The following is a 72,089-nucleotide window of genomic DNA, read 5'->3' as shown; positions in this document are numbered from 1 at the left end:
AGCCTGAACTACTAAGTCCGGAAGTTCTTTAAACTCCGGATCCTAAATTGGGTCAGGGTTCGGATTTCAAACCACCCACCCACCCAGATATAAGCGCTCTCATGGGCATACGACATCAGTCTCAGGAAACGGTCCACCACTTCTGGGCCAGATTCCTCCTTGTCAAAGATAAGATTGAAGATTGCCACGATGAAGACGCGATCTCAGTGTTTCGCAGACTTGGCAACCATAGTATACAAGTACTATGCAATGGAAAGCGACTGGAAAACTCAGGTAGCTCGCTGGGAACCACCGGTTTCCACCCAACCCCTCATTCAGGTGAAAAGGACGCACCCTCGTGGCACGCCCGACCCATTGATAAAGAAATATAAGCCCGTTACGGGACACAGAACCGTTCTGGAGGGATGGCTCAATGGACCATGCAAGTTACATGCAACACCGGATACTATATCAACCCACATCCTTAGAGCATGTTGGATACTCTGGCAGGTGGCCAAGAGCGGCGAGGATATCCTCACCAAAAATAATCCAGAGCAATATCCCCCAGAAGACGATGACCTCAGAGTACTGACGGTCTTCCAGACTTTCACTTCAAACAATAAGCGCAAAAGGGCACTCCGCGACCTCACCGAAGTCAGCCAGATCGCAGCAACAAACCCTTGGAACGACACGGCCATAACTTTCAATGTCGATGACGAACCAAAATTCAGGACAATCCGAGCACCAACCGCCTTGGTCCTCAGTCCAATCGTGGATGGCTTTCGGCTCACCAAAGTTCTTATGGACGGCGGCAGCGGATCAAACCTCATTTACGAGGATACACCCAGTAAAATGGAAATAGACAGGAGCCGCATCGAGCAAAGTAGCACGACCTTCCATGGAATCATTCCCAGTCGGGAGGCGCGATGCGCGGGAAAAATCACCCTCGACGTGGTATTCGGCACACCGGAGAACTATCGGACGAAAAATTAACCTTCCAAGTGGCCCCTTTCAATAGTGGATATCACGCCCTACTGGGGCGAGATGCATTTATACGCTTCCAAGCTATACCTTACTATGGGTATATGAAGCTCAACATGCCTGGGCCCAATGGCATAATCACTCTCGCTAGTGATCCGGACATAGCACTCCGCGCCGAAAATAAAACCGCATCCCTGGCCCTTGAGGCATTATCTGAAGCCCTCGCGACCGAAGAATTAACCGCATTACGCTCCACTGTGGATAGGGACGATGTAATCCTAGACAAATGACCCAAATCCACCTCCTTCAAACCAGCAGAAGAAATAGTCAAATTCCATGTCCATCCAACGGACCCCAAGAAGACAACATCTATCAGAGCACAACTAGACCCAACGGTCGACACCGCGCTACGAGTGTTTCTGCACGAGAACTGGGATATATTTGCCTGGCACCCTTCGGATATGCCAGGAATCCCACGCAGATTGGCCGAACACAGCCTCAATATATTGAAGGGATATAAACCGGTCAAGCAAACACTGCGGCGCTTTTCCGAACCCAAACATCAAGCTATGGGGGAGGAGCTAGCCAAGCTAATCGAGGCTGGATTCATTAGAGAAATAAAACACCCGGACTGGCTAGCAAACTTGGTGATGGTGCCAAAGAAGGATAAATCCTGGCGCATGTGTGTCGATTTCAAAGACCTCAACAAGGACGACCCTATGGATCCCTCCCCCCTCCCCCGCATCGACCAGATCATTGATGCCACTGCAGGACATGACTCACTATGCTTCCTCGATGCATATTTCGGATGCCATCAAATCAAAATGAAGGAGTCCGATCAAGCCGCACCGGCATTCATTACCCCATATAGGCCATTCTACTTCAACACCATGCCCTTCGGTCTTAAAAACGCTGGGGCCACTACCAACACATGATTCAAACATGTCTGGAGAAACAGATCGGCAAGACAGTTGAAGCATACGTGGACGAAGTCATCATTAAAACTAGGCATGTCGATTCACTAATAGACGATTTACGTCTCACATTCGACAACCTCTGTGCATATAACATCAAGCTCAATCCGGAAAAGTGTGTTTTCGGCATCCCTGCTAGAAAGCTGCCGGGCTTCATCGTTTCCCATAGAGGAATTGAAGCAAATCCAACCAAAATCAGAGCTTTGTCACAATGGGCTATGCCAACGGACCTTAAACATGTCCAAAAACTGACAGGATGTGTGGCAACTCTAAGCCGCTTTATCTCCAGACTGGGAGAAAAGGCATTGCCACTGTATCGCCTCCTCCCGCACACCGATCACTTCGAGTGGACGGATGCGGCAACGGCCGGATTGGAAGAAATAAAAACCCTTCTTGCGAGCAACCCAATCCTAGCCGCACCGAACGTTGGCGAACCCATGTTATTATACATATCGGCAACACACCAGGTGGTGAGCGCCGTGCTCGTCGTTGAGAAAGAGCAGGACGGACACAAATTCCTGCTTCAGAAGCCGGTATATTACGTATCCACTGTCCTCACACCATGCAAATCCCGATACCCTCATTATCAAAAGATAGCATACATGGTCTTCATGGCATCCCGGAAGCTACAACACTACTTCCAAGAATGCTCTATCGCGGTGGCTTCCAAAGTACCACTCAATGATATAATAAACAACCGTGATGCTACGGGCCGGATAGCCAAATGGGCCATTGAGCTCCTTCCATTCGACATAAAATACAAACCGCGTTGAGCCATCAAATCCCAAGTACTGGCGGACTTCGTCGCCGAATGGACAGAGGCCGAACTCCCTAAAGAGTATGTCACATATTCCATCTGGGTTATGTATTTCGATGGTTCCAAAATGCTGGCAGGATTAGGAGCGGGCGTCGTTTTAATGTCCCCCACTGGAGACGTAGTCTAGTACGTGCTCCAAATATTATACACAGACTCCAATAACGCAGCCAAATACGAGGCCTTATTGCATGGTCTCCGGATGGCTGTTTCCATGGGCATACAACGCCTAGAAGTGCGCGGGGACTCAAACCTCACAATATCTCAAATAAATGAAGATTTTGATGCCAAAGATCCGAAGATGGCAGCCTATCGCAACGCCATCTTAAAAATGTCGACTCGGTTCGAGGGGCTCAAGTTTCATCACGTGGATCGAGAAAGTAATCAAGCGGCGGACGTCCTTGCTCGCATCGGCACTAAGCGCGACCCCGTCCCACCTAACATCTTTCTGGAAAGGCTTTTTAAGCCGTCCGTGGTGTGGAAAGGGGAGAGCGGCAACACCAGTCCAGATCCGAACACAACCCCAGATTCCGAACACAACGATATCATCGGGGGCTCAGCCACCGAAATAACACGTGTGCCCATCTCATCATGGCAGTCATTGCCCCATGGACCGAACCTTTCTTGGCCTACCTTAATAGGAGAGAACTCCCGGAGGATCAGAATGAGGCTCGCCGCATTGTCCGGCGTTCGAAGGCCCACAAGGTTCACAACGGAGAGCTCTACAAGAAAAGCGCTACTGGAGTCCTTTAAATATGTATCTCTGAGGAATAGGGGGGGGGCAAATCTTGGCTAAAATTCATGCCGGTCTTGGAGGTTACCACGCCGCAGCTCGGGCCCTTGTTAGCAAGGCCTTCCGTACAGGTTTATACTGGCCGATGGCCCGAGCAGATGCACAGGACCTTTTCCAATGTTGCGTCGGATGCCAGCTCTTCGCCAACCAAAGGCATATGCCCCACCGCTCTACAAACAATTCCCATCACTTGGCCTTTCACGGTTTGGGGGCTCGATATGGTCGGACCCCTTGAAGGAGGAAGCCATAAGAGAAAGTATCTGCTGTTCATGGTGGATAAATTCACTAAGTGGACAGAGGCCAAACTATTTAAAATGGCCGAGGCGGGGCCAGTGATAGAATTCATATCCAGCGTGGTGCACCGTTATGGTGTCCCACATAGCATCATCATCGATAACGGCTCCAATTTCACAGACGATGAGGTGAAAACTTGGTGTGCTAATCTGGGTATTAAGCTCAATTACGCCTCTGTCTATCACCCGCAAACAAATGGTCAAGTCGAATAGGCCAATGGTCTTATTATGAGCGGCATCAAACCCAGAATAGTGTGGTCTTTGAGAGAATCAGACAAGCACTGGGTTGAGGAGCTTGACTCCATACTCTGGGGGTTGCGGACCACGCCCAACCGCACTACTGGATATACACTTTATTCATTGTGTACGGCGCGGAGGCGGTGTTGCCCTGCGATATTATTCATGACTCACCTAGAGTGCGCATGTACGAAGAGAGAGAGAGAGAGAGAGGCCGAGCTTGATCGGTAGGACAACCTAGATGCCCTGGAGGAGGAGCGCGATGTTGCAAAAGCCCGTTCCGCATTTTATCAACAACAGGCCCGCAGATATCAAAGCAGAGAAGTACGGGCCAAGACTTATAATGTTGGCAAACTCATTCTATGCTTGTTGGAGAAGAAAAAGGACAAACTCAAGCCCAAGTGGGAGGGTCCCTTCATCATTGACGAAGTTCTCACTGGAGGAGCGTACCGCCTGCGTGCTGCATCAGATAATCACCTAGAGCCGAACCCCTGGAACGCGGCCAGACTCCGAAGATTCTATGCCTAGTGCCGAACTATTTGTTCGTCTCCTTCTCCCTGTTGTTTCCTTTATTTTTCCCTCTCTTTTCGTTCTTCTTTTTTTCTAAGCCTTAAAGCTTTCGCACGGCTAAATCGTGCACCTATGACGTACACATCCTCGAACATGTACGTCCATTATACCTGGGGGATTCCTGGACAGAAGCTTATTCTTATTTTCCGAGCATCAAGCTCATCACATATGCGTTTTCCCATATGTACCTTTTCTTCGACATTATATGCATCGATATGACTTAAGTTTTGGCCAAGCTGGGTTGCCTGGCTCCTGTGCTTATGCCCTACGTTCCCGTTAGTTCGGTTAGGGCATAAAGGGAGCACCTCTGCGATTGTTACTGCCAGGTCATCCGGATGTGTACCTCAGACTGGGTGAAGCCGAATGCTAGCGTTCTTAAGGGAATATTCGGTCGGTGGATTAAAGATGTTTTTGCATTCACCCCATGGTGAACCCCTAGATGTTACGCATACTGCGATTTGTTCCAATCACAGTTCGGACATGCATTTTAACGCATGCACACCCAGGGAAAGGAACCCTTAACGGAAGTATTTTCTCTGGAAGATGTTTCTTACAATCATAACGCAATATAACATAACTAGCCAGATACAACTTGTCTGTTCAAGCAACTATGACCCTACGCCTGGTTTCCACGCATACCTCGGTCTATTTTACCGCTCAGGTATTCGGAAACACTCCGCACCTTCGGGTCCAGAGGTTAAAGAGAAAAGGTCTGCCATGAAAATCGTTTTACAATTCAGCTAGAGTTACATATGTCAAGGAATGTACATAGTCACTTGGAATCAAAAATTTCCTCCTCTATACCGTCCAGCAGGCTGTCTAACTTACAATCCTACTGGGAATACTTGGCAGCTACTTCTACTTGGTCATATACCAAATTAACAGGAACTTCTTTTCCATCTGACCCTAGAGGTCTGACCCGAGCCATATTATTCGGATCAAGCTTGGTATACCGTGTTTTCACCATGGCCCAGGCCTCTCGTGCACCTTCCTGGCAGGCCGATTAATCTAAAGCGCCGCCCTGCTCCCTTGAATAGCTGTAGAAGCTCCTCCATCTTCCTCGGAGGGGATGCGGATGGCCATAAGGCCTTGGAAACACTTCACATCGCCTGCTGAGCCTGCTCGTGCACTTGCGACAACTCTTGTAGCAGATCGCTTGAGAATCCGGACATCTCCTCTTCGGGACGACCGACCAGCATACCTGCAGACATAACTCTGCCAGTCCCCTATATCTCTAAATTATTCGAAGGTAAGTTCGACCACATACTGAATACGCCGCCTCGTAGCCTTTTATTCTCCTTTACGGAGTCAGCCAGCTAGGCCGTACATCTTTCAGTTCCTCGCCCAGTTGGGTATTGGAATCCTGGAGCTTGTTTTTCTCCATCATGACTTTTGTTAGCACACGCTCGCCTGCGGCTAGAAGTTTTTTGGCTTCTCGTTCTCCGCCTTGAGCGGCTTTCAGTTGCTCTTGCAGTTGATCTAATGATCCTATTAAGAGGTGAGCAACCGTGTTAGCATTATTGGTATACCATTATGTTTTCTAGATGGAGGGGAACATTACCAGGAGACGCCTTCTTGGATTTCTCCAGTTCGGCATTGGCAATAGTTAGCTAGGTCCGATACTTTTCTAGTTCTCGAGTTAATAGGTTGTTCTTCTCCGTAAGCACCTGGTTATACAATGATCCTTAAATCAGTTGTATCAACTGCGTTAAGTCTCTAGGGCTATTGGTGTATGATTATTAAATCTACGCTTACGTGCATATCTTTCAGATGCTGGTCCGTGGCTCTGGCAAGCCCATCCCGAGCAGCTTGGATGTATGCATCGGCCGAGCTGAAGGCATCAAATGCCTCCTTTGAAAAGCCGGGGTCACGAAGAGCAGCCCTCCGACGACGATGATTCATGGCGCTCTCCACTTCAGAGTTCGTGACGGACATATTGTCCAAATCCTCAGGGGAAGGACAGTTCGGCGCCACTCCCGTGTCAGCCCCCATCCTTAGGGCAGGGTCCGGAACCTGACTAGTGGAGGCACGTCCGGCGGATCCCCGAACACAGTCTGGCGGATACTTTTTCTGATAGAATGCGGTGAATGGCATCATGATTTGATGTGGCGATCAGAAGATGTATTCTTGAAAAGAAAACCTTACCTCTTGGACGAGGGTTCTGTCATGTTATCATTTGCCTTCCTCTTCGAAGATATGCTCGGTGCGGGCGCCGTTCTCCTCGGAGATGCTTCTGGTGAACATTGTGGCATCGAGCGCCTCCCCTTTGAAACACGAAATAGTGTGGTGGGTGAGGCATAGTAATGAAACTCTTTCGAGGAAGGTGTCTTTTAAATTACTCACATGCGAAGCAGGAAGAAGACCGGGGTAATCGGCGATGATGGGTACTTTCGTACCATCGTAACTCGTCTGATAGAATACTCCATCCTCGAGATCCACAAATATGTCCGTATCTTGTTCAAATCCAGGGTCAAGGTCTTGGTTGTGACCCTCCGGCTGGGGAGCGGGGCTATGGATCCCCTCGATAGCCTTCCCCATTCCTGTAGCGAGTGGATAGGTTACTGTCCATCGAAAATGATTCTGGGAAATGAGTAAAATGGCGGGATTGGAGCTTACCCAACTAGGAGGATTATACATGGAAAACCCATCTCGATGTTGGAGACGAGTGAACTCCTCCTTCTCCCCTTTGTACAGTTCGGCCAATATTTTGACCAAAGCGGCGGGGGTTTTCGGACCCTTCCGACCGTAGCATGAGGCGTCATCTTCCCCGTTATAGTGCCACATGGGAAGCCCTCTGTATTGGAGAGGCTGGACCCCCTGCACTATGGAGATCGCCATTACCTCAACTATTGACAATCCGGACTGGGCGAGCATCTTAATCTTGCCCATCAACTGACTGACTTCTGCACTATCCTCCTCCTCGAGGCTCCGAGGACGCCGGCTATGGTGTTTCTTCAACGGAGCGCTTGAAAATTCGGGGAGGCCCATTCGGACTGGGTCAGGAAGATCGACATCGTCAATATAGAACCATTCGGAAGGCCACTCTTCGGAAGCCTTCTTCGGCGTGCCAGACAGGTAGCCGGTCCCGGCGATAGGACACACTTTGGCTCCTCCCAATTCGAATATTGACCCTCCTTGATTATGAGGGACGAGGCAGAACAGTTTTCTCCATAAATCAAAATGGGCCTCGCAGCCTAGGAATAGCTCGCATAGAGCAACATAACCCGCTATGTGCAGGATGGAGGCGGGAGTGAAACTATGCAGTTGGAGGCCATAATACTCCAGAAGTCCTCTGAGAAAGGGATGGATTGGAAATCCGATGCCTCTTAGCAAGAAGGAAACGAAGCATACTCGTTCCCCCTAGACGGATTGGGGAAGTTCTGCGCCTGAACCCTGCCATTGAAGGATGTCAGCCCTGCTCGTACGGGGACTAGATCCGCGGGAGGAAGAAAGCCCTGTTTTTGCAGCTTCAACAACTGATTGTGAGATACGGAGCATCTCTCCCAATCACCCTTTTAGGAGCCATGGGGACGAGAGGAAGAGCTGGGAGCGTTAGCCATGTTGGGGTGGTTCTGCTTATCAAGCTCTGAAGAATTTTTCCGCGGGGTGTGGAATGGATCTGAGATCTATTCTCTTTAAATAGGCACCTCTCTTGTATGGTTAGGGTGGTATGTGCAGAAATACCCCGACCTCTTGTATTCACTCGACACATGGAAGCTGGAGTTAGGAAGGCACAGAAGCTGAGGGGTACGACATTAAATGGAAAGCCGAATACATTGCTTTGAAGTCATCGAAGGAGGAACCCGCCTTGCAATGCCGAAGACTATCTACGCACCGGACACCTCGTCATTAAAGTCTGGTTCGGGGGCTATTGAGGGAGTCCTGGACTAAGGGGTCCTCGGGCATCCGGCCTATTAGACATGGGCCAGACTGATGGGCTGTGAAGATACAAAGACCGAAGACTCTACTCGTGTCTAGATGGGACTCTCCTTGGCGTGGAAGGCAAGCTTGGTGATCAAATATGAAGATTCCTTTCTCTGTAACCAACCTTATGTAACCCTAGATCCCTCCGGTGTCTATATAAACCGGAGGACTAGGTCCGTAGACAGATATCCTCATAATCATAGTTAGACAGACTAGACTTTTAGGGTTTAGCCATTATGATCTTGTGGTAGATCAACTCTTGTAATACTCATATTCATCAAGATCAATCAAGCAGGAAGTAGGGTTTTACCTCCATAGAGAGGGCCCGAACCTAGGTAAACATTGTGTCCCCTATCTCCTGTTACCATCAACCTTAGACGCACAGTTCGGGACCCCCTACCCAAGATCCGCCGGTTTTGACACCGGCAGTCACGACTGCTCGGTTCGGGTTTGGAGAAGCTTTCGGACGCGCGCGAGGGGTTTGACAAAAGGTCATGAAGGCAAGGGGGTTTGAGCACTGTGCAAAGAGACTCCAGCTTAGGCAAGAGAAAGAACAAAGATCTAGGTTGCAAGTGGTCCGAGAAGGTCAACAGAGACAAATGGGCAGTAGCACTACCAATAGATGCAGTTTTATGAAAACATGCAGATGCAATGCACATGATGCCATGATGAGATGCAACAAGCAAATAAAACACACGGCGAGAATGAAAAACATGGAAGGCGTCTCGAGCGTCGGTCCTAGGTCGTTACAACTCTCCTCCACTAACAGAAGATCTCACCCCGAGATCTTAGGAACAAAACGGAAGGGAAATGGAGGATGTAAATTAAAGTTGCTTCTTTGGCCAACAAGTGAAACCAAAGAATCTTAGAAGGTTGAATAACTTGAAAGAAATAATACAACGGAGATGAATGAAGTTGAGAGCACTCTGGTAGAAAATAGAAGGGACACTTGATAAGATGAAAAGAACTTGAAAAGAGAACACCACACTCCGGTTAAATGGATAAGCAAGGAAAAGAACATGATCTTGACAAAACGAGATGGTGGTTCAAAGAGAGAAACATCACCATGCCTCCAGAACAAAAGAACGGAAGCTAAATCGTTAGAAAGAAACGAATGGAGGAGAAAATGACAACTCCTACAACAATTTAATTTGGAAAGCATCCTTACGAAGAAGGGTTGAACGGAGTTGTTGAGAAAATCAACAACAAAAGAATAAGCTTGTCGTGGGCTTATGGAAAACATCTCAAAATTATGAGGTGATAACCGGCCACAAACAGAAATGATTGTTTGCTTGAGACGAAAGAAAAGATGCAAAACAACATGTCTGAAAGACAAGGAAGAATTAGTTGCACTTCGGTATGCAAGAAGAGGGATACTTGAGCTCCAACAAGAATCTTGACGGACTTAAATCCTTGACAGGAATGAGTTAAATCCTTTATGAACCACCATGAAGCACTCTGGTAAACAAAAGGATTAAAGAAGCGAAGGTTGAAAAGAACAAGATAAAGCCTTGCGATGATTTAGATGGAGCTTCGCGACGAGACAATCTAGAAAACTTGGAACTCCGGAAAAGAAAAGATGAACAACTTAAAACCGAGAGATTATTCAACATGAACAATCTCCGAAGGAAGGAATTAATCAGCTTGATGAAAGAACAATAAGAAATATGTGATGATTATCCTTCATCAATTAAATTGATGAGAAGCAATGGATTTGCATACTACTTATTCGCGTTGGAAAACATTAAGGGGAGATATAGCGCAAAACTTGGGAAGGTCTTCACGAACTATCAGTATGATTGGAAAGAACGAATGAATTGATATGGTAAGAACGGAAGTGAAAATCTTAAACGAACCACCGTGGCTATGAAAATGAACGAAGAGAAGAGAACGAATTGCCGGAAAGAATTAGAAAAATGAAAGAAGATACTTGAGTGAATCTAGGTATAAGATAATGAAGAGATCATGAACTGATTATAGAATACTTATACAATGCGTCTGGGTAATTGGAGAATGATAGCTGGAATGTGAGAACGAAGAATTCTTTTGAAATGATGGTCTCCGGAGAATCAAAAAGGAAAGAACTCATGAAATGTTGCGGATGAGTATGAAATAATTCTCATAATAAAAAAACAATTATGAGGGTGGCATAAAGCTAGAACCATGAATCTTCGAGAGAACGGACAAGATTTAGAGGAAAACTCTTCTTCGGTCTTCAAATGTTGAGAATGACGACGAGGAACACCACCAAAATTGTTGAGATACTCTGGGAGAGTGAAAAGCGAAGAGGTTGACCAACAATGAAAATAATTTGAAATCGATCTTGGAAAGGCATCTGACTGATGAAATTCATTCTTACGTCAAACTTTGAAAAGAATTTGAGAATAACTCCAGGAAAATTAAAAGAGTCAGGTAAGATCTTGGGAAAAGACCTGTGGGTTAGGGCCCACTGAAAAGAAAAACCATTGGAAAGGGTTGTTTGAATGAGAAATGATGCACCGAAATGATTGAAAGACTCGAATGAGGTGACAACCTCTAATTAATTTGAACACAAACACGAATCTTCTGAGATGTCTTCGGCACTTTGGATATGAATAGAGAGAGGTGAGCGATTAAGAGGTGCACTGGCATGGGAAATCATTTGAAACGGGGAAAGGGATATGATCAACACTGAAAGCTTGAATTGAATCCACCGGAGAAGAAAAAAGAACAAAGAATGATGAACTTGTAACTCCTGACCATCTTCATGATAATCATCGGATAAGAACATTGAAGGAAAGACTAAAGAAACTTCACATCCATAAGATGGATACTTGATTAAGAAATATGAGTCCTAGAAGCAAAAGGGGTGGGAGGGCGGGAAAACACAGGAAGCTTGGGGACGGATGAAACAAACACCGTTGTGAAGAACTGAGAATTGATCTAGCAAATATTGAAAGGATAGGATGAACTTGAAGAGAAGCACACCCGTTGGAAAGAATTGACATGATAACCTCAATGATCAAGAAGGCTTAGCACTCCCATAGAAATATGAGAACACCACTTTGGAAAAGGTATGGAATTAACACTTGACATTTAAGCAACTCGAATACCACAACTCAAAACAAAACAAAGGATTTGGCATGCAGAATAAGCTGGAACAAACATACGATATAGCCCATATCGTATCATGTGTCTGTTGGAAGGATATCCTACGTGATACTTGAATTCCCACCTAAGAACTCCCGAAACTTTCTGGTTATCCAATCTGGTGTTAGGGATACAGGGAGGCACAAATACCTCACACAACTAACAAGTCCTACACTCCAACTGTATTCATCCGTCAACACATAACCAAGAAACCTTCGGAAATCATGTACCTCAGACCTTCGAAAATATTCGATATACTAGCTGTGGCAATACATCTGATCACTCTCCCCAGTACTGGGTGTCGTCAAACTACTCTCACCACAAAGAGTATAGAAGCGTTTTCAATGTCGGTGAACTCTGGTATTTTGGAACTTAAATGATAAGCACTGTGAAAAAAACACCTTGGAGCTCAACTCCCCAGGACAGTGCCACAACCCCTAAATGTCAGGAGGCACCAAGACATAATTCTCGTCACAATGATATTGCAACGATCCAACAATACTCGCGTGATCCTAAAAAAATTTGAGTGAAAAAGGATAGGCAAGTGGAGACAAAACATCTACGTCAGGAGTCCTCACCAGAGTGACGAAGGAGTTGAGGAGTAAAAAGAATTCCTACTCTCCGATATATAGCTAGACTCAAAAAAGTTCTCTTCTAGACTCAACAATGACAGCAGTTCGATCAATCAAGGGGGCTCCTAAAGTCGGTAAGGCTGTGATACCAACTTGTCACGCCCAATATGCGACTCTATCCGAGAGGAACTCGAAGGTCCCACCAAGGATAGAGCCGCATATTGAAACACTTTTGCAAGGTGGATATCATTACATCGTACCATTACATAATAGTTGGGGATACATACAAGGCATACAAATGCCGCAAGAATACATCAAACATCATACATGAGAACAACATCCAACAACGGATGAAACACAAACATAAGCTCAAACGACATCCACCCTGGTAGCCCAGGCTGCTGACCAGGAACCAAACCCAAGATCGCATTACCTGCACATGCAACTGTTGTTGTAGTAATCTGTGAGCCATGAGGACTTAGCAATCCCATTACCATGGGTATCAAGACTAGAAAAGCTTAATGGGTAGGAAAGGGTAAGTGGCGAGGTTGCAGTAGCAGCTAAGCAATGTATGGTGGCTAACTTACGAGTACAAGAGTAAGAAGAGTTACTACGCAAATGGCCGCAAACTAGTAATGATCAAGAAGTGATCATGAACTACTTACATTCAAACATAACCCCATTGTGTTCTCTTCTTGACCCACTCAAAAAGAGGCGGTCACGGTTACGCACACGGTTGGTGTGTTTTAATTCGAATCTGGTGTCAAGTTCTCTACAATCGGACATTAATCCCATCTGCCACATAACCGCGGGCATGGCTCTTGAAAGTTTAAACCCTGTAGGGGTGTCCCAACTTAGCCCATGACAAGCTCACGATCCGCGAAGACAATCCTCCATCTGGGGACCCTCCAATCAGACTCAGAATCCCGGTGCACAAGACATTTCGACAATGGTAAAACAAGTCCAGCAAGACCTCCCAGCGTGCTGACACCCTGATAGTAGCCGCACGTATCTCATCTCAGGACACAACCAGATGGAGAAGCTACGAGTAAAACCAACCCTCAAGTTTCCCCAAGGTGGCCCCACAGGTTGCCCGTTTGGGACCAACACCATCAGTACTGGCCCCCCTATATTAGGTTGAATAATGAACCTCGGGTAGCGCTCACTCCCTATGCATCAAATTCATTATCATGTTTAGTTATTATGTTGGGCAAATGGTAAAACCAATGTTGGGTCTTGCTGGAAGAGTTTTATTCAAAGCGAACCACTACTGCAGGATGCTGCTAACGCGACACTACGATCAGAGACCCTTCGAGAAACTGTGTGCGATGCAATAATCGCAAACAGTGCTATATGAAAACCATCAGAAATGATGCAAAATATTTGCGATGAATGATACATCAAACACGGTTCAGATTATAGTTACGTGTGCGATGAGGGGCATCCGGTTGATCTGTATGAACTATTTGCGATGAGACAGAACAACAGGGCAGCCAGATCAAGGTGTGTGTGATATACGACATACAGTTCGGTCCGATGAACCATTTGCGATGAGTGAGGTGAACACAAACGATTCGGCGTAACAAGATGTGTGTGATGCCCGGCAAACATGTCGGTAATTGTGTGTGATCATTATAGACAGCCCATACAGTCTTTTTTTGTGAATTGTGTGCTCATCAGGGCACACAGTTCAACAAACCAACCTGTTGGCGATTATGTAGAAGATCTCCGTCGAATACATATTACTAACCGTGTGTGATGAGATTGACAGGATAAACAGAGATATATACAGTCTGCATAATTTAGTCCTTCTTGTTGTTCTTGTTGGATGGCCCCGCGACATCGTCTTGGCGAGGACGCTTGAAAGCACAAGTGCTCCCTAGGTGGTTTTGATAATTGATGACAACATATCTCTTGTTGGACTAACATTTCTATCTAGCATGTTTCAGATAAGTTCAACAATGGAGTGGCATGGACTAAAGGTTGTGGGAACTCCTTCAAGATGCTAAGGACAAAGGATTGGCTAAAGCTTCAAGCTCAAGACTCTTCATTTTACATTTTAGTGATCCAAGATCACATTGAGTCCATAGGAAAAGCCAATACTATCAAGGAGGGATGAGGTGTTGCTTAATGAGCCTCTTGCTTCATGTGCTTAATGATATGCTCCAAAATCCTAAGCTACTTTCCCACTTCCACATATGACCTAAACCCAAATCCAAACTCGGACCTACCGATTATTCCTATCTGGCGCCACCGAGTTTCACCTGTCATAGCCACTGCCAGAAACCCTAATCAGTTCGGTCTCACCGATGGGATCTCGGTCTCACGGAGATGGCTTGCAAACTCTCTGTTACCTATTGCAATATTTTCGGTCCCACCAAGATATGCAATCGGCCCCACCGAGTTTGCTTGGCCAACTCTCTGTTTCACTTATTACCCAAATCGGTCCCACCAAGTTTGAGTAATCGGTCAAACCGAGTTTTGGATTTACCCTAACCCTAGCACATCGGTCCCACCAAGTTGAACCAGTCGGTCCCACCGAAAATCTCTAACGGTCACTAGGTTTCCTATTTCGGTCTGACCGAGTTTGTTGATTCGGTCCCACCGAGATTGGTAAATCGTGTGTAACGGTTGGATTTTGTGTGGAGGCTATATATACCCACCACCTCCTCTTCATTCATTGTGAGAGCCATCAGAACACATACACAATTCCAACTCATATGTTCTGAGAGAGAACCACCTACTCATGTGTTGAGACCAAGATATTCCATTCCTACCATATGAATCTTGATCTCTAGCCTTCCCCAAGTTGCTTTCCACTCAAACCTTCTTTCCACCAGATCCAAATCCTATGAGAGAGAGTTGAGTGTTGGGGAGACTATCATTTGAAGCACAAGAGCAAGGAGTTCATTACCTACACACCATTTGTTACTTCTTGGAGAGTGGTGTCTCCTAGATTGGCTAGGTGTTACTTGGGAGCCTCCGACAAGATTGTGGAGTTGAACCAAGGAGTTTGTAAGGGCAAGGAGATCGCCTACTTCGTGAAGATCTACCGCTAGTGAGGCAAGTCCTTCATGGGCGATGGCCATGGTGGGATAGACAAGGTTGCTTCTTCGTGGACCCTTCGTGGGTGGTTGCTTCTTCGTGGACCCTTCGTGGGTGGTTGCTTCTTCGTGGACCCTTCATGGGGGAGCCCTCCGTGGACTCGCGCAACCATTACCCTTCGTGGGTGGAGCCCTCCGTGGACTCGCGCAACCGTTACCCTTCGTGGGTTGAAGTCTCCATCAACGTGGATGTAGGATAGCACCACCTATCCGAACCACGGGAAAAACATCCGTGTCTCCAATTGCGTTTGAATTCTCCAAACCCTTCCCCTTACATTCTTGCAAGTTGCATGCTTTACATTCCGCTGCTCATATACTCTTTGCATGCTTGCTTGATATGTATTGTGTATGTTGTGCCTAAAACTCCACTCAAACCAAAAAGGCCTAAAAATTGCAACTTTAGCACTAAGTGTCTAATCACCCCCCTCTAGACACATCTACTTCTAGATCCTACAAGTGGTATCAGAGCTTTGGTCTCCATTGCCTTGGTTTAATCACCATTGGAGGAAGATGGATGTGTCTACCTTAGGGAGTCTTAGACATAGAGTGCCTATTCTTGATGGAGAGTATTTTCATGAGTGGAAAAATGAGATGCTTGTAATTTTCAATCAATATCATTTGAACAAGTATATTGCTAGCCCTTGTGCACCTCATATTGATCCTTTGCATCCTACCCTAGATGAAGATATTGACATGATTCACAATCTTAGAACTATTGAGCTCATCATTAGAGGATTGCCCAAAAAATTGATTGCTAGTTTGCCTACTCCTAATTGTGCCTATACTATATGGAAATTTCTTGAGGAACGATTTCCTGATCATTCCTTGAAAACTTTGGATGAAATTCTCCATAAATCTATTGCCTTGAGTAAGATGAACTCTAGTGATCCTAGTTTTGGTAATTGTCTATTTGAACTTACCAATCTTAAGCATGCTAAAGGAGATGTTGGAATCATTAGTGATATCATATTCGAAGCTATAAGAATTCATAAAAGTGACCACTTTGATGATCATTTATCTAATGAATTACCCTCTCTAGGAAATGATGAGTCACAAGATCATGATGAACATGGATACTATGATGATGATGATGATGATAGTGACTTCGATCTTGATGATGCAAGGAGACATTTTGGTCTTATGGCAAATCTTCGGGGATATGAATCAGGAGGAAGGAATGGGTTCTTGATAGTGGATGTACTGATCATGTGACCGGAGATGAAGAGATGTTTCGTGAGCTTGCTGAAAATGACGGCCCTCGAAAATATGTCACCTTTGGTGATAACTCAAAGGGTAAAGTGGTTGGCCTTGGTAAGGTGGCCATCTCACATGATAGTTCCGCTCAAAATGTCATGCTCGTTGAATCTCTCGGCTACAAATTACTTTCAGTATCTAGACTTGCTGATTTTGGTTTGAATGTCCTATTTACTGAGGTAGATTGCCAAGTATTTCGTCGAGACAATCATAAAATGGTATTTACCGGTATGCATAGAGGTGATCTTTACATTGTCGATTTCTCTAAAAAGGCACAACCTAAAACTTGCTTTGTTGCTAAATCCTCAAAAGGTTGGTTGTGGCATAGACGACTAGGTCACGTTGGCATGAGAAACCTTGACAAGCTTATTAAAGGAAATCATATCCTTGGAGTTAACGATGTCATATTTGATAAGGATAGACTTTGCAGTGCTTGTCAAGCAGGTAAACAGGTTGGAGGAAGGCATCCCGTGAAGAACATCATGACCACAAGAAGGCCACTCGAGCTACTTCATATGGATCTTTTTGGTCCCAACGCCTACAAGAGTCTCGGTGGAAATTCTTTTGGTCTAGTTATAGTTGATGTTTTTTCAAGATTTACGTGGGTGTTCTTTCTTAATGACAAGTCGCAGGTCCAGAAGATCTTCAGAAACTTCGCTAGGAAGGCCCAAAATCATTTTGACGTGAAGATAAAGAAGGTTCGGAGTGACAACAGAACGGAGTTCAAGAATGCAAATGTGGACACCTTTCTTGACGAAGAAGGGATTTCACACGAGTTGTCGGCTACGTACACACCTCAACAAAATGGAGTTGTTGAGAGGAAGAACCGGACGCTCATCGAAATGGCAAGAACGATGCTTGATGAATACAAGACGCCGAAGCACTTTTGGGCAGAAGCAGTTGAGACAGCTTGTCACGCAACAAATCGCTTATATCTTCACAAGCTACTCGGCAAGACGGCATACGAGCTTCTCACCGGTAACAAACCCCAAGTTGGATACTTTCGAGTATTCGGCTCAAAGTGCTACATTCTTGATAAGCATCGTCGTTCAAAGTTTGCTCCTAAATCTCATGAAGGTTTTCTACTTGGTTATGGCTCAAACTCTCACACTTACCGTGTCTACAACAATTTCACCCGAAAGGTTGAAGAGACGGTAGATGTGAAGTTTGATGAATCTAATGGCTCGCAAGTAGAGCAATTGCCAATTGATGTAGGAGACAAAGACTCTTCAGAAGCAATCCAAGACTTGTCCATTGGCAAAATTCGTCCAACGGAGGTGAAGGAGAGTACTTCATCCGTCCAAGTGGAAGCTTCTACTTCACGACAAGGTGAACCAAGAATCGACACGGAAGCATCCACAAGTGGGACACACCAAGATGAAGAAGACAAGGAAATGCATCAAGACGAACATCAACAACCTCTTTCTCCACCACGACAAGAGAACGACGACGTCAACAATGAAGAAGGCCAAGAAGAAGAACAAGATGAAGAAGATGTTCAACGAAGACCCAAGCAAAAGCTCTCACAAGTTCGAGCAAGAATTGCCAAAGATCATCCCGTCGAGCAAATCCTCAATGATATACAAACCGGGAGAATCACTCGCTCAAAAACTCGTTTAGCTAACTTTTATGAAAACTATTCATTCATCTCTAGCATTGAACCTATGAAGTTTGAAGAAGCATTGGAAGATCCGGATTGGATAAACGCTATGCATGAAGAGCTACACAATTTTGAGAGAAACCAAGTTTGGACATTGGTTGAGAAGCCCGACAACAACCACAACATCATTGGTACCAAATGGGTGTTTCGCAACAAGCAAGATGAAGATGGACAAGTGGTTCGCAACAAAGCACGTCTCGTCGCCCAAGGGTACACACAAGTCGAAGGTATGGACTATGGTGAGACATATGCTCCCGTTGCTAGACTTGAGTCCATTCGCATCTTACTTGCCTATGCTAATCACCATAATATCACCTTGTACCAAATGGACATTAAAAGTGCTTTTCTAAATGGTGAAATAGAGGAGGAAGTTTATGTCAAACAACCTCCCGGCTTTATCAATCCTAAGAAACCAAATCATGTTTACAAACTTCACAAAGCTCTTTATGGTCTTAAACAAGCTCCTAGAGCATGGTATAAATGCTTGACCAAGTTCCTTATTACAAGTGGTTTTGAAATTGGTAAAATTGATTCTACTCTTTTTACTAAAAGGGTTAATGGAGAACTATTTGTATGCCAAATTTATGTCGATGATATCATATTTGGTTCAACTAACCCTCTCTTTAGTGAAAAGTTTGGAAAGCTAAAGTCAGAGAAGTTTGAGATGTCTATGATGAGTGAACTCAAATTCTTTCTCGGTTTGCAAATCAAGAAAATTAATGAAGGTACATTTGTCTCTCAAACGAAGTACACCAAGGACTTATTCAAGAAGTTCAATATGCAAGAATGCAAAGGTATGTCTACACCCATGCCTACTAGTGGACATAATGATTTGACCAAAGATGGTGAACCGGTTGATCAAAAGGTTTATCGCTCTATGATTGGTTCATTGTTATACCTATGTGCTTCACGTCCTGATATTATGCTAAGTGTGTGCATGTGTGCACGATATCAAGCTGCTCCTAAAGAATGTCATCTTAAGGCTGTGAAAAGGATAATGAGATATTTAATCCATACACCAAATTTTGGCATTTGGTATCCTAAGAGGTCTTCTTTTGATCTTGTTGGCTATTCCGACTCGGATTATGCCGGAGACAAGGTTGATAGAAAGTCCACGTCGGGTACTTGTCAATTTCTTGGTAGATCTCTTGTGTCTTGGTCTTCCAAGAAACAAAACTCGGTATCCTTATCCACCGCCGAAGCAGAATACATTGCCGCTGGTTCATGTTGTGCTCAATTACTTTGGATGACCCAAACTCTTAAAGATTATGGGATTTATGTGAAACATGTTCCACTGCTTTGTGACAATGAAAGTGCTATCAAAATTGGTCATAATCCTGTACAACATTCTCGAACTAAGCATATTGAAGTTCGTCATCATTTCATTCGAGATCATGTTGCTAAGGGTGACATTGATCTTAAGCATGTTCACACCGATAAGCAATTAGCGGATATATTTACTAAACCTCTTGATGAGAAAGTGTTTTGCAGGTTGAGAGGAGAATTGAACATCATTGATGCTTCGAACTTGGAGTAGAAACTCCATTGGATACATGCAAGACATGAGCTTATGACTAATCCATGATATATCTCTTATGATAACTATCTTATGTCTTGGATATATTTGCACCTTGCATGTTGTCTAACCCATGTAGGTGCTTGGTTGAATCTAATTCCATGAGATTGCGACTCACTCACATCTTGAGCAATCTCTACATCACCAAGACTCTACACAATGGTGGTTGAAGACAAGGAAGCATAAAACCATTCAAACATATCCTTTGACAAATTCTATGTTGAGCTTCATGATTGTCATTTTTGGATACACAAGTGCTCTTCCTTGCAAGAACTAACCCATGTAGGTAGATGAACTCAAACTCCAAGTGGTACTCTCAACTCTTGATGAGCTACATCAACCTTGAGCACCCACACAAGTTCAACTACATGAGCAAGAACCACACCACCACCCAAGGTATGTTATTCCATCTTAGAGAAGCTTTACTCCAAGACATGAGTCAAAGCAACTCAACAAGATGTGAATACATCAAGATGCTTAAACGAAAAATGGTAACCCCATTTTGAGCTTAAACGATGAGTATGACCTATGATCAAGTGTTCTCACTTGACTCCTAAGTCAATATACTCTAACATAGGTGACTATGTCACCGCCCAACTCTAGATGAAGTTCTCTTGTGTTCTTTTTGTGTGTATCTCATGCATGTTTAGTTTCTTTCTCTTTTTCAAAAACAAAAAAAAAACTCCATCCAGATTTTTCAGTCTCTTCTCTTTTCTTTCTGTTTATGTTCTGCATTTTCTGCATTTAATTCCTTGCAAATCCTTCAGGTAATTCATTGCAAATCTTTGTGAGATCCTACATGTCTAGTGAGCTGAGGTGACAAGTGTTTTTCTCTGTGTGAACTCGGTTTCACCGACTTGTAATTTTTGGTCCAACCGAATCTTTTCGGTGCCACCGAAACATACCACTCGGTGCCACCGACTTCGCAACAGGAAAAACAGTTTGCCACTTGTTCTATATTTCTTCTGATCCAGCTCTACTCAATGAATCTTGTCCTCTATAAGCATCACAGTTTTATCCATTGCTTTGTGCTGAGTCTCAAGGACCAAACCTATACGATGGATTCCAGAAAGCCCTTCTTGGAAATTGATGTCAAAGGGGGAGAGAGAGATCACATCAAAGCTTGTAGGAGAGAGAGATCACATCAAGGGAGAGAAAAAGTCTCAAGGACCAAACCTACAAGAGAGAAAGTATTAAGGGGGAGAGAGAGACTTCCAGGGGGAGAGAATACTCAAGGATCCCAGATGTCCTAGATGCTTGATGCTTGGTGTTCAAGAGGAGAGATGTCACATGTCTTTTTAGGGGGAAAGACATGTTCATTTGTATCTTTCAGCTCTAATTTGCTGTTCCTTATCTTCTCCCAATATCCCATGTAAGATTTTGGGGGAGCAAGACACCTAAGGGAAAGAAATCAGTCAAATTCATTGCATATCTTTATTCTTGGGGACATGTTGAATCCAATGTGGTACCTTGTACTCACTCTCTACATGTCATCCCAATATTGGTATTCTTGTGGTTTCTTTTGTTTGCTCTGGCTAGTGGATGTACCTGTGTTATCTAACTTTGTTTGTGCAGGTTCATTCCATCCTAAGCCTACTCAAGACCACAAGGTAAGTATATGCATCAAAATCATGAGTATGAGGAGTTCTTGCTTATGTACATACTGTTTGCAAGAAGGACTCATGAGCATGAAGGTATTTTCCTTGATAATCTTTTGCTCTGATGCATATGGCCAAGATACATGTAACACATTGCCTACTCTGTCATGGTTATGCTCTCACATGCCTCTATATTTCATATTTACATGAGTGCATACATGTAGGGGGAGCCTATGCTTGTTACATGTCCTTCCAAAGCTTTACTTACTGTTCTTTATATCTTTATCTAAAGCTTTGATATATGTTGCCATCAATTACCAAAAAGGGGGAGATTGAAAGCACAAGTGCTCCCTAGGTGGTTTTGATAATTGATGACAACATATCTCTTGTTGGACTAACATTTCTATCTAGCATGTTTCAGATAAGTTCAACAATGGAGTGGCATGGACTAAAGGTTGTGGGAACTCCTTCAAGATGCTAAGGACAAAGGATTGGCTAAAGCTTCAAGCTCAAGACTCTTCATTTTACATTTTAGTGATCCAAGATCACATTGAGTCCATAGGAAAAGCCAATACTATCAAGGAGGGATGAGGTGTTGCTTAATGAGCCTCTTGCTTCATGTGCTTAATGATATGCTCCAAAATCCTCAGCTACTTTCCCACTTCCACATATGACCTAAACCCAAAGCCAAACTCGGACCAACCGATTATTCCTATCTGGCGCCACCGAGTTTCACCTGTCATAGCCACTGCCAGAAACCCTAATCAGTTCGGTCTCACCGATGGGATCTCGGTCTCACCGAGATGGGCTTGCAAACTCTCTGCTACCTATTGCAATATTTTCGGTCCCACCGAGATATGCAATCGGCCCCACCGAGTTTGCTTGGCCAACTCTCTGTTTCACTTATTACCTAAATCGGTCCCACCGAGTTTGAGTAATCGGTCAAACCGAGTTTTGGATTTACCCTAACCCTAGCACATCGGTCCCACCGAGTTGAACCAGTCGGTCCCACCGAAAATCTCTAACGGTCACTAGGTTTCCTATTTCGGTCTGACCGAGTTTGTTGATTCGGTCCCACCGAGATTGGTAAATCGTGTGTAACGGTTGGATTTTGTGTGGAGGCTATATATACCCACCACCTCCTCTTCATTCATTGTGAGAGCCATCAGAACACATACACAATTCCAACTCATATGTTCTGAGAGAGAACCACCTACTCATGTGTTGAGACCAAGATATTCCATTCCTACCATATGAATCTTGATCTCTAGCCTTCCCCAAGTTGCTTTCCACTCAAACCTTCTTTCCACCAGATCCAAATCCTATGAGAGAGATTTGAGTGTTGGGGAGACTATCATTTGAAGCACAAGAGCAAGGAGTTCATTACCTACACACCATTTGTTACTTCTTGGAGAGTGGTGTCTCCTAGATTGGCTAGGTGTTACTTGGGAGCCTCCGACAAGATTGTGGAGTTGAACCAAGGAGTTTGTAAGGGCAAGGAGATCGCCTACTTCGTGAAGATCTACCGCTAGTGAGGCAAGTCCTTCGTGGGTGATGGCCATGGTGGGATAGACAAGGTTGCTTCTTCGTGGACCCTTCGTGGGTGGTTGCTTCTTCATGGACCCTTCGTGGGTGGTTGCTTCTTCGTGGACCCTTCATGGGTGGAGCCCTCCGTGGACTCGCGCAACCATTACCCTTCGTGGGTGGAGCCCTCCGTGGACTCGCGCAACCGTTACCCTTCGTGGGTTGAAGTCTCCATCAACGTGGATGTAGGATAGCACCACCTATCCGAACCACGGGAAAAACATCCGTGTCTCCAATTGCGTTTGAATTCTCCAAACCCTTCCCCTTACATTCTTGCAAGTTGCATGCTTTACATTCCATTGCTCATATACTCTTTGCATGCTTGCTTGATATGTATTGTGTATGTTGTGCCTAAAACTCCACTCAAACCAAAAAGGCCTAAAAATTGCAAATTTAGCACTAAGTGTCTAATCACCCCCCTCTAGACACATCTACTTCTAGATCCTACAAGTGGTATCAGAGCTTTGGTCTCCATTGCCTTGGTTTAATCACCATTGGAGGAAGATGGATGTGTCTACCTTAGGGAGTCTTAGACATAGAGTGCCTATTCTTGATGGAGAGTATTTTCATGAGTGGAAAAATGAGATGCTTGTAATTTTCAATCAATATCATTTGAACAAGTATATTGCTAGCCCTTGTGCACCTCATATTGATCCTTTGCATCCTACCCTAGATGAAGATATTGACATGATTCGCAATCTTAGAACTATTGAGCTCATCATTAGAGGATTGCCCAAAAATTTGATTGCTAGTTTGCCTACTCTTAATTGTGCCTATACTATATGGAAATTTCTTGAGGAACGATTTCCCGATCATTCCTTGAAAATTTTGGATGAAATTCTCCATAAATCTATTGCCTTGAGTAAGATGAACTCTAGTGATCCTAGTTTTGGTAATTGTCTATTTGAACTTACCAATCTTAAGCATGCTAAAGGAGATGTTGGAATCATTAGTGATATCATATTCGAAGCTATAAGAATTCATAAAAGTGACCACTTTGATGATCATTTATCTAATGAATTACCCTCTCTAGGAAATGATGAGTCACAAGATCATGATGAACATGGATACTATGATGATGATGATGATGATAGTGACTTCGATCTTGATGATGCAATGAGACATTTTGGTCTTATGGCAAATCTTTGGGGATATGAATCAGGAGGAAAGGAATGGGTTCTTGATAGTGGATGTACTGATCACATGACCGGAGATGAAGAGATGTTTCGTGAGCTTGCTCAAAATGACGGCCCTCGAAAATATGTGTCAGGACCCCGATTCCGAGTCACATTGATCTAGCCGGTAACACCTCATATCACTTTGCGGCCTCACGCACGGTACCCCACGGGTGTCGCCTTACCATGGCCCGGGACCGTTTGCGTCTTTTGGCTCACGTATATGATAGTGTCGCTAGCATCCATATGACAGAGAACCCGGGCCGACATGGCTAGTCGTGAACCCAAAGCGGCACAGACCTATGGAGACAGGCATACATGAATCACATCGAGCATGTCGGTCATCAGCGAGTGATTCCGGGCTGTAGCACTGGGCTAACAGGACACCGGGGAACCCGGGCTGTAGCAGGCTAGGCAGGACTCCGGAAATCACCGCGTGACATTTCCCCGAAGGGACAGACATAGGAACGAAGTGAAACACATGCCGGCCAGTCAAGTGTCCTAAACAGTAGTGCTGGGCTAGCAGGACTCCGGTGAACCGGGCTGTAGCGGACTACTATGGCTCGAGGAGCACTAGACTACATTTCCCCATAAGAAAGACTGCCAAGGATAAACAACTAGATTGTCGGATCCCACTCATACCAAGCATTTCAATCATACACACAATATGCCCGATATGAGTACATACAACATGGCATCACAACAAAACTCTACAATTCAAGTACTTTATTTAAAGGCTCCAGGGAGCCATACATAGCATGTTCATACAGATAGGGTTCACATGACCCGACACTCAAGTCATCCAAACACACAAGCACATGCGGAAGCAGCTAGTCTGAGTACAGACTCTAGAAAGAAAGAAGGCTTCTCGAAGCCTGTCTATCTACATAGGGCCCTCCATGGCCAGGATCACCACCTGGGTGGCTAGTCACTCGTCGACGTCAAGGTCTACATAAAACCCATCGGAGGGGGCGGTGTTGTCTTCTGAAAACAGTAATTAAGCAAACATGAGTACAAAGGTACTCAGCAAGTCTTACATCAGAACCTACTAAACATGCTTACTCTCAAGAAGGTGGTGGGGTTAATGCAGCAAGCCAGCTTTGACTCTTGGCTAAGCTATCCTATGGAACTTCACCAGTAAAATAGTTTTCGCACACGAGTCCACTACTCACCAACACAATACACCACCGTGGATCCTCCCTCGTCATCCTACGAGAGGGCCATCCTCGATACTCACACTTATCTTGAGTCTTTTAGTAGTATCCATTAACTTGTCTATGAACTGTATAGGCAACCAAGTAGTCCTTTACCGCGGACGCGGCTATTCGAATAGTTTTATACCCTGCAGGGGTGTACTTCATCATACACGCTTTCACCACTTACCGCCGTTTACACGACATGTACTCGGCAACCTTCAAGCGGAATCCCAACGAGGGTGTCGGCCACGGCCTACCTAAACACTTAAGCCTCTAGTCCAGGTTTATCGCCTATCCAGGTTCCATCCGCAGGGAGTCCGGCCAAGGTTTCCACATACGGCCCCGAACGATGTGAACAGGGTTCCCGAGACACCAAACGGGTGACTCGGTACACCGTGCCACGGTGTATCTACCGTAACATAGCCCACCCCGAGGGTCAGCGCTACGCACGGCCGCCAACACATAACCTACAAGCACCAGAAACTATTTGCAACTCCTGGACAGAGTACTAGGGTGGTTAAGAAGCCGAGAGGGTCAATTAAGGATCCCAATGCATGGTAGTAGCTGAATCTTAAATCACACATACAGATCTCAGTTCTTAGGGACGGCCTCAATGAAACGACCCACCATGTACTCCTACATGGCCTCTCATCGATACCTTTACCAAAACATGTTCCACGCATCCCTCACATTACCGACATAAGCATTTCACTCTAGCCCATCACCCAGATGAACCAGACCTGACACAACTCTAAGCATAGCAGGCATAGCAAGGTAGGAATCACATACATGGCTCAATCAACTCCTACACATGCTAGTGGGTTTCATCTAGTTACTGTGGCAATGATAGGTCATCAAGAGGATAAGGGTTCAACTACCGTAGCACACAGCAATTTGAATCGCGTTGTCTTAATGCAGTACACAAGAGCAGAAGTGAGAACATGGGTTTGTATCGGAATGATCAATGGTTGCTTGCCTGATGGAGTGGTAGTGGGATACTGCCCTTCAGTTGGATACTCGTGAATATCCTCGGAGGTAGAACCTACCACGAAGAACACATCGGAATACAATCAACACATGAAGATATACAACAATATGATGCATGCTATTACATGGCAATATGAATGTGTCTTGGCCTAATGCAAGTTATATTAGAAAGGAATGAACTCATTTGAATCAAAGATTCAAATATTAGCTCATTAAACATGGCCTTAATAGTGCATTTCCTTATTCTGCTTAAACAGCAAGGTGAACTTGTTTTCTCATGTATGAAACCATTCCATATGGATAGATTGAATTTTTCTGATAATTTTTCATATATAAATTATTTCATTTGGAGTTACGGTTGAATTTCTATGATTTTTAGAAGTTTTAAACATTTTCTGGAATTTCCTGTATAAAAATAAATCCAGAAAATCAATTACTGCATCAGCAATGCGTCAGGGTGACGTCAACAGGTCAAAGGCGCCAGCCCAGGTCAAACCTGACTGGTGGGCCCCTGCTGTCAGCCTCTCACTGCACTAACTACGTTTAGTTAGCCTAATTACTGGGCAGGGCCCACTAGTCAGTGACTATACTAATTAAACTAACTAATTTTTAGTTAGAAACTAATCTGGATAATTAGCAGAGGGGGGCCCACTTGTCATTGACTCAGGGGAGTCAACTGGGCCCACCCAGTCCACGTCAGTGGTCAAATCCGCCGGTCAACAGGGCTAATCCCGCCGGCGTTGAGTCGCCAGCGAGGCCGGGACGGCGGAGGGCTTCGGAAAATTCCCTCAGGCGACCAAATCGACGGTGGAGACTATCTACGGATAGCTGGGAACAAGCCACAGCGTTTGGTGGTGGTAGTTGGGCTCGGGGTGGCCGGAAACGTCGCCGGCGACGAGCTTGGCGGTTGCCGGAGTCGGGTGAGGACGGTTTCGAGGCTACGGTGCACGGGAGGAAGAACTGGTGGTGGCTACGGGTTCCTGGTGCTGCGCTGAGCACGGTGAGGCGCTCGGACGCGTGCTTGCACGGCTGTAGCCACGACGGTGACATGGCCAGCGGCGAGGAGCTCTCGGGTGCGGTGGAGAATGGAGCTAGGGAACGAGCGCGAGCACGAGAGAAGAGGGGAAAGGAAGAGGAGCTCACAGCGGAGTCGGAGAGGGGGTCAGCGAGCTCGGGGAGGTCCTGGCGGCGGCGAATCGACCGGAGATGGCTTGGGTGCCCGAGGTTGAAGACGAGGGCGAAGGCGGCGAAGCAGGGCTTCCGGCGAGGCGTGGCTCGGTGGGGAGGACGAGGGAGTCGTGGCGGAGCTAATGGGCTCGTCGGAGGGGCGAGGGAGTGGCTGTAGTGGCAACTACGGCGATCGGCGGCGAGGGACGTGCTCGGCCGTCGCGGGGGAGAGTGAGGAGACGAGGGGGAGAGTGCGAGAGGATGAGAGGGAGACATGGGGGTCGCGTGGCGTCCTCTGGGCGTCTCCCGGCGTCGGCAGAAGCAGGAGGTGGCCGGCGCGTGGCCGGCGCGCGGCGAGCACGCGCCCCTGCCTCCTGGCGCGAGGTAGGGGGTGACTGGCCGAGCCAGTAGGCTGGGCCGAGCCAGGTAAGGCCCAGGTGGGCTTCTTTCTCCTCTCTTTTTTTGATTTAGTTTCTGTTTTCTATTAAACTGCAACTGTTTAGCTCTATTTAAAATACTAAAACATTTCCAAAAATCCTGAAAATAAATGTGGCCTCTGTTTAGATTATTTCCAACAGGAAACATTTATTCCCAGAATTATTTGAGCATTTAGATTATTTTATAGCATTTAAATGCCCAAATTCAAATACTTATGATTTAATTCAATGACCTTCTGTTCACCTAGAAAATTGTGCACCAATTTTGCCAGAGGTTCTAACCTAAGACAAAGAGGGTGAACTTTTTAGAAGGGCATTTCAGGTTCATTGAAAATATTTTTAGTAAACCCTAGTTGTTTCCGGGGGGGGGGGGTGTTGGGGGTTCTGTCTTCCCCAATTCAAATTTAAGAAGAATTTAAACATGATGCACATTCTAATGCTTGGACTAGCTAGGGTGTGACAACTCACCCCCACTCAAAAGAATCTCGTCCCGAGATTTAGGATCCTCTGGAAAGAAGGTGGGGTACTCAAGTCGAAGACGATCCTCCCTTTCCCAAGTGGCTTCTTCCTCGGAATGGTGTGACCATTGAACCTTGAGAAACTTGATATTATGACGTCGAGTGGTACGCTCGGCTTGACCAAGGATACGAACGGGATATTCCCGATAAGAGAGGTTATCTTGTAGATCAAGCGTTTCGTGGTCCACTCCATGGATAGGATCCGCGAAGCAATGCCTGTGTTGTGAAACGTGGAGGACATCGTGAACTCTGGAAAGATGCGGAGGTAGTTCCAATTGGTAGGCAACTTCTCCTCGTTTGGCAAGAATGCGAAAGGGTCCAATGTAACGAGGAGCCAATTTGCCTTTGATACCGAAACGATGGGTTCCCTTTAGCGGAGTAACCCGAAGGTAAGCCTTCTCGTCGACTTCATAAGTCATAGGCTTATGTTTACGATCATATTGACTCTTTTGACGAGATTGGGCGGTTTTCAATTTCTCACGAATAATGCGAACCTGCTCTTCTGCTTCCCGAATCATATCCGGGCCAAAGAGTTGTCTTTCCCCGGTTTCTGACCAGTTAAGAGGCGTTCGACATTTTCGTCCATAAAGAACTTCGAAAGGAGCCTTGCCTAAGCTGGCTTGATAACTATTGTTATAAGAAAACTCCGCGAATGGAAGGCATTTCTCCCACTCATTCTGAACGAGATGACAGAAGCTCGGAGCATATCTTCCAGAATTTGATTGACTCGTTCTACTTGACCACTTGATTGGGGATGGAAGGCGGTGCTAAAGGAGAGACGAGTTCCCATAGCATTTTGGAAACTTTCCCAAAATCGAGAGGTGAAGAGACTCCCACGGTCTGAATTAATTTCCAATGGAACACCATGAAGAGACACTATTCGGGAGATGTATAAATCGGCTAGCTGGCTAGTGGTGATACTCTCACGAACAGGTAGAAAGTGGGCTACTTTGGAAAGTCGGTCGATCACGACGAAGATGGCATTATTCCCTCTCTTGGTCCTGGGAAACCTAGTGATGAAATCCATACTGATTTTATCCCATTTCCATTCGGGAATAGCCAAAGGTTGAAGAGTGCCAACAGGCCGTTGATGCTCTGCTTTAACACGATGACATACGTCGCAATTAGCAATGTATTGAGCGATTTCTCTCTTCATCCTAGTCCACCAAAACCTCTGGCGTAGGTCTTGATACATTTTAGTACTACCGGGATGAATGGTGAGAGGGGATTCATGAGCTTCCTTAAGGATCAACTGGCGCAGATGTTGTTTCTTGGGAACCACCAAACGGTTCTCGAAGAAAACAGCACCTCGCTCATCCATGGAGAAACATTTAGCAACTCTGCTAGCGATGTTTTCCTTAATCCAGGATATGCCCTTATCATACCGCTGGGCGGTTATGATTTGATCCGTAAGGGTAGGTTTCGCCACCAGGGTGGATAGGAATCCTTGAGGAACAATGTGAAGATTTAGCTTACGAAATTCCTCATGGAGAAGTGGTTGACTTTGTTGTAACATCAGGTTGTTACAATAGGACTTACGACTTAGCGCATCAGCCATGACATTGGCTTTGCCCGGGGTGTAAGTTATTCCTAAGTCATAGTCCGAGATCAACTCAACCCAACGTCTTTGCCTGAGATTCAAATCTGGTTGGGTGAAGATATATTTCAAACTTTGGTGGTCGGTGAAGATCTCGCGACGATTACCGAGAAGGTAATGTCGCCAAGTTTTAAGTGCATGGACTACAGCTATAAGCTCTAGATCATGTGTAGGATAATTTTCCTCATGTGGGTGTAATTGCCGTGAAGCATAGGCAATTACCTGACGATCTTGCATGAGTATGCAACCTAGTCCTTGTCGCGAGGCGTCGCAATAGATAATAAAGTCCTTGGAGAAGTCTGGTGGTACCAGTACGGGGGCAGATGTCAGGCGTCGTTTCAGTTCTCGAAAACTGACCTCGCACTATGGAGGCCACTTGAACTTTTTATCTTTCTTGAGGAGTTCAGTTAGAGGTTTAGCAACCTTGGAGAAATTTTCGACGAAGCGGCGGCAATAGCTCGCTAAGCCAAGGAAGCTCCGAACTTGCTTAACTATCTCAGGTGGAGTCCAATCAAGGATGGCTTGAACTCGCTCGGGATTGACAGCAATACCCTTACCAGAGATTACATGGCCTAGATAGGTCACTTCTAGTAACCAAAATTCACACTTGGAGAATTTGGCATAAAGGCGATGCTCTCGAAGTTTCATCAATACCAGCCTTAGATGTTCGGCATGTTCCTCTTCATTCTTGGAGTAGATGAGTATGTCATCGAGGTATACTGCGACGAATTTATCCAAGTACTCCATGAAGACTGAGTTCATTAACCGAGAGAAGGTAGCCGGGGCATTGGTTAAACCGAAGGACATGACGGTGTACTCGTATTGGCCATAACGAGTAACAAAGGCCGTTTTGGGTATGTCCCCGTTTCTGATTTTGATTTGATGGTAACCCAACCTCAAATCCATCTTGGAGAAGACTGGGGATCTAGCGAGCTGATCATACAGATCATTGATCCTGGGAAGCGGATATTTGTTCTTGATGGTGACCAAATTGACAGGTCGATAATCCACAACCATTCGATCCGTTCCATCCTTCTTCTTAACGAAGAGGACGGGGCAAGCCCAAGGAGAGGAACTAGGACGGATGAAACCCTTTTTCAAGGACTCATCGAGTTGATTCTTAAGCTCGGCTAGTTCTAAGGGTGCCATCTTGTAGGGTCTTCTAGAAATTGGAACGGTTCCTGGAACAAGGTCTATCACAAACTCAACATCCCTGTCAGGTGGAACACCTGGCAGTTCTTCTGGAAAGATATCCGGAAAATCTCGGACTACCAGAACATCCTCAAGGTCTGGAAGGGGGTTGGCATAGATAGCCTAAAGATACCCTTGCGCTCCAGGAAGTGAAGATGGCATGTAAGGGAAGTCGGTGTTCCGTAGCAGGCCAGTCCGGACTCACAAAATGGTCATCATGGAATAGGCAGCATCCTGCACAGCCATCTCAACAGTAACCCCGAGTCCATAGGAACAGTGAAGGGGCTCGGTAGACCCAGGATAAGAAGGAAATATCCTGACGGTGCAGAGATATTGGCTTTGATTAAAATCGCGGAACTGCTCTTCGACGGTGTATTCGGGATACCAACGGTAGCCCGTCTCAATCATTACCCGGACTAGCATAGCAGTATGATCGGGCACGTCGAGGCACCTGGTCAGGCAAACCACTTGGTTTTGAGCATGGTTGGCCATCTGAAAGCACAACCACAATGCAAAGACATCAGAATTCCTAGGGAAAATTGGACAGCATAACAACTGTAAATGCTCAGAAAAAGATTTGAGACATCCACAACAGTTCGGAATACCACTCAACAACATCATATCAAGGTTCTGATTCAATTAGCAACATACTAAGAATAGTAGAAACTAAACTTGGACTTGTAACAACAATCCTATAAGCTACTACGGATTAGTAACACGTGAACCTGATAGAAGAAGAGAGCCTAATCCTTAACCCACGTTGAATGAGAAGAGAATGACTCAGATCAGAGACATAGGGTAAAGGAGTAAAAGAGCCTTACGTTCCCTCCCACAATCAATTCCCCTACATATAACTAAGCATTTCTAGACTCGACATCGACCAGTTTGGCTCAACGAACCTACAGGCAGTCTGGCTCTGATGCCAACGCTGTCAGGACCCCGATTCCGAGTCACATTGATCTAGCCAGTAACACCTCATATCACTTTGCGGCCTCACGCACGGTACCCCATGGGTGTCACCTTACCATGGCCCGGGACCGTTTGCGTCTTTTGGCTCACGTATATGATAGTGTCGCTAGCATCCATATGACAGAGAACCCGGGCCGACATGGCTAGTCGTGAACCCAAAGCGGCACAGACCTATGGAGACAGGCATACATGAATCACATCGAGCATGTCGGTCATCAGCGAGTGATTCCGGGCTGTAGCACGGGGCTAACAGGACTCCGGGGAACCCGGGCTGTAGCAGGCTAGGCAGGACTCCGGAAATCACCGCGTGACATTTCCCCGAAGGGACAGACATAGGAACGAAGTGAAACACATGCCGGCCAGTCAAGTGTCCTGAACAGTAGTGCTGGGCTAGCAGGACTCCGGTGAACCGGGCTGTAGCGAACTACTATGGCTCGAGGAGCACTAGACTACATTTCCCCATAAGAAAGACTGCCAAGGATAAACAACTAGATTGTCGGATCCCACTCATACCAAGCATTTCAATCATACACACAATATGCCCGATATGAGTACATACAACATGGCATCACAACAAAACTCTACAATTCAAGTACTTTATTTAAAGGCTCCAGGGAGCCATACATAGCATGTTCATACAGATAGGGGTCACATGACCCGACACTCAAGTCATACAAACACACAAGCACATGCGGAAGCAGCTAGTCTGAGTACAGACTCTAGAAAGAAAGAAGGCTTCTCGAAGCCTGTCTATCTACATAGGGCCCTCCATGGCCAGGATCACCACCTGGGTGGCTAGTCACTCGTCGACGTCAAGGTCTACATAAAACCCATCGGAGGGGGCGGTGTTGTCGTCTGAAAACAGTAATTAAGCAAACATGAGTACAAGGTACTCAGCAAGTCTTACATCAGAACCTACTAAACATGCTTATTCTCAAGAAGGTGGTGGGGTTAATGCAGCAAGCCAGCTTTGACTCTTGGCTAAGCTATCCTACGGAACTTCACCAGTAAAATAGTTTTCGCACACAAGTCCACTACTCACCAACACAATACACCACCGTGGATCCTCCCTCGTCATCCTACGAGAGGGCCATCCTCGATACTCACACTTATCTTGAGTCTTTTAGTAGTATCCATTAACTTGTCTATGAACTGTATAGGCAACCAAGTAGTCCTTTACCACGGACGCGGCTATTCGAATAGTTTTATACCCTGCAGGGGTGTACTTCGTCATACACGCTTTCACCACTTACCGCCGTTTACACGACATGTACTCGGCAACCTTCAAGCGGAAGCCCAACAAGGGTGTCGGCCACGGCCTACCTAAACACTTAAGCCTCTAGTCCAGGTTTATCGCCTATCCAAGTTCCATCCGCAGGGAGTCCGGCCGAGGTTTCCACATACGGCCCCGAACGATGTGAACAGGGTTCCCGAGACACCAAACGGGTGACTCGGTACACCGTGCCACGGTGTATCTACCGTAACATAGCCCACCCCGAGGGTCAGCGCTACGCACGGCCGCCAACACATAACCTACAAGCACCAGAAACTATTTGCAACTCCTGGACAGAGTACTAGGGTGGTTAAGAAGCCGAGAGGGTCAATTAAGGATCCCAATGCATGGTAGTAGCTGAATCTTAAATAACACATACAGATCTCAGTTCTTAGGGACGGCCTCAATGAAACAACCCACCATGTACTCCTACATGGCCTCTCATTGATACCTTTACCAAAACATGTTCCACGCATCCCTCACATTACCGACATAAGCATTTCACTCTAGCCCATCACCCAGATGAACCAGACCTGACACAACTCTAAGCATAGCAGGCATAGCAAGGTAGGAATCACATACATGGCTCGATCAACTCCTACACATGCTAGTGGGTTTCATCTAGTTACTGTGGCAATGACAGGTCATGAAGAGGATAAGGGTTCAACTACCGTAGCACACAGCAGTTTGAATCGCATTATCTTAATGCAGTACACATGAGCAGAAGCGAGAACATGGGTTTGTATCGGAATGATCAATGGTTGCTTGCCTGATGGAGTGGTAGTGGGATACTGCCCTTCAGTTGGATACTCGTGAATATCCTCGGAGGCAGAACCTACCACGAAGAACACATCGAAATACAATCAACACATGACGATATGCAACAATATGATGCATGCTATGACATGGCAATATGAATGTGTCTTGGCCTAATGCAAGTTATATTATAAAGGAATGAACTCATTTGAACCAAAGATTCAAATATTAGCTCATTAAACATGGCCTTAATAGTGCATTTCCTTATTCTGCTTAAACAGCAAGGTGAACTTGTTTTCTCATGCATGAAACCATTACAGATGGATAGATTGAATTTTTCTGATAATTTTTCATATATAAATTATTTCATTTGGAGTTACGGTTGAATTTCTATGATTTTTAGAAGTTCTAAACATTTTCTGGAATTTCCTGTATAAAAATAAATCCAGAAAATCAATTACTGCGTCAGCAATGCGTCAGGGTGACGTCAGCAGGTCAAAGGCGCCAGCCCAGGTCAAACCTGACTGGTGGGCCCCTGCTGTCAGCCTCTCAGTGCACTAACTACGTTTAGTTAGCCTAATTACTGGGCAGGGCCCACTAGTCAGTGACTATACTAATTAAACTAACTAATTTTTAGTTAGAAACGAATTTGGATAATTAGCAGAGGGTGGCCCACTTGTCATTGACTCAGGGGAGTCAACTGGGCCCACCCAGTCCACGTCAGTGGTCAAATCCGCCGGTCAACAGGGCTAATCCCGCCGGCGTTGAGTCGCCGGCGAGGCCGGGACGGCGGAGGGCTTCGGAAAACGCCCTCAGGCGACCAAATCGACGGTGGAGACTATCTACGGATAGCTGGGAACAAGCCGCAGCGTTTGGTGGTGGTAGTTGGGCTTGGGGTGGCCGGAAACGTCGCCAGCGACGAGCTTGGCGGTTGCCGGAGTCGGGTGAGGACGGTTTCGAGGCTACGGTGCACGGGAGGAAGAACTGGTGGTGGCTACGGGTTCCTGGTGCTGCACTGAGCACGGTGAGGCGCTCGGACGTGTGCTTGCACGGCCGTAGCCCCGACGGCGACATGGCCGGTGGCGAGGAGCTCTCGGGTGCGGTGGAAAATGGAGCTAGGGAACGAGCGCGAGCACGAGAGAAGAGGGGAAAGGAAGAGGAGCTCACAGCGGAGTCGGAGAGGGGGTCAGCGAGCTCGGGGAGGTCCTGGCGGCGTCGAATCGACCGGAGATGGCTCGGGTGCCCGAGGTTGAAGACGAGGGCGAAGGCGGCAAAGCAGGGCTTCCGGCGAGGCGTGGCTCGGTGGGGAGGACGAGGGAGTCGTGGCGGAGCTAATGGGCTCGTCGGAGGGGCGAGGGAGTGGCTGTAGTGGCAACTACAGCGATCAGCGGCGAGGGACGTGCTCGGCCGTCGCAGGGGAGAGTGAGAGAGACGAGGGGGAGAGTGCGAGAGGATGAGAGGGAGACGTGGGGGTCGCGTGGCGTCCTCTGGGCGTCTCCCGGCGTCGGCAGAAGCAGGAGGTGGCTGGCGCGTGGCCGGCGCACAGCGAGCACGCGCCCCTACCTCCTGGCGCGAGGTAGGGGGTGACTGGCCGAGCTAGTAGGCTGGGCCGAGCCAGGTAAGGCCCAGGTGGGCTTCTTTCTCCTCTCTTTTTTTGATTTAGTTTCTGTTTTCTATTAAACTGCAACTGTTTAGCTTTATTTAAAATACTAAAACATTTCCAAAAATCCTAAAAATAAATGTGGCCTCTGTTTAGATTATTTCCAACAGGAAACATTTATTCCCAGAATTATTTGAGCATTTAGATTATTTTATAGCATTTAAATGCCCAAATTCAAAAACTTATGATTTAATTCAATGACCTTCTGTTGACCTAGAAAATTGTGCACCAATTTTGCCAGAGGTTCTAACCTAAGACAAAGAGTGAACTTTTTAGAAGGGCATTCCAGGTTCATTGAAAATATTTTTAGTAAACCCTAGTTGTTTCCAGGGGGGGTGTTGGGGGTTCTGTCTTCCCCAATTCAAATTTAAGAAGAATTTAAACATGATGCACATTCTAATGCTTGGACTAGCTAGGGTGTGACAATATGTCACCTTTGGTGATAAATCAAAGGGTAAAGTGGTTGGCCTTGGTAAGGTGGCCATCTCACATGATAGTTCCATTCAAAATGTCATGCTCGTTGAATCTCTCGGCTACAACTTACTTTCAGTATCTATACTTGCTGATTTCGGTTTGAATGTCCTATTTACTGAGGTAGATTGCCAAGTATTTCGTCGAGACAATCATAAAATGGTCTTTACTGGTATGCGTAGAGGTGATCTTTACATTGTCGATTTCTCTAAAAAGGCACAACCTAAAACTTGCTTTGTTGCTAAATCCTCAAAAGGTTGGTTGTGGCATAGACGACTAGGTCACATTGGCATGAGAAACCTTGACAAGCTTATTAAAGGAAATCATATCCTTGGAGTTAACGATGTCATATTTGATAAGGATAGACTTTGCAGTGCTTGTCAAGCAGGTAAACAGGTTGGAGGAAGGCATCTCGTGAAGAACATCATGACCATAAGAAGGCCACTCGAGCTACTTCATATGGATCTTTTTGGTCCCAACGCCTACAAGAGTCTCGGTGGAAATTCTTTTGGTCTAGTTATAGTTGATGATTTTTCAAGATTTACGTGGGTGTTCTTTCTTAATGACAAGTCGCAGGTCCAGAAGATCTTCAGAAACTTCGCTAGGAAGGCCCAAAATCAGTTTGACGTGAAGATCAAGAAGGTTCGGAGTGACAACGGAACGGAGTTCAAGAACGCAAATGTGGACACCTTTCTTGACGAAGAAGGGATTTCACACGAGTTCTCGGCTACGTACACACCTCAACAAAATGGAGTTGTTGAGAGGAAGAACCGGACGCTCATCGAAATGGCAAGAATGATGCTTGATGAATACAAGACGCCGAAGCACTTTTGGGCAGAAGCGGTTGAGACAGCTTGTCACGCAACAAATCGCTTATATCTTCACAAGCTACTCGGCAAGACGGCATACGAGCTTCTCACCGGTAACAAACCCCAAGTTGGATACTTTCGAGTATTCGGCTCAAAGTGCTACATTATTGATAAGCATCGTCGTTCAAAGTTTGCTCCTAAATCTCATGAAGGTTTTCTACTTGGTTATGGCTCAAACTCTCACACTTACCGTGTCTACAACAATTTCACCCGAAAGGTTGAAGAGACGGTAGATGTGAAGTTTGATGAATCTAATGGCTCGCAAGTAGAGCAATTGCCAATTGATGTAGGAGACAAAGACTCTTCAGAAGCAATCCAAGACTTGTCCATTGGCAAAATTCGTCCAACGGAGGTGAAGGAGAGTACTTCATCCGTCCAAGCGGAAGCTTCTACTTCACGACAAGGTGAACCAAGAATCGACACGGAAGCATCCACAAGTGGGACACACCAAGATGAAGAAGACAAGGAAATGCATCAAGACGAACATCAACAACCTCTTTCTCCACCACGACAAGACAACGACGACGTCAACAATGAAGAAGGCCAAGAAGAAGAACAAGATGAAGAAGATGTTCAACGAAGACCCAAGCAAAAGCTCTCACAAGTTCGAGCAAGAATTGCCAAAGATCATCCCGTCGAGCAAATCCTCAATGATATACAAACCGGGAGAATCACTCGCTCAAAAACTCGTTCAGCTAACTTTTGTGAAAACTATTCATTCATCTCTAGCATTGAACCTATGAAGGTTGAAGAAGCATTGGAAGATCCGGATTGGATAAACGCTATGCATGAAGAGCTACACAATTTTGAGAGAAACCAAGTTTGGACATTGGTTGAGAAGCCCGACAACAACCACAACATCATTGGTACCAAATGGGTGTTTCGCAACAAGCAAGATGAAGATGGACAAGTGGTTCGCAACAAAGCACGTCTCGTCGCCCAAGGGTACACACAAGTCGAAGGTATGGACTATGGTGAGACATATGCTCCCGTTGCTAGACTTGAGTACATTCGCATCTTACTTGCCTATGCTAATCACCATAATATCACCTTGTACCAAATGGACATTAAAAGTGCTTTTCTAAATGGTGAAATAGAGGAGGAAGTTTATGTCAAAAAACCTCCCGGCTTTATCAATCCTAAGAAACCAAATCATGTTTACAAACTTCACAAAGCTCTTTATGGTCTTAAACAAGCTCCTAGCGCATGGTATAAATGCTTGACCAAGTTCCTTATTACAAGTGGTTTTGAAATTGGTAAAATTGATTCTACTCTTTTTACTAAAAGGGTTAATGGAGAACTATTTGTATGCCAAATTTATGTCGATGATATCATATTTGGTTCAACTAACCCTCTCTTTAGTGAAAAGTTTGGAAAGCTAATGTCAGAGAAGTTTGAGATGTCTATGATGAGTGAACTCAAATTCTTTCTCGGTTTGCAAATCAAGCAAATTAAGGAAGGTACATTTGTCTCTCAAATGAAGTACACCAAGGACTTATTCAAGAAGTTCAATATGGAAGAATGCAAAGGTATGTCTACACCCATGCCTACTAGTGGACATAATGATTTGACCAAAGATGGTGAACCGGTTGATCAAAAGGTTTATCGCTCTATGATTGGTTCATTGTTATACCTATGTGCTTCACGTCCCGATATTATGCTAAGTGTGTGCATGTGTGCACGATATCAAGCTGCTCCTAAAGAATGTCATCTTAAGGCTGTGAAAAGGATAATGAGATATTTAATCCATACACCAAATTTTGGCATTTGGTATCCTAAGAGGTCTTCTTTTGATCTTGTTGGCTATTCCGACTCGGATTATGCCGGAGACAAGGTTGATAGAAAGTCCACTTCGGGTACTTGTCAATTTCTTGGTAGATCTCTTGTGTCTTGGTCTTCCAAGAAACAAAACTCGGTATCCTTATCCACCGCCGAAGCGGAATACATTGCCGCTGGTTCATGTTGTGCTCAATTACTTTGGATGACCCAAACTCTTAAAGATTATGGGATTTATGTGAAACATGTTCCACTGCTTTGTGACAATGAAAGTGCTATCAAAATTGGTCATAATCCTGTACAACATTCTCGAACTAAGCATATTGAAGTTCGTCATCATTTCATTCGAGATCATGTTGCTAAGGGTGACATTGATCTTAAGCATGTTCGCACCGATAAGCAATTAGCGGATATATTTACTAAACCTCTTGATGAGAAAGTGTTTTGCAGGTTGAGAGGAGAATTGAACATCATTGATGCTTCGAACTTGGAGTAGAAACTCCATTGGATACATGCAAGACATGAGCTTATGACTAATCCATGATATATCTCTTATGATAACTATCTTATGTCTTGGATATATTTGCACCTTGCATGTTGTCTAACCCATGTAGGTGCTTGGTTGAATCTAATTCCATGAGATTGCGACTCACTCACATCTTGAGCAATCTCTACATCACCAAGACTCTACACAATGGTGGTTGAAGACAAGGAAGCATAAAACCATTCAAACATATCCTTTGACAAATTCTATGTTGAGCTTCATGATTGTCATTTTTGGATACACAAGTGCTCTTCCTTGCAAGAACTAACCCATGTAGGTAGATGAACTCAAACTCCAAGTGGTACTCTCAACTCTTGATGAGCTACATCAACCTTGAGCACCCACACAAGTTCAACTACATGAGCAAGAACCACACCACCACCCAAGGTATGTTATTCCATCTTAGAGAAGCTTTACTCCAAGACATGAGTCAAAGCAACTCAACAAGATGTGAATACATCAAGATGCTTAAACGAAAAATGGTAAACCCATTTTGAGCTTAAACGATGAGTATGACCTATGATCAAGTGTTCTCACTTGACTCCTAAGTCAATATACTCTAACATAGGTGACTATGTCACCGCCCAACTCTAGATGAAGTTCTCTTGTGTTCTTTTTGTGTGTATCTCATGCATGTTTAGTTTCTTTCTCTTTTTCAAAAACAAAAAAAACTCCATCTAGATTTTTCAGTCTCTTCTCTTTTCTTTCTGTTTATGTTCTGCATTTTCTGCATTTAATTCCTTGCAAATCCTTCAGGTAATTCATTGCAAATCTTTGTGAGATCCTACATGTCTAGTGAGCTGAGGTGACAAGTGTTTTTCTCTGTGTGAACTCGGTTTCACCGACTTGTAATTTTTGGTCCAACCGAATCTTTTCGGTGCCACCGAAACATACCACTCGGTGCCACCGACTTCGCAACAGGAAAAACAGTTTGCCACTTGTTCTATATTTCTTCTGATCCAGCTCTACTCAATGAATCTTGTCCTCTATAAGCATCACAGTTTTATCCATTGCTTTGTGCTGAGTCTCAAGGACCAAACCTATACGACGGATTCTAGAAAGCCCTTCTTGGAAATTGATGTCAAAGGGGGGGGAGAGAGATCACATCAAAGCTTATAGGAGAGAGAGATCACATCAAGGGAGGGAAAAAGTCTCAAGGACCAAACCTACAAGAGAGAAAGTATTAAGGGGGAGAGAGAGACTTCCAGGGGGTGAGAATACTCAAGGATCCCATATGTCCCAGATGCTTGATGCTTGATGTTCAAGAGGAGAGATGTCACATGTCTTTTTAGGGGGAAATACATGTTCATTTGTATCTTTCAGCTCTGATTTGCTGTTCCTTATCTTCTCCCAATATCCCATGTAAGATTCTGGGGGAGCAAGACACCTAAGGGAAAGAAATCAGTCAAATTCATTGCATATCTTTATTCTTGGGGACATATTGAATCCAATGTGGTACCTTGTACTCACTCTCTACATGTCATCCCAGTCTTGGTATTCTTGTGGATTCTTTTGTTTGCTCTGGCTAGTGGATGTACCTGTGTTATCTAACTTTGTTTGTGCAGGTTCATTCCATCCTAAGCCAACTCAAGACCACAAGGTAAGTATATGCATCAAAATCATGAGTATGAGGAGTTCTTGCTTATGTACATACTGTTTGCAAGAAGGACTCATGAGCATGAAGGTATTTTCCTTGATAATCTTTTGCTCTGATGCATATGGCCAAGATACATGTAACACATTGCCTACTCTGTCATGGTTATGCTCTCACATGCCTCTATATTTCATATTTACATGAGTGCATACATGTAGGGGGAGCCTATGCTTGTTACATGTCCTTCCAAAGCTTTACTTGCTGTTCTTTATATCTTTATGTAAAGCTTTGATGTATGTTGCCATCAATTACCAAAAAGGGGGAGATTGAAAGCACAAGTGCTCCCTAGGTGGTTTTGATAATTGATGACAACATATCTCTTGTTGGACTAACATTTCTATCTAGCATGTTTCAGATAAGTTCAACAATGGAGTGGCATGGACTAAAGGTTGTGGGAACTCCTTCAAGATGCTAAGGACAAAGGATTGGCTAAAGCTTCAAGCTCAAGACTCTTCATTTTAAATTTTAGTGATCCAAGATCACATTGAGTCCATAGGAAAAGCAAATACTATCAAGGAGGGATGAGGTGTTGCTTAATGAGCCTCTTGCTTCATGTGCTTAATGATATGCTCCAAAATCCTCAGCTACTTTCCCACTTCCACATATGACCTAAACCCAAAGCCAAACTCGGACCTACCGATTATTCCTATCCGGCGCCACCGAGTTTCACCTGTCATAGCCATTGCCAGAAACCCTAATCAGTTCGATCTCACCGATGGGATCTCGGTCTCACCGAGATGGGCTTGCAAACTCTCTGTTACCTATTGCAATATTTTCGGTCCCACCGAGATATGCAATCGGCCCCACCGAGTTTGCTTGGCCAACTCTCTGTTTCACTTATTACCCAAATCGGTCCCACCGAGTTTGAGTAATCGGTCAAACCGAGTTTTGGATTTACCCAACCCTAGCACATCAGTCCCACCGAGTTGAACCAGTCGGTCCCACCGAGTTGAACCAGTCGGTCCCACCGAGTTGAACCAGTCGGTCCCACCGAAAATCTCTAACGGTCACTAGGTTTCCTATTTCGGTCTGACCGAGTTTGTTGATTCGGTCCCACCGAGATTGGTAAATCGTGTGTAACGGTTGGATTTTGTGTGGAGGCTATATATACCCCTCCACCTCCTCTTCATTCATTGTGAGAGCCATCAGAACACATACACAATTCCAACTCATATGTTCTGAGAGAGAACCACCTACTCATGTGTTGAGACCAAGATATTCCATTCCTACCATATGAATCTTGATCTCTAGCCTTCCACAAGTTGCTTTCCACTCAAACCTTCTTTCCACCAGATCCAAATCCTATGAGAGAGAGAGTTGAGTGTTGGGGAGACTATCATTTGAAGCACAAGAGCAAGGAGTTCATTACCTACACACCATTTGTTACTTCTTGGAGAGCGGTGTCTCCTAGATTGGCTAGGTGTTACTTGGGAGCCTCCGACAAGATTGTGGAGTTGAACCAAGGAGTTTGTAAGGGCAAGGAGATCGCCTACTTCGTGAAGATCTACCGCTAGTGAGGCAAGTCCTTCGTGGGCGATGGCCATGGTGGGATAGACAAGGTTGCTTCTTCGTGGACCCTTCGTGGGTGGTTGCTTCTTCATGGACACTTCGTGGGTGGAGCCCTCCGTGGACTCGCGCAACCATTACCCTTCGTGGGTGGAGCCCTTTGTGGACTCGTGCAACCATTACCCTTCGTGGGTTGAAGTCTCCATCAACGTGGATGTAGGATAGCACCACCTATCCGAACGACGGGAAAAACATCCGTGTTTCCAATTGCGTTTGAATTCTCCAAACCCTTCCCCTTACATTCTTGCAAATTGCATGCTTTACATTCCGCTGCTCATATACTCTTTGCATGCTTGCTTGATATGTATTGTGTATGTTGTGCCTAAAACTCCACTCAAACCAAAAAGGCCTAAAAATTGCAACTTTAGCACTAAGTGTCTAATCACCCCCCCCCCCTCTAGACACATCTACTTCTAGATCCTACAACGCTTCTTGGCGCTGACCGTTGGCTTTTCATCATCGCTGCTGTCGTCATCGGCATTGCTGTCGTCATCGTCCTCCTCCTCGTTTGACCATTCCTCCTCATCATCATCGTCGTCCTCTTCTTCGTCCTCTGACGGCTCCTCGTCCGTCTGGTTCTCATCTGACGACTCCGGAGGCAGTGTCCCTTCCATGAACCGGATATAATCAAGGTCTGGGCTCGACGCTGGACTCATGGAAGACGAGCGAGATGATTCTGATGTTGACCTATCATCGGGCGCCAGACTGCTGGCCGAACTGCCGTCCTCGCTATCTCTCAACATGGCTGCAGACTGTGTGTGCCAGTGTGTAGCGCGACCTGCCGGGGATGATGAAGATGGTGGACACTTAAGTGGGGTATGTAGAGAAGAGGAATTGCCAATTGAAGCGGGGATTGAAGCGGGGGTTGACGTACTATCTAACCGCTGATATAATCAACCACAATTATTTGTACCCAGTCGCTCCAAATTCCCGGGGTTGCGCATGACTCCTTATTTATGGTTGGTTGCGCAGGACTCCTATTGGCTATTTGGCCGGTTTGCTTTTTCAGGACAAAAACAAGGAACGAGTTTTGGGATTATGCACCGGTACCGGTATGAACGGAGTAGGACAGTTGGCAAGCAATACATTGAGCTTTTCTTATTGATAAAGCCAGCAATAATCTAATTAGAAAGGAAAATAAAAAAAGACAAAGAAAAATATCTGCATGAATCTTCGCGTAACATCAATGGCATAGGACCTAGATGTGCATTACTTAGAGCACATCTAGATGTGCTTTAACAATACTGTCAAACAAAACCCCTAATCATCATTGCCAACAGCGCATAGAACATGGCTAATGCGACAACCACAACTACACATGCTAGTTCCTTCTTGTCTCTTGCTTTCATCTCTTGCTTGTGATTGATTCTTTCTTTCTTCATCGTACTGATTGTACATTCCAGATCAGCCAGTTTCTTCTTCAGCTTTACGTTATCTTCTGTGAGCTTGGTGATAACACTCTGAGCCCTGCCATGCCATTCTTCATCTTGCCAGTTAACAAAGGCACAAGCCTCATATCCATGCCAATGTTAAATAGTATTCTGGATGAGCGGTGGCATTAACTGAAGTAAAATGATGAACTTAATTAGCACTAACCTCTAAGGGACAACTGAGAAACTGCCTGCCAATGTCGAATCCCTCTGTGCATACACGTCGAGCGGGAGTGTGCCCATGCACACAACTCATCTTTTGGTACTTCTCGGTGGCGCAAAACTCGGAGTCGAACTCGTGTTGCGGGAGTCTGGAGTCAAGCTCCGGATCCGGCGACATATCTCTTTCCTGGGGGGGGGGTCATTCAGGACGGATTCAGCAAGGAGCCATACTTTGGACATGGTAAAAAGATCGGGATAGATTGGAACCTGACAGGACGATTCGGATCCGTAGTACACCTACCTTCTGATGACCTTAGGCAAGTGCTCGGCAGCGACCGTCGTCGTGGCGGTGATACGAGCAGGAGCAGCCGCACCGAAACCATCGGCACCACTCGTCTGCATTCCCCCAATGTTAGCGCAACGCGAGGGAATTTGGGTGCTATGTAGGGATTTGGGGGGAATGGGGAAACAGTGAAAATAAGCTAACGGTCGGGAACTACTAATGGCACTATATATATATTGTATACGACACACTGTTTGTACATGTCGTTTGTGTTAGGTATTACAACGTCACACACGATTTTCGCACCAAACCATGTGAGAAGACAACGTAGGTTAGACACGGTTGCTGTTACATAACCGTATGTGATGTACTACCCTATACATATAATTGAGTTACGGTGAGATACCATGTAAATAGCCGCTCTGTGGATATCCGTAAAAAAAAGACACCCGCTCTGCATATAGAGATGGCGGCGGCGGCCTAGGCAGTGGCTACCGGAGAAGAGGTCAATCCTCGGTCGGTGAGCAGTGGCGGCGTCATAGGAGGTCAATCCTCATTCTACGACGGGAGATAGGAGGAGCTCAACCATCGAGGTCGGCGGCGGCATGATTCGAGCACATCCATCACGGTCGATGGCGCGCAGGATTGTGGAGGTTGAACTTCAGGCGGCAGCCGCATTAAGCTTTGCTCCTCGGCCCTGCTGTCTTGGCATGCCGCCGCATCGCGCTTGTCTGTCTGCTGGGTGGAGGTCGCCGCGCGGCTAATTAATTAAGGTATTCTTTCCGTGAGTGGCTAAATTTAGGTATTCAATTCCTAATTGTAGTGTTGTACTAGTACTCTGCGTGTAAATTGACTGGCTATTAATTTTTGTCATAGCACATCTGGATAACAACATGGAGCACCCTGAGTAATTATTAAAATAAAACCTTGTCATTTATGCATGCATCTTTGGACAGCAGTTAATCCGTGTATTAATGTTGTTGTTTTGTTTTTAATTACCATTTGTGTGCTGCAGATGGAACAATCTCAATGGATGAAGAATCAGAGAACCACAGATTTTATCAGTGGCGTGACAGAGTTCATGAATTTGGCTGGAAGTACAAAGAGGAGAATTGGTGATGCGTATTACATCCTGTGTCCATGTACTGATTGTGCCAATACAGAGTCACATGAAGTTGCAGATGTCCAGATGCACTTAGTCTCTAGGGGATTCATGGATGGATATACACGTTGGACCAGACACGGTGAACAGGAGGTCATGGATGAAGATACCCAGGGCAGCGAGATGCCAAACCCCGATCAGTGTCACATGGATGTTGAATCTAACATCGGGGCAGAGGCGTCAAGCTACCAATGGAACACCGGAAAGCCGAAACACTCACTGGAAAACCAAGACGTCGACGCAGATGACGACGATCTTGATATGCCAGATTTTGCTACTATGATTGCAGATTTCGAGGGCCCAGATAAGCATATGATTGGGTACAAGGATCTACCAACCATTGATGCGGACTCCAAGAAAGAATTGTATCCAGGTTGCAAAAATAAATATTCCAGGTTGAGTGCCGCCCTGGCGCTTCTCAGATTTAAAGCAGCAAATGGTCTATCAAACAAGGGCTTCACAGAGATGTTAGGTCTTTTGAAAGAAATTCTTCCGAAAGATAATGTGCTCCCTAGAAGCACGAATGGAGCAAATAATTTTTTTCCCATTGGAACTTGAAGTACAGAAGATACACGCCTGTGTGAATGACTGTATATTGTACCGTGGTGAGTACAAAGATTTTCATGCATGTCCCACTTGCAAGAATGCATGATACAAGTGCAAGAGAGCAAATGACAAGTACAAATTGCACGACAAGATCAAGACAGGAGTCCCATTCAAGGTTGTTTGGTTCTTGCCTTTAATTCCAAGGTTGAGGCGTTTGTTTGCAAACCCTAGAGAGGCAAAGAGGTTGCAGTGGCATCACGATGAGCAAATTGTGGATAGGTATATGAGGCACCCGAAAGATGGGGCTCAGTGGGAATTAATCGACAAAAAGTTTGAAAATTTTGCCATGGATCCTAGAAGTATAAGGCTCGGGGAGTGTATTGATGGGATGAATCGTTTTTGCGATATGAGCACCAATCATAGCACATGGCCAGTGCTTTTGTGTATATAACCTAGATCCTTGGTTGTGTATGAAGAAAAAATACATTATGATGTCAATGATTATCCAAGGCCCGAAGCAACCTGGAAATGACATCGACATTTACTTTCAGCTACTAGTAGAAGAACTGCTGACAGTGTGGATAGATGCGCCTGCTGTAAAATGTTATGATGCTTACAGAAAGGAGATTTTCGATCTAAATGCCATGCTGGTGCACACCATTCAAGATATGCCGGTATTAGGCAACACATCGGGGCAGAAAACAAGGGGAGAAGTAGGGTGTGTCACATGCATGGATAGGAAAGCTAGCAGAAGACTTCCCAACTCGCACAAAACAGTGTATTTGCGTCATCGTAGGTTCTTACAGAAAAAACACCCATACCGAAAGATGAAAGCTGAATTTGATGGTACGGCAGAGGCAGCTGCAGCCCCAAGACCCTATGAAGGGGTGGTGGTCCACAACATGGCTAAAAAATTAATGTTGTGCTTGGCAAGAACCACCCTTTGACGGTGAAACTAACACCCAAGGATCAAGTGTTTAAGAAGAAATCGGTGTTCTGGAAATTACCTTACTGGGAGATTCTACATGTACGTCATTGCATCGATGTCATACACGTAGAGAAGAACGTATGTGAAAGCATCCTTGGTACTCTGCTCAAGACTAAAGGTAAAAGAAAGGATGGTGACGGTTCACGGCTCAATATGCTTACTGATCAATCACAACACAAGAGTGAAGGAGAAGATGATGACAAAGTCATCAAAGATCGCTAGAGTTACAATTTCAGTACAAAAGAAGCAACACAATTCTTTACCTATTTGTTGTCAGTTAAGACACCCTCTTCCTACTCCGCAAACATCAGAAGTCTCGTGGATGTGAGCTTAGCTAAAATGAAGTTGGGACACATGAAGTCACATGATTGCCACGTAATGTTGACACAAATCCTCCCAGTGGCCATCAGGAATCTGATGCACAAAGATATAAGAAACACACTCATTGACCTCTGTGATTTCTTCAACCAACTATGGCAAAAAGTTGTAGATCCTGAAGAGTTGGATCATATGCAAGATGATATTGCAAGAATATTGTCCAACCTAGAGATGTTTTTCCCACCATCATTCTTTGACATCATGGTACATCTCACTGTGTATCCCTTCGAGCGGTTCATGGGAATCCTGAAGCACTTTTGTTGGAACCGAAACCATCCAGAGGCAAGCATCCTACAAGGTTATACCACGGAGGAGGTGGTTGAGTTTTGCATCGAATACATGAAACAAAGACCTATAGGTTTTCCCCTCTCTCTCCACGAGGGAAGGCTGAAAGGTAAGCCAGTCCTTACTGGCACACAAATGGCTACACCCGGAGAATTGGCAGCGAAAGCCCATTTGACGGTACTGCTTAACATCCCAGTTCTCATCGCTTATGCCGAAGAACACTTGGCAAAGATACGCCAAAGATTCTTACCAATAGTGCCTTCATCAGAGGTGGAGATGAAGGAGCACACTAAGAACTACGCCGAATGGCTGAAGAATCGTTTGGCACAAGGATCCATCAATGACATTGCTACGTGGTTGGCACAAAAGCCATCACCTACGGTATTGACGTACCAAGCATATGATATAAATGGATACACGTTCTACACTGAGGAACGTGATAAGAAGACCTCGTATCAAAACAGCTCTGTTCGAATAGAATGCATGACTGCAAATGAAGCTGATAAAAGCCTATACTATGGAACCATCAAAGAGATTTGGGAGCTTGATTACGTGAAAGTTAAGGTGGCATTATTCAGGTGCGCATGGATCCCTCTTGGTCAGGTAAGGATTGTTGAGTATAGGAAGACCTGTGTTAACAGGACAACGATGGCATATCACGCGGACCCATTCATTCTTGCCAGCGATGCTACCCAGATTTTCTTTGTGGAAGACCCCTTGCATAAGAATGGACATTTAGCGATGCATGGGAAGAGAAGGGTACTGGGTGTCGACGCTGTTGCCGATCAGGACGAGTATGATGAATTTGATGAGTTGCCAACCAAGGGATCACACACCCTTGCAACAGAGAAGAAGTTTAAAATCATCAAAAAACCCAAGTTCATTCGGGGTCAACTTAATGATCCTAGTTCCCCCATGTACATGGGAATTAAGCTGTAAGACTAGTCTTTATGCCTACCCTACAACTTAATTCGTTCAATTTAGAACTGTCGTGTGTACTGAATTTGTGAGTTATGCCCATTTTTCTATTAATGTAAGAACCGTTAATATGTTGACCTTGATATGCTGTCAGCTCAGGCAATGAATATCAACTATTTTTTGTTATTATTATTATTATTATTATTATATCATAGAGGCAGCACACTCAATCGATCTCACTACAGTATGTGTGAACAAAAATATGCAATCTGGTTTGCGAATAGCACACGGTTCATTGATGAAAGCCGTGTGCCGACCAAACCCCGCCACCACCCCGCCCACGAACTGAGTCATGATTTTTGATTGGCCAGAACCCAATCGTAAGTCTGCACCGTTGGATGCTCCCAGATCGAACATCGATCCTCATACCTTTCGACAGCACATGCATTTCCGGTTGTAATTTTATTTTTATGCACAAAATGCATGTTAATATCAAAAATATCTTAAATATAGCTAAAGATACCTGAAATGCGCCAGAAAATCAAACCCGTGGTATAATGGTGATTGCGTACCGTGGAAATTTTTATGAGGCCAAATGATGAAGTCACCGGCCATAGGAGTTTGAATTGACACGTCTCCTTTTGGAAAACCATGATCCTTCATGTGAGATGCTCCAGTTTGGAAGGAGCGGTCATCAAAACTTGTGCCAAACTTTACCAATTTTTTCCATAGGGTCATGAGAGCATGCCACAGGCACACATCGATTTTGATGATGTCCGAACTCCATCTAAATTTTCTGTAATTAAAATACCAACTAGGCCTACGTCAGTGGCCGCACCACGCGGCTGAAATGTTTCAAACTTCTCCCCGCTTCTCGAACAAACGGATGAGAACTCACAAAGTGACACACAAATGATCTGTACACCTTTGCTAGGCTGATAATAAGGGGTATCATAGCTAGTATCATGCATGCCAACTAGGCAATTTTGATGAGCTATCATAGAATTAATTAAATGAAGAAAGAGAGGGTTAAGTATCATATCATGAAACCATATCATAATAAATGTTTGTGTCATGCATGACAATATAAATAAAGTACTACATATGATACTAGCTACTCTATGATACTATGCATTATTAGAGCAAGTAAGTACACAATAGAGTGACATAAGACTAGGCACAATGGGTAGTAACATAGAATGTTACTAGTCTATGTTACTACCTCTATAGTGGGGACTAAAATATGTGTAGTAACATGCAACACTTCATTTATTAGGCTATAGACTCATCTTGCCTTGAGATGTGTGATGTTACTCAGACTAGCCACAATGGGTAGTAACATAGACTAGTAACATGCCCATGTGTTATACTAGTCTATGTTACTACCTCTATAGTGGGGAGTAACATATATGTGTGGTAACATGCAACACTTCATTTATTAGGCTATAAACACATCTTGCCTTGATATGTACATGTGATGTTACTCATACTACTAGTAACTAGCTATGTTACTACTTTCCTCTCTTTCTTCATTTATTGCTTGCCACATCATCTACTTTATCTAGATATGTGTGATGTTACTACCTACGTTACTCCCATTGTGGGTAGTCTCATACTATAGTATAAGACTATACCCACAGTGGGAGTAACATAGGTAGTAACATCACACATATCCACTTTCCTCCATTTCTTCATTTATTGCTTGCCACATCATCTATTTTATCTAGATATGTGTGATGTTACTACCTATGTTACTCCCATTGTGGGTAGTCTGGCTATAAGGAATAGAATAATATATATGTGCTTATTAGTTCGAGGAAAGAGAAGAGAAGCGGGCTCTTGGTTAGTAGAGCCAGCTGCAACAGGAGACCCAAGACACTTTGTGAGGATGTAAGGTGGGCCAACTATTGATAAACTAGTACGTATATAAAACTTATTATTGTACATACCCGCTAAGAGGTTGGCTGTATATGACATGTCAACTTCTTATAGCCGACCCTTGGCTGTATTATTAACCATGCTCTTAGTGAGGTAGCTAGTATATCATAGACAACTAGCTAGTATCAGACTAGCCACAGTAGGAGTAACTTCAGCAGTAACACCGAATCCAACTCAGCAAACTTGCTTATGTGGCAATAAGTTAATGAGGAGAGAGAAAGTTTCAGTAACTTAGATAGTTATTGTAGCATCGCATGTCCCAATGCAATATGAGTCTGTAACCTAAGAAATGAAGCTTTGCATCACATTACACTTATGTTACTACCCACTATGAAGGTAGTAACATATATAGTCTAGGGATATGTGTATGTTACCAGTGTACTACTCTCCATTGTGGCTAGCTAGTCTCATACTCCCTCCTTTCCGGTTTAGCTAGGCTGGTTGTAATGGTATTATCATAAGTGGTATCATGCATGCCAACTAGACTTTTTGGATGATGTGGTATCATATCATGATACCGTGTCATATTAAATGTTGTACTACTACTTTGTGTGATTTGTAAGGCAACCTAAGATGTTAACTTATGATACTATGCATTACGGAAGTAGCTAGTATCCTAGCTACACTATCATATATATGCATGATACTACTAGTATATATATATATATATATATATATGATACTCCCCATTACAACCAGCCTTATAGGGCTCAATTCAAAAAACTCACCAACCAAGGTAGATGGTGAGTGGTGGAATACCTTTTGTAGTTTGCAAGAACACCCAATTAATGCTTTTGTTTTCCTCAAAAATTTATGTTTTCCAATGTATTAATTGCAATACATGCATATATAAAGTACATGCATTGGTCAACTTTCTCTTAATACTTGCATGCAATGATTTAATGCACCTTGGAATCTGGACATGTGATGGGGAACAACCAAATTGAGCCTTATAAAATGGAAAAACTAAAATTTTGAGATAAGCCTATAAACTGGAAAGGAGGGAGTATATATGCATGATACTAGTATATGATCGGCAATACCTCCGTAATGCACGCATGCATAGTATCATGAGTTAGTATCTTAGGTTCCTTATTAATTACCATGAATGACACAAAGTAGTACAACATTTAATATGATACAGTATCATGATATGATACCGCACACCCTCTCTTTCATCATTTAACTGTGTGCCACATCATCCAAAAAGTCTAGTTGACATGCATCATACCACTTGATACTCCCATATTACGACCAGCCTTATTAGGGTGGCCATAGTGGGGGTATCATAGCTGGTATCATGCACCCGGGAATAGAAAATATGATGATGTGGCAAAGAAGCAGTAACAAGTAGATACCGTAATATATATATATATAATAAATGCTATACTACTTTGTGTCATGCATGGCCATAAATACGGTCATCTATGATATATACTCCCTCCGTAAACTAATATAAGAGCGTTTAGGTCACTATTTAGTAATCTAAATGCTCTTATATTAGTTTACAGAGGGAACTAGTACTATTCTATGATACTATATATGCACTATGAAGGTACGTACGTAGTATCATACACTAGTATCATATGCATGATACTATATATATAGTACTATATGATACTCCCTATATAAGGCTGTCCATAGTGGTCGTATCATAGCCGACAATATATAAAGAGGGTTAGAGTAACATATAGTAGGTAGATACCGTATCATGTTAAATGCGATGCTAATTTGTGTCATGCATGGCAATAAATGTGATATATATATATGTATGATATACTATACTCTATTTATTATACTATGCGCTATAATTAATTAAAGGTAGTATCATATCTACTGTATATTCATGATACTAGTATATGACACTCTTCACTATACTCATGATTTCTTACAGTGGAAAAAAATTGGAGGCGAAATGATGAACTCATGTTTTCATTCGAACAAAAATATCATGTTAGGTAATGTAAATGTTTTCAAAGAGCACACGGTTCAGTTACGAAAGCCATGTGTCCACTAAACCGTGGCCGATGCACCCCCACCCCTCTACCACGCGTATGATCTGAGTCATGCATTCTGATTGGCCAGATCCCAAACCCCACGGATCGTACGCCTGCACCGTTGGATTCTCCTTGATCGAACATCGATCCTCATCCCTTTTGACAATGCATGTACATGTTTTCAAATAGCCCCTCCCAAAAAATGTTTTCAAAAAGCACATGGTTCACACACGAAAGCCGTGTGCCTACCAAATCGTGGCCGATGCCCCCCTCGCTGTGCATGCGATCTGAGTCGTGCGTTCTGATTGGCCAGAACCCAAGCCCCATGGATCGTACATTTGCACCGTTGGATGCTCCCAGATCGAACGGCAATCCTCATCCCTTTCGACAGGAAATTCAGTCTGGCTAGGTATTGATTTATATGCAAACATGCATGGTAAATGCCAAAAGATGTCTTACATATAGCACACGAGACCTGAAATGCTCCAGCAAATCAAACCCGTGGTAATATTGTGATTGGTTTACGTGCAAAAAATTTAGATGAGAAACGATGAACTCATTTCTTCATTTCAAAATTAGTATGTCTTCATTTCAAACGAAATTATTCTATTTGTGCACATGAGTGCTTAGAGGCAACCGTTTGCATAGGCCTTTCCACGCGTGCGGCGACCGGGGATATTTTTCACCCTTTTCACCTAGGCCGCCAACACCCCCTACCGCCCTCCCGCGTTTCACTCATGTCGGTGTCAAAACCGGCGGATCTCGGGTAGGAGGTCCCAAACTGTGTGTCTAAGGCGGATGTTAACAGGAGGCAGGGGACACGATGTTTACCTAGGTTCGGGCCCTCTTGATGGAGGTAATACCCTACGTCCTGCTTGGTTGTTCTTGATGATATGAGTATTACAAGAGTTGATCTACCACGAGATCAGAGAGGCTAAACCCTAAAAGCTAGCCTATGGTATGATTGTATGTTGTCCTACGGACTAAAACCCTCTGGTTTATATAGGCACCGGAGGGGGCTAGGGTTACACAAGGTCGGTTACAAAGGAGGAGATATACATATCTGTATTGCCTAGCTTGCCTTCCACGCCAAGTAGAGTCCCATCCGGACATGGGACGAAGTCTTCAATCTCGTATCTTCATAGTCCAACAGTTCGGCCAAAGGATATAGTCCGGCTGTCCGGAGACCCCCTAATCCAGGACTCCCTCCATAGCCCCTGAACCAGGCTTCAATGACGATGAGTCCGGCGCGCAGTATTATCTTCAGCATTGCAAGGCGGGTTCCTCCTCCGAATACACCATGGAAGAGTTTGAATATGAGGATAGTGTCCGACCCTGCAAAATAAGTTCCACATACCACCATAGAGAGAATAATGTTTCCACAAATCTAATCTGCTGACACGTTTTGACAGCAATACATCACGCCACGGCCTGGTCATTATTTGAACTGTTTTCCTTTAACCAGCCCTGCACATAACGCAAGGAGGTTTCCTCGACACGTCTTGTCAAAGCAGAGATCGTGTTCCCCTTATCACAGGATTCTCATCAATACAGACGTGGGTAACCCAACCGTGCCTATTGGTATGACTCCTAGATCTTAGGTAAGTCTCAGACGGCCATGAGGAGGACGCCTGATATTCACCCTCTTTATAAAGGGGACAAGGCTTTTTCTTTTTTCCCTCCCGCATTCAATCGAATCCTTCCCCCGCCTCGAGTTCTAACACCCAAAGCTCAGGTCAGGTGCTTTGGACCTTCAACTATGTCCGGATCCAACCTTCAAGGTCAGTGGATGCCTTCCTCCGTCACAGAGGAGGACATCAAGAAGTTGAGAGAGGCCAGATATCTGACCGCCGAAATTTCGCATAGGCTGCCTGCCCGAGGGTAGGTTGTCCCTACTCCCGAACCCAACGAGAGCGTTGTGTTCGTCTCCCACTTCCTCCGAGGACTAGGCCTCGCTCTGGATCCCTTTGTTAGGGGTCTTATGTTCTATTACGGGCTGGATTTTCATGATCTGGCCCCGGATTCCCTTCTTCACATCTTGTCATTTATTGTCGTATGTGAGGCCTTCCTCCGCATTACCCCTCACTTCGGCCTGTGGCTCAAGACCTTCGATATGAAGCCGAAGATGATCGAGGGGCAGCATGCAGCGTGCGGAGGTGCTTTGATAAGCAAAACCGCTGACGTTCCATGGCCAGAGGGTTCCTTCCTAGAGGTGTCCGGATTGTGGCAGCGGGAGTGGTTCTACATCACAGCTCCCCAAAGTGCCAAATGGGTAGCTGCCCCTACCTTTCGCTCGGGCCCCCCACCACAACTGATGTCATGGATCAGCAGGGGGCTGAGCTAGGGTCCAGCCAAGGACGTGCCAATGCTGCAGAGCCGTATCCAAGATCTCTTTGAGGGAGATTTCAGTCTGGTTATGGTAATGCAAGTTATGCTGGTTCGTCGAGTCCAACCTTGCAAACGTCGGCCCCTCCGCATGTGGGAATTCAACCCGGAAGGACCGCGTACTATTCAGCATTTCCTCGGCATGACGAATGAGGAGATGTACAAATCATTCTTCGGACCCCAAATAGAGTGTCCGGACACCACCGAGGACGTGGGCCTAAGCTGCAACCGCCCCGCTGCCCAAGTAAGTAATCTCGTGGCTGAACACACTGTCCTTTTATTTATCATGACATCATTCTGAAGAATCTCTATTTGACCAGGACTGGATAACAAAGGTGAAGATGATCCGGTGTTCGACCCCCCTTCCTGAGGGCTTGGACAATCCGGTGCTAGAAAAGATGCTCGAGCCAGCACCTTATCTAGTACCCTCAGAGGAAGATGAAGGGAAAAAAAGAGGGCGAAAGCGGGCCTCCTTCGTTATTTATTCCAACCGAGGGAATGAACGCCTCTGCGAGGGAGGATAACCAAGGGGAAAAATTTGACATTCTCTCTCCCCGGGGAAGGAAGAGGGCAACCTCTGAAGATCCGGAAACCAAGGTTTCCAAACGGGAGAAGAAATCTCTAGCAGAAGGTCCTGCCTCGGAGGGTATTCTTGCCCCACAATGTCCGCGCGGGGATCAGCTCTCTAGCGAGCTGTAAGTAATCAAAAAGTACTTAATAGTGAAATCATCCTACCTTACTTTTGAAGACAATAACTGATGCTTATAAATTGTAGTCCGGATTGCAGCCCTTCTCAACAGAGCTCATCTTCGGGGGATCTTCTTCCGGAGATGATGGAGAGCGAAATGCCTCCCCCGGACACCCGGGCTGAAGAAGTGGGCGACCTTGAAGTGTCGTCGCGAAGGGTATCTCCAGATCCTATAGGGCCAGAGGATAACCCTTTGGCTGCCCAGAGTCCCCAGTATCCGGCTCCTAAGGAGAGCGACAACAAGGGTCCGTACAGTGTGCGGTCGGACGCGCAGAAGGATCTTCTGGGGCGAGCTGCCGTCTCGGAAGCGTATCGTACGCTAATGGGTACGGTAATTGAAAGGATTTCATCCGCTGAAAGAGGTTTACATGAAGCCCTTATGAGTCTGCTGAAAGGCTACGAGGTACGTGAACTAGTGTATGTTTTTAACAGTACCGCATACGTAGGTATGCCCTATGTAGATAGTAGCCCCTGAGACTCTGGTTGTCGTCGAAAATGGTGGCAAACAGAGGATCATAGTCCCAGGTAACAACCAGACCGCCTTTATGTGCAGGTGGCTGAGGCTCTGGTGGCTAGCCGGACTGATGGGTTTGCTGAGCTAAAGCGGTAACTGGATGCGGCAGATGCTGACATTGTGCTTGTCAACAAGCGGCTTGATGAGGCACAGGGTGAGTGATTTTTCTTGTGGTTGTCACATAATAAGAGTAGCATGATGCCAATATCTTTAATGTGTTGTGCCTACAGATGGAGCTGCCACCGTGGAGACCCTTCGGGCGGAGCTTGCCCGAGCCAAGGAGCAAGCAAGGAGTAGCAATGCGGCCGCTTTAAAGGCGGCCGGAGAATTAAGGGCCGAACAAGCCGCGCATTGTGAGAGCAAGGAAAAAATAGCCAAGATGGCTGTAGAGTTAAAATATGCCGCTGACCGTTACCAACTTCTTGAAGAAGAGAGCCAGGCGAAGGCGACGAACCTGGAGAAGGCCTAGGTGGCTGCCAAGGAAGCCCGCTCCAAAATTAGAGCGACGAAGGAGGATCTGAACCAAGCTGCAGATATCGTGTCTGGGAAGCCCTTCTTGTTGCGGACTAAGTTCGAAGATCCGAAGTATGCTCCTCTGGACCGGCTATGGAGTTCTGCGGACGCGTATATGGATTTGGCTGCAAGTGCTGCTGATGCGGTCGAGTACTTCAAGGATCAGAAAGATCCCGAAGTGGAAAAGCTGTTCTGGCCACAGTTCCACGCTCCAGTCCGTCCGCTGCTGTTGAATGAGTGATTGGCCAAGTGGGCCGAGCTCCATAGGTTGTCCAGACTTGCCATGAGGTCCGTTGTGGATCACCTGTGGCTGGGAGGGCCAAGGCCGAATAGCTACTTTAGCTTAGTGCAACAATTCCTTGGTGCTGTGCCACGCATCGATGCTGTAAAGAGATCAACGTGCATAGCGGGTGCGCGGATGGTCTTTGCCCGTGTCAAGACATACTGGGCGGAGATGGAGGCCACCATTATTGCGACACAGGGTTCGGCCGTAGGCCGAGTGGCTGCCGAGCACTACTTTGAAGAAGTTCTTGAAGGCGCTCGTTCGATAGAGGCTCAGTGCTCGAAGAATGTTATGTTCAAGTGACATGTATTCCCATTGTAAAAACAATGTTTTATTGAATAGTCAAGGCTGTATTTATACTTTTGCCTGAAAGTACTATGGCGCCTCCTATGCGGCCGTTTATGTATATATGTGTATAACCTGAAAGTTTGCAGTCGTCGGCTTCCGCCCCCACGCATATAATGCGGGGGTGTTCGCAAAAGGTGCATATTCACACTTGATCCAACGTCTTGGTCCGTTAAGGAGGTGATAGCGTAGCGAACTAGGCAATCAGACTATATTGCTTTAACACTTTCACTTAGCCATAGGAGTTTGACAGTGGAGCTACTATGTAGCCCCTGGTACTTCTGCACTCGTCCGAATACGGGGCGCGTACGTACATGACCGGGAAACGGCCCTTCGTTAATGCGGAGGAATCCCGAAGATTCCGATGAGTCATCAAGTGGTTGACCAGTCTCTCGCTATATCATGATAGTCAGTTTTCGGCTTTCTCTACTGAGGTGCTCATCTGGATGACCCAGGGCACAATCGCAGTAGTTCTCCCAGTGCTATGTTAGCCGATATAACGGAACGTAAGGTACCAAAACGCGGGAGCTGGGCAAACCCAACATTTGACCAAAGACATGATTCAGAGCTGATGCATATAGGTCAAAACTCACGACGCCGAACACTCCCTAAGGTGTTCGGTCTTTATAACATATACCGGGCTAAACAATGCCCTTAATAAGAAACCCCATGTGTCCAGGTACGTGCAAAATCCTGGCGTGGCCACATGCCAATAACGCCAGCATCCTTCTCGGTTGTGTGGAGTATACGGAGGATGTGAGCAACAAGAGACAGTAAAAAAGGTTTACGCAGGGTCTTAATCTAAAAAGAAACCTTTGGGCGGGTCCCTGCTGCACATCTGCACCTGTGTCTCCGTTGTGCCGTGCCCTGGACGGGTGCAGCACGATTGTCATCTACAAAAGGAAAGAACTTAGGTGAAGGTTGCCGTGCCAAAAAAAGAGAAGAGTTGGTTATTATCAATGAACTATCAAAATTCAAGAGAAACCAAGTTGAGCCGGGCTGGCCCTGATTACACGCGGGAAGCCGCTGGTGTCATTTTATGAGGGTTTGAAAACCAATCTCATGTATATATGATGGAACGCCGGATTCGTCTAACCGTGTCCTTGGTCTTGCCGACCTACCATTTTTCTGGTTGGTGAGGCCGTCTTAGTTTGCGGCTGCTAGAGCCACCGCGTCCTCTTTCGTACGTAAAAACGTTCGGTATTTCCAATAACTGTGATGATGCCACGTGGACCGGGCATCTTGAGCTTGAGAAAAGCATAATGTGGTACTGCGTTAAAACGAGTGAAAGCCGCCCTTCCATGTAGTGCTTGATAATCACATCGGAATGGAGCGATGTGAAAAGTTAACATTTCGCTTTGGAAGTTATCGGGAGAACCGAATACCACCTCTAGTGGTAGAGAGCCCGTACAGCGGGCCTCTTGGCCGGGTATTACTCCCTTGAAGGTAGTATTACTGTGTCTTATTTGTGTTGGGTCTATCCCCATTTTGCGGACTGTGTCCTGATATATCGGATTTAGGTCACTACCACCGTCCATGAGGACCCGTGTGAAATGGTACCCATTTACTATTGGTTCTAGCACCAAGGCCGTCAGTCCTTCACGCCGGATATTTGTAACATGATCCCGATGATCAAAAGTGATCGGGCATGCCAACCAGTGGTTGAACCTAGGGGTGACGGGCTCTATGGCGCGTGTGCATCGGAGTGCATGATTGCTTCTCCTCTTGGTCACATGGATTATGTTTACTATTTTAACCTCTGGTGGGAACATTTTCTGTCCTCCGGCGTTTTTCTAGCGAGGTTCATCCTCGTCTTCGCTTGGTGTCTCTTCCCCTTTGTATTTGGCGTTTAGCTTACCGGCCTGCTTGAAGACTCAACATTCTCTATGGGTATGATTTGCAGGTTTGTCTTGGGTGCCGTGAATCTGACAGAGTTTGTCAAGAATTTTGTTTAGGCCAGATTGTCCTTCTCTGCTACCTTTGAAAGGCTTTTTCCGCTGACTTGGTCGGGAGCCCCTGAATCCGGCGTTTACCGCCGTGTTATCTGGGCTACCTTCTTTATTTCGACGCTTGTTTTTGTTGTGTTGTGGTTTACCATTGCCATCCCTAACTTCGGATGTGCTTGGGTCGATGGTGCTGCTACGGGCCAACCAGTTGTCCTCGCCCGCACAAAAGCGGGTCATGAGGCTTGTTAGGGCTGCCATGGTTCTCGGTTTTTCTTGACCGAGGTGTCTGGCGAGCCATTCGTCTCGAATGCTGTGTTTAAAATCTGCTAAGGCTTCGGCGTCCGGACAGTCGACGATTTGGTTCTTCTTGGTGCGGAACATGTTCCAAAGCTTTTGGGCGGACTCTCCGGACTATTGGATTATATGACTTAAATCGTCTGCATCCGGAGGTCGGACATAAGTCCCTGGAAAATTGGCCCGGAAAGCGTCCTCGAGCTCCTCCCAACTTCCAATTGAGTTTTTGGGGAAGCTTTTCAGCCATTGCCTAGCTGGCCCTTTAAGCTTGAGGGGCAAGTATTTAATGGCATGGAGATCGTCTCCACGAGCCATATGAATATGGAGGATGAAGTCCTCTATCTAGACTCCAGACTCCAGGGTCTGTGGTTCCGTCGTACACCTCTATGTTTCACCAGTTTGAATCCCTCTGGGAATTCGTGACCTAGCACCTCATCAGTGAAACATAAGGGGTGTGCAGCACCCCTGTATTGGGATGCGCCATGGTGTTTGAACGGTTGTAGTATTCGGCGTTGGTTGTGTACCGTAGCGTGCTTCCTAGATCCATAGATAGATCTGGTCATGCAGGATTTTTGACGCAAATTCTCATGTGAATCGTGTGTTGACTTATGCGTGACTTTGCTAGCCGCTCTATCGCATTCACAGGGTGGTGGATCCGGCCGGTTGGCCGTATCACCTTTCGGTTGTATGGGCTCTAAGGCCTCATCGTCGAATTCCGGTAAGCGCTTTGGATAGCTATTTTGATGGTAACTTCCACCATACTTCGTTACTTTGTTCCACTTGCTATTGAGCGTATCTTGTGCGACCTTGAGCCTTTCCTTCTATTTCTTCAGGCTCTTCGCTGTGGTAATAAGCCTTCTGCGGAGGTTTTCTTGCTCCAAGTGCGTTTCCGGGATGATGTGTGCATCTTCGTCCGGACTATTTTCTTCCCTAGACGGGGATTGATGAGGCTTATCTTTGGCGTCATCGTGTTCGGACGTCGGATCTGTACTATGTGCGCAGTTTGCATCTTGATCGTGTTCTGCCATCGGGGTGGTGCAGTTGTTGTTTCTTCCAGAGTCACGTGGACTATTATTATCATTGTTGTTGCTATGGCGGGACTTAGAGCGGCGCCGTTGACGTCGGCGCTTGGGTTGCTTGGAGGGTGCATCCTCCGCTGTCTCTTCGCCATTTCCCTCTCTGGGTGCATCCACCATGTATACGTCATGTGATGAAGTAGCGGTCCAGCGTCCTGTGGGCGGTGGTTCTGGTTTGTCTCCTGCATCGTCGTCCATACCGTTGATGTCTTCGGAGTCGAAGTCGAGCATGTCGGTTAAGTCGTCGATAGTGGCTACTAAGTGGGTGGTGGGTGGGCAGCGAATTTCTTCGTTGTCCGCATCCCATTCTAGCCAGACGTAGTTCGGCCAAGGTTCTCCTGACAGGGAGAGACACCTTAATGAATTTAGCACATCTCTGAAAGGTGAGTGCTAAAAGATATCCGTGGAGGTGAACTCCATTGTCGGTGCCCCGTCGGATTCGACAGGCACGGATGTAGGCGGCTCGGAGTCCGTGGCCGGGGATAAATCTAGTGGTTCGGTGACACGGCTCTCATAAGGGGTGAAGTCAGTATCTGGTTCTATCGCCACTGAGAGTGCGGCCTCCATGGTGGGGTCCATCCCTCCGCTTTCGGATGACGTGATTTGCTCCGGGTAAAAGGCCGGAGTAGCTGCGGATGCGATCTCCCGAACACTGTCCGATGACAGAGTTACATCTTGCTCATCGCGACTGTGTGGCGCGTCCGGCATGGGCTTGAATCCATCGAAGATCAAGTCTCCGTGGATGTCGGCCGTGTAGTTCAAGTTTCCAAATCTGACCTTATGGCCAGGGGCTTAGCTTTCGATCTGCTCCAGATGGCCAAGCGAATTGGCCCGCAGTGCGAAGCCGCCACATACGAAGATCTGTCCGGGGAGGAAAGCCTCACCCTGGACCGCATCACTAGCGATGATTGAAGGAGCCATCAAGCCTTATGATGACGACACAGAGGAACTCTCAATGAAAGCACCAATGTCGGTGTCAAAACCGGCGGATCTTGGGTAGGGGGTCCCGAACTATGTGTCTAAGGCAGATGGTAACAGGAGGCAGGAGACACGATGTTTACCCAGGTTCGGTGTGACGCCCCAAGTCCGATGCGCCAGGTGTCTTCCAGTTATTCGCTGTTGTTGCCTTGTCATTTGCTTGCGTGTTGCATCTTATCATGTCATCATGTGCATTGCATCATCATGTTTTCAAAACTTGCATCCGTCCCGGTCTCCTCGTTCCTTCCGTTGTCCGTTCTGAGCCCAGACACATTTGCACGCGCCCGCGGCATGTCCGAAATAGTATTTTATAAGTGGCCAAAAAATGTTCTCGGAATGGGTTGAAAGTTGGTGTGTGGTCTTATTATAGTGTAGATAGACCGCCTGTCAAGTTTCATCGCATTCGGAGTTCGTTTGATAGCCCAACCGTTAAACTATAGCGGGAGTATTGCCGGTCTAACGTCAGACGTTTTCGGTCTCCGGAAACAGTCGCCGGGCCTCCCTCTATTCTCTTCTCTCAGCTCGAGACCGTCTACATAGCTCACTACCTACCGCCAGGTCCAACCTAACCTCTCTCGTCAGCCCGCAGCCCCCCTCGCGCGCGTCCGAAAGTTGTCCCGAACCGACCCGGGGAGTCGTCACCGTTGTGTCTGGATCATCCCCAAACATCTACAAAATGTCTCCGTTTTGTTAATTGGACTTCCTAACATATTTTTTTCTCGACCTCCCGATTATGATCGGAGGGACGAGGTAGCCCCTACCCAAATATCCACTCGCTATATATAGCTAGTCTAACCCTAGACCAGATCCCAAATTTCTAGGGATCCATCCCACCGCCGCCACTCTCTTCCTCGGGTTCCACACCGAACCACTAGTTTTCTCCCTGATCCAAAATTCCTCTCTCTTTCAAACACCAGCCACCATAGTGCAGCGCTCCACTTCCTCCTGCCTCGTCTCTGGCCTCCCCGTCGCCCGCCGTTCGACGACCGGCGCCGTACCGACAGCCACCAGCAGGCTAGGCCGGACTCCCCATCACGTCCCTATCTTTTTTTCTTCCCTTCTTCTCGAACTTACCTCATCCCTCAAATTCCCTCCTCTGCTTCTTACCGCAGGAGATGGTCGCAGCCGTCAAACACCATGGATCGGCGCCAAGAACTCCTATAGTCCCCGAGAACCTCGCGTCGGGATCCACTTCCTTCTGCCTCCATTCCGCACCATTTTCACCGTTGTCCCTGCGCGCTGACCCAATCGCCCCGCCTCATGGTCTGCCTTCACCGCCGGAGACCAAGCAGTGCCTCCCCGCCTGCATCACGCCTCTCCCCATGCCCGGATCCGCCGCCGCACCGTCCTGGAACCCCGCCAAGTCCCTGGAGCCGCCGCACCTGCTGGTTCTTGCAGCGCCCGAGGAGTGTCTTCGTGCGCGAGCTCAGGATCGAGCAGAGAGATCCAGCCTTTGTTGACCGCTCCTCTGTTTCCGCTCGCCCTGCGCGCCCGCGTGGACTCGAGCGAGTCCAGCGCTTCGGCCCAGCTACGCCGCTAACCCTGGCCCAACCGCAAGGCCCAGTCACTTCCTTCCCAGCCAGCCTCCTTCACCAACGGGCCGAAGCCCATGGTGAGCATTCGCCCAGACCCTATGCACTGTTGGCCCAGTCCAATTCGGCCCACCTCTGTTTTTTTTCAGATCTGCAATTTGTCTATTTTTTCAGAGGAGAGCATTTTTGTAGGAAAGCCCTTGTGGATCATGCATATAATAACTCACAATTGGTGCATCGGATTAAAATGAATTATATATGAAACTTGCTTAGAATTTTGTGTAGATTAATAATATGCAACTTTCATCTATGTTTAAAATGTTTAAAATTGATGTTTGTTTAAATTTGCTTAATAACTTGCTAAAATGATTTATTTCATAACTAAATTACCGTAACTCGGAATTTAATAAACTTTATATGTAAATGGGGTAGAAAAATGCCTAGCTTAACATGATGGCTTTACTTTGCATGTTTAATAACTCTAAAATATGGTTTAGGGCAGAACAGTACCAAACCGTAAAATATGCACATGAGGTTTTTCCGAAATTGTTGTTTGTTATTTCCGGCCTCATTTAAACTTGCCTAGATAGATAGTTTCTTTATGCTCCACCCCTTGCCATGTTAATCAACATTTAATATTGCTGGGTACATAAACAGGATCAAACTAAATAACTTGTCGTGGTGTTTCATCAATATGCATCCAGTTGCATATTGAGCTCCACTTAATTTGTAGGGTTGCTTGTGCATTTTGCCATGCCATGCTTCATTAAACCGGACATGCATCATACTCGATTGTGCATCATGCCATGTTGATGTGTTGGTTGTTTACTATGTGGTTTGTTTCTTTCCGGTGTTGCTTCTTCGGGTTGGTTCCGATAACGTCGCGTTTGTGAGGATCCATTCGGCTACGTTCGTTTGTCTTCCTCATGTACTTGTTCTTCTTCCTTGCGGGATTTTAGGAAAGATGACCATACCCTCGAAATCACTTCTATCTTTGCTTGCTAGATGCTTGCTCTTTTGCTATGCCTATGCTGCGATACCTACCACTTGCTTATCATGCCTCCCATATTGTTGAACCAAGCCTCTAACCCACCTTGTCCTAGCAAACCGTTGTTTGGCTATGTTACCGCTTTGCTCAGCCCCTCTTATAGCGTTGTTAGTTGCAGGTGAAGATTGAAGTTTGTTCCTTGTTGGAACATGGAGATGTTGTTCCTTGTTGGAACATGTTTACTTGTTGGGATATCACAATATATCTTATTTAATTAATGCATCTATATACTTGGTAAAGGGTGGAAGGCCCGGCCTTATGCCTGGTGTTTTGTTCCACTCTTGCCGCCCTAGTTTCTGTCATATCGGTGTTATGTTCCCGGATTTTGCGTTCCTTACGCGGTTGGGTTATAATGGGAACCCCTTAACAGTTCGCCTTGAATAAAACTCCTCCAGCAATGCCCAACATTGGTTTTACCATTTGCCACCTAGCCTTTTCTTTCCCTTTGGTTCTGCAAACTCAAGGGTCATCATTATTTTAACCCCCCCGGGCCAGTGCTCCTCTGAGTGTTGGTCCAAACTAGAGCCCCTTGCAGCACCACCTCGGGGAAACTCGAGGGCTGGTTTTAGTTGTACGGACTGCTCAGCGGAGCGTGCCCTGAGAACGAGATATGTGTAGCTCCTATCGGGATTTGTCGGCACATTCGGGCGGTGTTGTTGGCCTTGTTTTACCATTGTCGAGGATGTCTTGTAACCGGGATTCCGAGCCTGATCGGGTCTTCCCGCTAGAAGGAATATCCTTCGTTGACCATGAGAGCTTGTGATGGGCTAAGTTGGGACTCCCCTGCAGGGATTTGAACTTTTGAAAGCCGTGCCCGCGGTTATGGGCAGATGGAAATTTGTTAATGTCCGGTTGTAGAAACCTGAAGTTGACCTTAATTAAAATACATCAACCGCGTGTGTAACCGTGATGGGCTCTTTCCGGCGGAGTCCGGGAAGTGAACACGGTGTTGGAGTTATGCTTGACGTAGGTTGTTTTAGGATCACTTCTTGATCATAGTTCATCGACCGTGCTTTTGCCTTCTCTTCTCGCTCTCTTCTGCAAATATGTTAGCCACCATATATGCTAGTCGCTTGCTGCAGCTCCACCTCATACCTTTACCTTACCCTTAAGCTTAAATAGTCTTGATTGTGAGGGTGTGAGATTGCTGAGTCCCCGTGACTCACAGATACTTCCAAAACCAGCTTGCAGGTGTCGATGAGACCGTGCATATGACGCAACCAAGCTCAGGAGGAGCTCAATGAAGATCTTGTCCTGTGTGTTGTTACATTCTAGTTGATCAGTAGTGGAGCCCAGTTGGGTCGATCGAGGGACCTTGTCGCATTTGGGGTTCTTCTTTTATTTTGGTTCCATAGTCGGACCTTGATTGTATCTGGATGATGTAATGCTTTATTCATGTAATTGTGTGAAGTGGCGATTGTAAGCCAACTATGTATCTCTTTCCCTTATGTATTACATGGGTTGTGTGAAGATTACCTCACTTGCGACATTGCTTTCAATGCGGTTATGCCTCTAAGTCGTGCTTCGACACGTGGGAGATATAGCCGCATCAAGGGCGTTACAAGTTGGTAATCAGAGCCTTCCCCGACCTTAGGAGCCCCCACTACTTGATCGTTATTAGCAGTCGTTGTTGAGGCTAGAAAAATGTTTTGAGTCATTTAGGAATTATATATCGGAGAGTTTAGGAATTCTTTTTACTCCCTAGTCCCTTCATCGCTCTGGTAAGGCATCCTGACATAGAGTTTTGACTCTTCTCTTCTCAAATTTTGACAAAAAAATTTTAGGATCACGCGGGTATCTTGGAATCGTTCCGATGGTTTTGTGACGAGAACATTGTTCTTGGTGCCTCCTGACATTTAGGGGTTGTGGCAGTGTCCCGGGGAGTTGAGCTCCGAGGTGTTGTCGTCACAATTTTATCGTTGCAGTTCTGGAATACCTGAGTTTAGTTCGCCGACATCGAAAATCTCTTTTATGCAGTTGTTGGTGAGATAACCTCGACGCCACCCAGTACTGGGGCGGGAGTTCGGGAGTATTGCCATAACTTGTATAACGGATGCTTTTCGAAGGTTGAGGTAGACGATTTCCGAAGCTTTCTTGGTTATGTGTTGAAGGATGGATACAGCTAGATGTAGGACTTGCTAGTTTTGGGTGAGATATTATGCATCCCCTGTATCCCCAACACCCGATTGCATAACCGGAAAATTTTGGGAGTTTATAAGTGGGAATTCAAGTAGATCTTAGGATATCTTTCCAACAGATGTATGATATGAAATTGGGGTTCGACGTCTAGTGGTCCGCCTATTCACGGTCGGTTTTACAGTAGTCTCTGTCGGTGTACTAGAGTAGGGGTACCCTAGTACCCCGAACTCGTGCACGGGCAGTCGCAGCATCCCGCGGCAAGGCTTTACGCATCCGTGCGGCCCGAACCTGGGTAAATCGCTCGCGTGCTCCGCCTCGATCTGCTCTTTGCACGACCTCCGCCCCCGCCGAACCAAAAGGGACCCGGTCCGCCGGTCCCATAGGTGCCCGTGGATCAGCAACCCCGGCATCTCTGGTGCGCCAGGTAGGGGGCGTCGAAGTTGTGTGAACCAGATCCGGCGTTCTTGCGGGCTAGATCTTCATCATCTTCATCAACATGCCGCCGAAGAAGAAAGTTTCGGAGGCAGCTGCTCCGTCCGTGCCGAGCCGGCCACCGCCGGAGCAAACGGTTGGTGGGGCAGGCACCGGCGGAAGGACACACGTCGACGAGGGAACTCAAGGTGCTGCCAGGTCCCAGGACAAGGCTGCGCTGCCCATCGGCGGCGTAGCCGGCTCCCACAATGACCGGGCGCACTCCAAGACCTCGGCGTCCGTGCATGCACCGCGCCCATCTCAGGAGGCGCGGGACCGGCAGCGTCATGGTACCCACGGCACCATGAGTTCGCTAGATCAAGACCGAGCGAGATAAGTTGCCAAAGTTTGAGCAATCAGATTTTTTAAATTTTAAGTTATCTCCCTTGAACGACCGTGCTTTGTATGGAAAACCTGTGCGCGGAGGAACCAACTCGTAGCTAGTTGCGCCCTTACTTCGTTTCGAGTCCGCTCAACGACTTAAGTGAGCTGCTAACGCCCTTACTTTGCTTCGAGTCCGCTCAGCAACTTAAGTGAGCCGCTAGCGCCCTTACTTTGCTTCGAGTCCGCTCAGCAACTTAAGTGAGCTGCAACTAGTTGCGACAAGGTTTCTTGCCGGTAGCGGCACCGCCAGCAGGCTGCTGATGTTCCGCACTCAGCGCTCGCGGCTCGGGTGCCTGCACCGGCAAGTTCCCTAAAAGCGTAGGGCAAAAACATACAAAGGAAGGAATCAAGTAAAGGGAGTAACGTGAGGAAGGCGACCTTGTTCTTCGGCGCGTTCATTCCGCCAAGAATTCCAACAAGTTGACGCCGAAGTGGGAAGGCCCTTACCGGGTGAAACGAGTCACTAGGCTTGGCGCTGTCCGCCTTGAGACCGAAGATGGCATTCCGGTGAGCAACTCCTGGAACATCGAGCATCTTCGTAAGTTTTACCCGTAAGGCGCGGTTGTCGGACCCTGTCCGGCAACCACCCTTTTGTACAAGTCTTGCCGCTGTTGCATGTGATCCTTTGTACAAAGCCGGGCGCAGATCCCGTGCATAAGTAGAGCTCATGTGCTCCGCACATTTTGTCAATTTTATGCTTTCTATTTTCTGGCATATTTGATCTGACACCTTGTGCAGCACCTACTCCACGGTAAGCAATAACAAGCCGTAAAGCTCCATATCTGTATTTTCTCTTCTTTCTTTTTCACAAGGAAAGGAAGGCCCCCTCGCGCACAAGTTTGCCGGGGGGGAAAGGAGAAGAAAAGGGTATGGACCAGGCGTCGTTCAAGAATTTCGCCTTGCCGGGAAGCGAACAACAGAAAAGATAAGTTGCCAAAGTTTGAACAATCAAATTTTTTAAATTTTAAGTTATCTCCCTTGAACGACCGCACTTTGTATGGGAAACCTGTGCGCGGAGGAACCAACTCATAGCTAGTTGCGCCCTTACTTCGTTTCGAGTCCGCTCAACGACTTAAGTGAGCTGCTAGCGCCCTTACTTTGCTTCGAGTCCGCTCAACAACTTAAGTGAGCCGCTAGCGCCCTTACGTTGCTTCGAGTCCGCTCAGCAACTTAAGTGAGCTGCAACTAGTTGCGACAAGGTTTCTTGCCGGTAGCGGCACCGCTAGCAAGCTGCTGACGTTCTGCACTCAGCGCTCGCGGCTCAGGTGCCTGCACCGGCAAGTTCCCTGAAAGCGCAGGGTAAAAGCATACAAAGCAAAGAGTCAAGTAGAGGGAATAACATTGCAATGGCTACCCAGAATCAAGTTATATTACAAAAATAGCTTGTCGCAGCTCTGATAAATTGTTTTCATGACGAGGTAAACAGCAACAAGAAAAGAAGAAATGAGCGGCCTAATCTACGCGATCGCCCTCGACCCGCTTGATCCCGCTCACCTTGTCCACAATGGGTGCGACAAGGGCCTTGAGCTCATCCAGATCAGCTTCTGGCGGCAAGGACCTGAGGATGTTGGTGAGGTGGAGGCCCGGATTGCGGAAGGCCACCTTCATCAACACTTTCTCGAGGGCTCCTGCGCAGATCTCGCGCGACTCGTCAGCTAGTTGCTTGGGGATCCTCTCTCGGAGTCACTGAAGGGCCGTCGCCACGCCCTTGAAGAACAGGACGAGCTTGGCACTGGGTTGGGGGTTGTCATCGGTGGAATACCCGAGATCCTCCATCCCCAGTTGCGCCAGCTCCTTGTCGATGTCCGTGGCGACGTCCACAAGGCTCTCCGTCCAGTGCGTCACAGTCTCCCTGAAGGCGTTCTGGGCGGTGGCGGCGCTCTCCAGCAGCGCCTTGTCGGCCTTGATTTCCTCCTTCAAGGCCGCCTCCCGCTTCTTGGCGCTGTCCAGAGTCTTGGTCAAAGTGGTTAGCTTCAACTCAAGATCCATGTTGGAGACCTTGGCGGCGCTGAGCTCCTTGCCCTTCTCGGAGAGATTGGCCTCCAGCCGCGCCACCTTCGTCTTCAACTCCTCCTTGGCAGCCTCAGCGGCGGCGGCAGCGTCCTCCGCTTGCTTAAGGGCTCCGCCAAGCTTCTCCTCGCGCGAGGCAAGCTCCTCCTCGTGGGCATCGAGATTGACCTTCCGCTGCGCCAGCTCGCCCTCCTCCGCGGCTAGCTTCACAGCGGCAAGTCGCTGGCGCTCTTCGGCGTCGGCCTTCTCGAGGAGAAAGGCCTTCTGCGCTTCAACGAGCCGCTCACGCTCCTCCGCCAGGGATCGGAGGGCTTCCCGGTGGAAACCCCCGAGCTCTTCAGCGCGCTTTTCAATGTCTGCCCCCGCCTTCGCGACAAGTGCCTCGCGGGACTCCAGCTTGGCCTGTCGCGCGCGGTAAAGCGACATCAACCTCCGCAGCAGCCGCTCTTCTTCGGGCTCGTTGCTGCTGCTGCTTGGCGCGTCGACCAGCGTCGACCCCGCGGAGGCGAGCACTTCTCCGTCGAAGACCTCCCCCTCGACCGGCGCTCTGGAGCTTGATGCCCAGGGAAGATTGATGAAGACGTCGTCGCCGGCCTTTAGGTAGACGCCTGGCTGGGGCTCTCCGGAGCCTGGCGCTGCGGCAGCGGCGGACGGATCGGTGGTCGGTGTAGCGCCTGGCGCTCCTGCGGCCTCAGGGCCGTCAGTACGATCGCCGGACCCCTCGCCAGTTGCCGCAGCGTCTGCCTTGGCGGCCTCTGCCCCGGCGGCGTCGCCACCACCGGTTGCCTCGTCAGCGGCGACCTCGGTTTCCATCTGCTCCGCAGCGGGTGGATCTGACGACCGGAAAAAGGGGGAAGAGTCAAGCAAAATCCAGCAAAAACTCAAGAACATCAAGAGAAGAACCCAAGGGAAGTTTTGAAGCAAGAGGAGTACCTGCAGTCGTGGTCTCCGCCGTCGGGGGGCCGCTGGCGTTGTCCCTCGCCAGGGAACCCTCCCTTGCCGGAGACTTCTCCCTTGCTGGAGGTCCCTCCCTTGCCGGAGAATTCTCCCTTATCGGGGGATTTTCCCTTGGCTCCCGATGGGGCTGCTCGGCCCCTACACAAGTCAACAAGCAGATATCAGCAAAGACAAGTACCCATGCGCGCCTCGCCGCGGAAAATAATTCACACACTTACGCTGGGGGCTGCCATGGAGGAAAGTCACCAGGTCCGGCAAGCTTTGTCGGGCGCGACCTGCTGTCGCAGTGGGCTCGTCCTCGACAACGATCACCGGGGCCTTGGCTCTCTTTGTCGCTCTCTGGGCCAGAGTCCTAAGAAGGAACAAATTCAAAGCAAAGCAAATGAGATACAAGACCAACAGCAAGAGTTGAAGAAATGCAAGTACAATAAGAGAAGCTTACTCTTCTTCCTCTTCCTCGTCGGAGCTTAACGCGGAGAAGTCGAAGCCCGGCGCACGCCCGGCGCAAGGAGGCGGAGGAGAAGCTTCCCTTGCCGCTTAGAGGGAGCAGTGGCGGCGGTCTGAGACGACCCTGCTCCGGCTGTTGGCACGGCGTGAGTAGCGGCAGGGACTGAAGCGGTGGTCCGGCTAGACTCCGCTCCAGTCGCCGTCGTAGCATGAGGCGCTCCCGCGGCAACGGTGTTTGCCGCGGTCGAGCGTGTCACGCGGCGTGGCGACTGTTGGCCCGCTTGCCGCTCCGCCACGTCACAGGCCTTGCGGAGACGCCTTCTTGGCGGGGATGGAGGCCTTGCTTGCGGCGAGCTGCCTGAAGGCGAGGAGGAAGAAGAGTTGATTTCCAACGAGCCGCTCGTGTCCCTGGCGGGCCCGCTCGGCTCGGCGTCACGCCCGACAAGCTCCTTCCTGCAGGCGGCTTCCCCTCGCTCGGCATGGCTTGCCGCTTCCGCTGCATCAGCCTCCTCCACAGTAAAACCGAACTCGCCTGCGACTGCGGTTGCCGCTGCCTCCTCCATCCTGGTGGCGATGAGCGCCAACTCCGCATCCGTGGTGTCGCGGGTGAGGCCGTCCTTCTCGTCGAGGCGGATCGGCACTTCCACCAAGTCGTCGAAGAACTGCTGCACGACCTCGTCGGCAGGTTCCTGCCAAGTTGGCACAATTCCATGTGAGTCACACTCCGGCATCATTGCACGGATGCGATCGAGCAAGGAATTTTTGCACAACGGCACGACGCCCCCCGGCAACCTGAACACCTCGGGATGTTGGGGGTCATATCTGAACAGCTCCTGCAGCATCGCGTCGAGCTCCAGGACTGTGAAGTTGTAATTGAGGCCCGGCCGTAGCCTCATGATGTCTGCCGTGTTCTTGAACTCCCAAGTGGGCCTCCCCCGTTCCTGCAGGGGGGCGATGCGGCGGCGAAGGAAGTCTGCACCAACAGCGCCAACAGTAAGCCCGGCAAGCCTCAGGCGCAGGATCCTGGTGACGGCAATCTTCAGCCTGGCATCCTCCGGAGCCACGTCACTCCAATCGCTGCCGC

The sequence above is a fragment of the Triticum urartu genome, chromosome 7A (assembly GCF_056163025.1).
Source record: "Triticum urartu cultivar PI428250 chromosome 7A, HENAU_Tu73, whole genome shotgun sequence".
In the NCBI taxonomy this organism is placed as follows: domain Eukaryota; kingdom Viridiplantae; phylum Streptophyta; class Magnoliopsida; order Poales; family Poaceae; genus Triticum; species Triticum urartu.
Note: the sequence above shows the minus strand (reverse complement) of the source record.